Genomic DNA, 72089 nt, shown 5'->3' on the forward strand with positions numbered 1-72089 from the left:
AGAAGTGGAGCATCTGTTACCACATCATCACCTCCTCTTCTCATGAAAAAGCAGCTGCAGCTGTTTTTACTGAGATTTCTCATTTCCTGTTCAGGGCTATGGAGGCTTGCTGTCTTTTTTTTCTATGAGATAATCTACAGAAGGAAGGTCGGGTTTTTTTTTTTTTTTTTTTTTTTTAAGATTTTATTTATTTATTTGACAGAGAGAGAGAGAACACAAGTAGGCAGAGAGGCAGGCAGAGAGACAGGAGGAAGCAGGCTCCCTGCTGAGCAGAGAGCCCAATGCGGGACTCCATCCCAGGACTCCGAGATCATGAGATCATGACCTGAGCCGAAGGGAGCGGCTTAACCCACTGAGCCACCCAGGCGCCCGGAAGGTCGGGTTTTTAAGAGACTTCCCCAGTATTCAATGTGGAAATGAGGCACACTTAGGTTTTCTGCCATGGAGTCACGCAGGGGATTTCGTTGTAGCCTTTCATGAAGTGCGAGGCAACCCTCACTGACTATTTCTAAATCAATCTTATGGTCTTATTTATGTTACTCTGTGTCATTTCTAACCCAGGCTTGAAGTACAGATGTAGAGGACATTCCTATTCAAGCACTTTCATCTCAATTGTACATGATATTACGCCCACTTCTTTCAATAAGTCGTGATTTGGAAGAGTTTCTCCCTTTATTTCCTATGTTCCCCATAAAGAGTTGTAGATAATTAATTCTGGGGGTATCAAAAAATTAATATAAGTGGATTTTGTGAAGGACGATTCTTTTCTACCCCAAGTGTCTTTAATCATCACATATGGGTGTTTTAAAACCTTCCCTCGTATTCCCTTATCAATGTAATAGTTAAATAACAACAACTAGAAAACCCCTGCAAAAGCATCAGTTACTTGTTTAATCCCAAATGGCCTGTCCACAGAAGTAGTAGCAAGAGATGTATTCTGTTAGGTGTCCCTGGAGGCCTGTGCCCTGAACCTACATTGTTAGTAACTTTGATCTTAGGCACTAGATCTTCAACTTATTTTTCTACCATGAAAATAAGCCCTTCACTTGCAATAGTTTAAGGTTATAAAAAAAAAAAAGATTTAAAATATCTTGGCCTCCTCTGAATTTTAGTGTTCACTAAAAACGGAGGCACTACCATTTTAGAAGACAAGAGGCTAACATGACCGTGCATACCCACAACTGAGCCTGGAAAACTTCCTTTTACTGACTTCATGTGGAAGTAGCAGAAGTTTCAAGATAGAATCAGAGGATAGAAGTAATGATCCTAAGTCTTTTATTGACAATAGGGACTTTTTTTTAAACTTTTCTTTTGTGAAACCCTAATCCCACCAAATGATGTTTCTGTATCTTTGCCACTCAATTCAAGTCCTATGACCCCACCGCAGGTGACTTTTTTTTTTTTTTTCCAATTTAACTGATAAAATTAGGATCATCACATATGAACTCTCAACCTTCTGTCACCAACCTTTATTAACTATTCATTCTCCTGTGTCTGTAAATCTTATCCCACTCATATACCTTTTCCTTCTTTTTTTTTTTTAATATAAAATACTTCTGTTAGAAGAGTATACATTTGCTATCTTTGCTTTTGGTTCTCAGTCCACTGAAATCTGACTCTTACTAAATCAGTTTCTGAAACTTTATCAAACACTCCCATTGTTTTTCCTACATGCAACTCACTATTCTAATAGTTTTGCAAATATTGCATAAGAGGACACTGACAGGAAATCAGGTCTATGGGAAAGTGTCATTAACAAACATTTTTAGTCTGCATCCAAAATTTACTGCTGCATTTGGCCCACTGTACACTCCATCTTAAAAAATTCTCCGATTTTCCATGATAAACTCCCACTGGGTTTTTTTTTTTTGTTTTTTGTTTGTTTGTTTGTTTGTTTGTTTACTCAGCCTCACCTTTTTTCTTAGTCCCCTTTATGGCTTCTTTTCAGATCTTGGTATCTTATTCCTCTACTCTTTTTCCGTTACATGCTTGACCCTGGGTGGTTCAATACACCAAGGGATGTGATGCAACTCAAGCCTGGTTTCTTTCCTTGGCTTTGATCTTATTTATTTACTTACTTACTTATTGTTTATTTATATTTAATAAATGTCTCCACTAGTCCACAGCCTCAAATCCCAAGAATTGCAAACCAAAAAATATTAGCCTCAAAACTGATCACCCCCAAACCTCCCCATTTGTGGCGAATGTGTCCTTACCATTCTCAAGAGCCAGATAAAATTCTATCAAATTAGTTCATAGGTATTTTGATTTTACATTGTTAATATCTCCTAACCTTTGACATAAAGTTGCCAAAGTATATATAGTATGTGACCATTTGCTTAGTTTTCCCAATCTTTATTGGAGATAGACAACATTAGCTTGATGTGCTTTTTCAAGGCTAGTTTTCGTGTTTGAAAATGATATGAGGGAGAGGAGATGCAACATGGGGGGTTGAGGGGGTAGGAGAAGAGTAAATGAAACAAGATGGGATTGGGAGGGAGACAAACCATAAGTGACTCTTAATCTCACAAAACAAACTGAGGGTTGATGGGGGGAGGGGGTTGGGAGAGGGGGGTGGGGTTATGGATATTGGGGAGGGTATGTGCTATGGTGAGTGCTGTGAAGTGTGTAAACCTGGCGATTCGCAGACCTGTACCCCTGGGGATAAAAATATATGTTTATAAAGCTGTAAAAAAAAAAAAAAAAAAAAAAAAAAGAAAGGATGAATACCCAAGTTTTGTAGCAACATGGACGGGACTGGAAGAGATTATGCTGAGTGAAATAAGTCAAACAGAGAGAGTCAATTATCATATGGTTTCACTTATTTGTGGAGCATAACAAATAGCATGGAGGACAAGGGGAGATGGAGAGGAGAAGGGAGTTGAGGGAAATTGGAAGGGGAGGTGAACCATGAGAGACTATGGACTCTGAAAAACGATCTGAGAATTTTGAAGGGGTGGGGGGTGGGAGGTTGGGGGCACCAGGTGGTGGGTATTGTGGAGGGCACGGATTGCATGGAGCACTGGGTGTGGTGCAAAAATAATGAATACTGTTATGCTGAAAAAATAAAGAATTAATAAAAAAAAAGAAAATGATATATTTCTCTTTCTAGTAATATAAATTTCAAAGCTTTCAGTAAATAGTTTTGCTTCATCATTAATTATTTGAAGGCTTATAATCACAGGAGCAAATAAGACAATAAGATCAATCTACAAGGGAAAATCCATTCAGGTAATAGGATGGTCATTTAATTGTATCTTCACTAGGTAAAATATTGAATCTCAGATGTAAATGATTTCTTTATACTATTATATATGCAGCATTATACAATATAGATAATAAAAATGGTTATTAAATTTGAAACAATACTAAATAATTTAGAATATTAAAAATGCTTTTAGGGTAGTCATTAAAAAGTCATCATACATATCTTCTAAGAGAGATTTAAATTGAATGTCCAACATTACGATGTTCTAATTGATTTAAAACAGAAACACTGTGTTCCCCAGAAATCAGTTTTTCAATTAGGTAAATTAGATATAGAAATTTTCTAACAAAAGAATGTTTATTACCAAATTAATAAAAAAAAGACCACACAAGAAGACCTTGGAATAAAATCCTCAAAGAGCACTTTGTATTTTCAAAGGGCTGAAGATATATGAAGCCAGAGTTTATGAAAGATGAACATCATTAGGGGTGAAGAGAAATGGAGCAGTCATCTTTAGAAAAATTATTTTATTTTAATACATTCAATATTTTATCATGCTAAACATTTCAAACTTTATAGAAAAGTGTAAGGAAAATATTAGAAGGAAACTATATCTATTCATATTCATCAGTTCCTAGACGTAATTGCTGTTTCTGGCTTTTTCTTCCAAAACTTATATTTATTTACATTTATTTATATAAATTTACAGTCATTAAATTTAACTAATTCATTTTTTGTTATTTACATACACATGGGATTATACTAGAAACCCTGTTCTAAAATATGCATATTTTATAAAAAGTTTTTTTTTTTTTTTTATGTTAACTGCAAATGAATTGCCTTCATTCTTTTTTAGGACTATATGTTACTTCACCTCAGGGGTGTCCTGTAATTTAGCATTGTATTAATGAATATTTATTTCATTTTTAGCCATACATTCATTCTGTTAGCAAGAATCCTACAAAGAATTTGTATATATTTCTATTATTTGTTATGCAACTGTATCATGTATCCTTAGGAAGTATAACTTTCTTTTTCTATTTCACACTGCTTATCTTATGTTTATGACACACTCACCACACCTCAAGTGGATTTTTCTCCCTGCTATGGGTATGCTCAAAGAGCAATTTCAGACTAAAAATACATTCAGCCTAGCTCAATCATGAAGTTCTCCCTCAATAGTCAGCTACATTTAATGTTATCTATACAAACTATTTCGAGGTTTCTAAATTAGTGACAGTATCTCATAACTGAAATTCATGACAACTATAAAGAATTTCCAACAAGAAGTAGTTGTCAATTTATTACTTGTTTCACTTGTCAACTTTATTTTTTATTATTATTCTGAGAAACAAACTGCAATACATATTTATTCCCAGACTCACATGTAAAATAATTAGGTGTCAATCCAAGTCTGAGTAAATATAAAATAAAACATCTGTTTTCTTTTAATATAAGCTGGATTTATTTCAGAGATCTTTTTAATTTAAGGAAAATCACCTGACAGAATTGAGGATCTTTATTATGTAAACAGCTGGATTTTATGACACAATTGTATATTGCTCAATTATGATGGGTGGTGCATGTTTTGTTTTTGTTTGTTTGTTTTTTGTTTTTTGTTTTGTTTTTTTTTGCGATGCTTTTTACCTCTGTGGACTTTTGCTTTGAATGACAATGTAGTGACAAAGCTCACAGAGGGGTATATGGCAGTGCCCCCTCCATCTGTTTCCTTTCTGACCAGACTTGGTTCTTTAAGGTCGCATGAACATATAGCTAGAAATCTTCAAAGCAATTAAGTTTATAGTCATATGCCAATCTAAAAAGTGGTAGAAAAGCACAATTTAAAGTCATACAAACACCGTTTCTTCTTCATATCAATTAAGGAATCACATAGTTTTTTTTTTTCTGTATGCCAATCTTTTATTTCCTTTCCACTTTATGCTCATTTTCATTCTTTCACACTGCTACTGAATCCTGATGAGGATGCAGCATCCAGTCCAATCTGTTCGGCCTTCAGGTAATTACTTTGTGTACTTAAACTCTCATTCTATTGAAATAAGATGAATAAAATGCCAGGATGCCCAGTGACCATTTGAGCATCAACCAGAGGTAATTGTCGGTCTTAACCTTTGCCAACTTAATTGATGTCGCTTGATAATGTAGTTGTCAAGGACATTTCTTCAATGGCATTCTAGCATGGTTAGGCATTGTGCTTTGAAGGCTGAAGTTCTAACATTGTAATACCCATTTTTTTTTTTTTTAAGCACCAGAGAAGGGATGTGAAAGCAGTATTTTCTAGTCAAGCTCCTCTTTTTTTTTTTCTTTTCTTTCTTTTTTAAAGATTTTTTTTTTTATTTGTTCACTTGACAGACAGATCATAAGTAGGCAGAGAGGCAGGCGGAGAGAGAGAGAGGAGGAGGCAGACTCCCTGCCTGAGCAGAGAGCCTGATGTGGGGCTCAATCTCAGGACCCCGGGATCATGACCTGAGCCGAAGGCAGAGACCTCAACCACTGAGCCACCCAGGTGCCCCTATAATACCCTTTTTTATAGTTAGTTTTGAACTGTAAAAATTCCAAATTGGAGAGTTCTGAATGACCAGGAAGATTAGATAAATAATGAAACATTTTAAATCAGACAGAAATTACTAAAATAGGCAAATGCCTATTTTGAAGTCTAGTTCAGTGTCAGTGTCCTGCAATAAAATAAAAGTAACAGGGATTTAAACATTAAGGAAATGGAAGACTGGATTTAAAGAGAGAAATTACAGAAATAATTTACTATTTATTTTGATTAACCTACAAATTCAGTAAGCACACACAGAACTCAAAGTACAGAATGTTTTGGTTTCAGTCCCCCTGTAACACACACTAAGGCTAAGGCAATGTAGAAAATACATTGTTTCTAAATGTTTTCATTTAAAACAAAACATGAGGGGTGCCTGGGTGTCTCAGTGGGTTAAGCCACTGCCTTCGCTCGGGTCATGATCCCAGGGTCCGGGGATCGAGCCCCACATCGAGCTCTCTGCTCCGCCAGGAGCATGCTTCCTCCTCTCTCTCTGCCTGCCTCTCTGCCTACTTGTGATCTGTGCCTGTCAAATAAATAAATAAAATCTTAAAAAATAAAATAAAATAAAACATGGGATGATCCATGTAACTTTCTCAAAAGAAAAATCAAATCTTGTTGTTGACTAATGCTGCCAACATTCTAAAACACACAACTCAAAACCCAGAAAATTGAACTGTTTCATGATGAGATCAGTTTCCTTCAGTGTTCTATTGTCCCTCTGCGGATAAAAGTGTCTGTCTGCCACTTACGTAGGATACCCATGGAAACTGGGCTTATTATACAAACCCTACACATTTACATAATTACAAAGTCCATTTACATGTACTACCTCATTTAATCAATAATCTGGTGATCTCAAATTATTCACATGTTTAAAATGAACATATTGAGACTATAAGACAGATGAGCTTGGTGTCAAATTAGTAATAGAACCTAACGTGAATTTAGAGGTTCCCTATCCATAGATGATAACTCTGACCCCGCTCCACAGGAGATGCTCAGATCCTTTGCCAACACTCTAGCTTGCAATCTTTTCAACAACTGAAAAACAGTACATAAATGACCTGTCGTTGGCACTATTGTTATTAGTGTAAACATACTATCTAGATTTTCCTCTTTTTTCTTCTCCTGAGACCAGGTTTTCACTCTCTAACTCGAAAATATGTAAATTGGCTGTGTACCAAAGTCTGATGCTTACATGTAAATTAGAGGTTATTTTCTAATAATACATCATCTAGAACTATTCCTCTGAGGATTTTTAGCATTCTTATGATGATTCTGTCTTTGTAGAGAGTCAAGTAAAGTTTAACCAAAAAACAAAACAAAATAAAACAAAAAAGACAGACAGAAAGAAAGAAAAAAGAGTAGGTCTTGATTCAGTTTTAATAATAGTGCCCTTGAAAATTTTAACCTAGTTCCTTCATGTTTTGGAAATGGAGAAGAAAGCACATTATTTCAGTTAAGTCCTCCCTATTGGATTTCCTCTTGACTTCCTATTTTGACGGTAGTGAAATACTTTTTCCTTTCACTAGCTTCAAAAACTCTGAACCTTTAATCTGTATTTCCTTCCTTTCTTGTACAACTTTATCAGACACCATGGCTCCCCATTTCCTGCATGTGAAAATTTGCTTCGCTACTTACTTTTTTGTGTGACCTTTGCCGAGTCAAACTCTGTGTTTCAGTATTGTCAATACTGACTATAAAGGAGATAATAGAAGGACCTATCCAATATGGTTCATATAAGTGTAAAATGCATTATTTCTTATGTGTACAGCCTTTCATGCAATGCTTGGCATACATTAAGCAACATACAAGATTAGCAATCTTAGCTGAGTGCACAAAATTCCCTGAAAACCTCATTCCCAAGGTATACTGATTCTCAGCCATTGCATTCGCTGTTTTCCAACTGCCAAACTGACCTTGTCAGTATCTTTTTGTCTCCTAGGACTTACTACATAACTTACAGATTTTTGTGAGGATAGAATGATATGAAGACCTTAGTACAGTGCATGGCAAGTGTTAACTATTCAAAAATTTTCAAAAACTATACATAGATATATTTGTTTGTAAATATATGATATCATTAATGATAATTATGCACACCATTACTTGATTCCCACTCATTGTCTTATTACAAAGACTGTTTTTCTATGTTGCCCTTTAAATATATATATGAATATGTATCTCTCCTACCCATGTTCATCTTGTTTTTTCAATTCAATTATAAATTATTTTAATTAAATAAATGTTATAATGCCTTCCAAATTTATCAAATATGTGACAAATTATGATAAAATGTTATAATGGGAACTGTACTCACCAAATTCACTTTAAAAACACAGAAGGAATTTAATGTCTTAAATATAGTAACATGGAGTTCAAGTAGAATATTGAAGTCACAGAATTTTGTGAGGTAAGTTTTGCCAGAGGAAATGAACAGTCTGGATCCTTAAGACAAAAATGGAAGAATTATCATTCAAAATATACCAGTCATGTGTTTATCATTCCCTATCAGTAACTTATAACAACTGTGTGGTTAGAGTTACAGTTGCTGGAATCTAACCAGGATTATTCTATTGTCCAGGGAACCATGAATTCTTGAGAGATGCTGTGTTTGGCCTCAGTCTCTCTTCAAGCAGATCAGCTGGATGAAAGAGAACATTCAATCTAAGTTTAAAATCATCAGTAAGATTTTGGGGAGGAAAAATATTATATGAAACTATGACTACCTGAATCTAAGTATGTGTGTTATGGAATATGTATGCGTGTATCTCCCTCAACTCATAGATTTATAGGCATATACAAGTTTGGCTTTGTAAGGATGGGTCATTAGCTGAGAGAAGGCACTTCTTTCTCACTTTACCACTTTTAAATATCAAATGTATGTAAACTCCAAAATCACTTTTTGTTTATTAGTCCTTGCTGACTGAAAGTTTTTCTTCAGAGAAGCCTCTACAGAAGGAGAGACTACATTTCCGAGACCATTTTTCTCCCATCAATTCTGGGTGATGGCCCTAATAGCTCTCATTAACATGCATGGCCACTGGTGGACAAAGTCACTCTTCGTAACTATAAAAACTATTAAGGGAATCGGACTGTACTGAAACCACCTAATGCAACCATGCATAGTTTGTTTTACTATTGTCTTTAATGCCTCAGTCTGGCACCCATTAATTTTTAACACTTGGACTCCCTCACACAATGAAAAAATTAAGTCAACACTAGTTTGTGATGACGCTTTCATGTCATTTTTCTCTCCTCAGATTGCAGGTCAACATTCAGCCTTCTTCTCTTTTGTAGGACTTTCTAGCCTCTCTTTGGGCTTTCTACCACATGAGATTATTTACGCTATGTGTAAACCAGGAACAGGTTTATAAAAAAACAATGCATGTTTTATACTTTTCAGAATCAGTAATGATATAATAGGAAAATATTAGCAACAAAGAACATTATAAGAAAATGTCAGAAAGGTGCTTTATGAACTCATTTATGCTAGGTAACACTCTTAAAATCCTACTCAAAGTCAGAGATAGTAGAAGAGGAAGGAACAAAATTAAAGTACACATAAATGGAATTAAAGAAAAGGCAAAAGCAACTCTAGGTTATTCAAAGTAATGAAGAAAAACAGAGGTATGTAAACTTAAAAGTAAATGATAAAATGAAAACTTTCCTAATAATTTAATTTGAATTAAAAATATACCTAAGGATTTTTACATGTATACATTCATAATTATACTTTTCCCAGCCATACCAAATTAATATGTGGATGGCTTATAGTAACCTAGGATTATATTGGTTGATAGGAGAAACTTGAATGTAGAATATGCTGCATAGTAATGTCTACATATGATTCAGCCTTGACTGTACTGCGCACAATTCAAGCAAAAGCAAAACTGTGACTTTACTTAAAGTACATGGGGCAATGATATGGCATTTTATGTATTTGAAATTAAAGTCCTCTTCTCCAACTTTAATTTGGAAAATGAAAAGAACAAGATCAGAAACTTCTAGAAGTCTTATCCCCACCCCCCAAAAATTATATATTAACGGGTATCTAAGTAAACCTTAATAAACCTCCAACTGACTATAGTATATCCTCTAATAAATCAAGTCAGCAAGAACAGGAGAAAAAGGATCCTCAAATGTATCACTATATTTCCAACATTAGCCAAGATCCAGTTTGGTGTTATTAGTAACTCCATTCAAAAGAATAGCTGATTATTATAAGGTGTTAACAGCATTACATTTTGTGATTATCAACTCAACTTTTTCTGAATGTGTATCACCAAGGACCAGCTCAAAATCAAATTTTCTTCCATTTAGGGAAGAGTTACTTTGCTATATTAAGAAATTGCAACAAAACCAATTTGAGCATAGAAAGTGCCATTTAAACAAGATATTATCACATTTTTCTGGACATCATTATTTAGGGGCTGTTTGAAGGTCAGACTATTTCACTATCTTTTTTGTATCCACTCAACCTAGTAGAAATCCTGGTATCTACAAATCACTTGGGAAACAAATCACTTGAAAATCCTCTTTGTATCTCCTTCCCATTGCTGCTTTTAAAGTGTTTTAATTTTTTTCAAGATTTCATGGATTTATTTGAAAGAGAGAAATTGAGTGAGCAGGGGGAAGGTTCGGGGAGAGGGAGAAATAGATACCCCGTAAGCAGGGAGTCCAGTGCAGGGCTTGATCCTAGGACCCTGGAATGACGATCTGAGCTGAAGGCAGATGCTTAATTGGCTAAGCCACCCAGGTTTCCCTAAAGTATTTTAGTTTTTGTATGCAATATAATACTCATTTTTACTTCAGCAAAAATCAAGTTCGAATTGTGATTTTTTGGAATTGGAATTATATCTCTGAGGCCTCAATCTCTTTATGATATTCTATTATCACCTTGTACTTTCTCCCCACCCTCTTTTTTTAATTAAGAGAATATTCAAACACAATCTACTCTAGAGGAAGTGCTTAGCCCAACAGTTATTTAATCTTGAAGACTGTATATTCTTTAAACTGGAACTTGGCATGAGTACAGTGCGAGCAGATGTTTATGAGAATTCCAGAATAGGATAGACACTTAAAGATATTGAGTGATTCAGTGCACTGATTCGGGAAGCTGCTGTCAGAAAGCTGAAAGGCTCTATGGCTTTTCTGTGTATTGCTGTTTTCAGCAATAAAATTTGCATTTTAATCTGCAGGGATGTTCATAATTTTCTGCCAGCTAGTATCAGCATCCTGTCCAGAATCATCAAACTAGAAGCATGATGGCCTTGACAAATATTTCCATTTCACTTAGCAAATATTTCTTCCATCACTGAAAAGTTAACGCTTCTATAACCAGAACTTATATTACTTTGGAGGGGTCTAAAACTTCATTTAAACAAACAAAAGTGATTTCATAAGGAATTATATTGCCATAACAAATCAACAGTTTGAATAAGGAAAGAGTCATAGGCGTCTCCATAGCATCTGGAGCACATAGAATTCAAAGTGCTCAAAGGGGAAAACATTGTCCTTAGTTATGCTTGCTCACTTTAGTGGAAATTACACATGCATATCAGAGTAGAAGCTGTTCCTGCTCAACTTACTGAAAATTCTAATTAGAGAGATCTACATAGTGCTTATCCAATTATACCTATGGACTTGCTAAAGCCACTTATGTAAGCAGGAATATAAATGAACATGGGTTGCTCAAAAATGTATACAAAAATATACCACAATGTTGTATTTAGAAAAAAAATAACAGTTATTAAACCACTAATACTTTTGGATGCTGGAGAGATATTTAAAATGAAATCAAAAGGAGAATAAAATAGGTTCTCTGTTTCATGATCTCAAAAAAAAAAAAAAAAAAAGCTAAAACTAATAAACAACCAAACCAAAACAAAACAAAATGTTAGGTCAGTTTTTTCCCAAGAATATTGCCAGAAATGCTTGACAAAATGTCCCCAAGGAAGAGGCACCTTGGTGGCTCAGTCATTAAGCATCTGCCTTCTGCTCAGGTCATGATCCCAGCGTCCTGGGATCGAGTCCAGCCTTGGGTTTCCTGCTCAGCAGAAAGCCTGCTTCTCCCGTTCCTACTCCCCCTACCTTGTGTTCCCTCTCTATGTCTTTCTCTGTCAAATAAATAAATAAAATCTTTAAAAAAATGTCCCCAAGGAAGCTATTCTAAATATCATAAATTTGTTGAAGGTACCCTTTTACTTTCTCATACTTAGATTTAAAAAAAGGACAAATTCCACAAAATGTAAACTTTAAACTTTATACTATATTATAGTATTGCATTATATGAATAAGATAGTATCCCTTTAGCTCTCTTACCATAACGCTGTCCTGTTTCTTTTACTCAATTCTGAACTTCTTCACTTATTTTCTACTTTTCTTACTTTCATTGCATAACATGTATATGCTCATACCATTCAAACATCACAGAAGCAGAATACCACATTATTTTAGAACCCAGCTCTGGAGTCAGAGACAACTGGTGATTAATCTTGGCTGTGCCTATTATTTCTCTATAATAGTGATCCAGAAAGTGAGTAATAAAAGATGGGTGTGAGCTGGCAAGCAGCACACCACCAGTATTTGGATCTCAGCTATGGTTGCCTTCTTCCCAGCTTTGCAGATCCAAACCACTGATAGAAGACCTGACCACCCTATGGTATCTGCAGGACCATCACCTTTCACTGCTTACCCTTATTTTAACTAACCAGTCTGGCAATAAGGAAGCATTAGCTAAGATTTCCTCTGTTATAATTTATTAAACACTTCATTTTCCGTACTTCCTCCTTTTCTAGTTTGTTTTATGAAAATATTGATCAGATGTATTTTAATTTATGCTGTAGGATCCTTGAAATTAGAATCATGCATTTATTCATCTTAGTTTACACTACAAAATTTAGTTCAGCATCACATAGGCAAGAGTGCTCCCTAAATTGTTGTTGAGTTAAAGAAATATATAATTGGTCACTTGACTTACCTATTTAATTATTTACTTACAAGTATAAATGAATTGCACATACATTTATATTCTTAAATACTATGTGCTTAGATATTCATGAAGCTTTAGATCAAAACAGGGATAGTATTCTGGTGTTTTTTCTAAAGAAAATACTATTAAAACTATATCATTTTAGTGTACAACTGATTGCTCAGAATACAATACAATACATTCAAAGTGTCTACTTCTTTCTATTAATCAGTTCCTCAGCATTTTAAAGTTATTGTGTTGTACTGTAAGCCATAGTTTGAATATATCTGGACAGAATCTATATTGAATCTTCTTATAAGACTTGTGGTAGCTACTATTTCCATAGAATGTGATCCACTGATTAATAATAATTTTGAACCTGATTGTGACTTTATATTTTACTAATTAATGCTATCTCTCATATTTTCCTATTACATATGGTTTCTCAAAGACTTGCTTAAAAATAAAATCCTTATTATTGAATATACTACAAGGCTGTCACTTCCACTACTGATTTTTCCAAAAAACTAGAGCTTGAATTTTGTATTAACATAAAGGATTTCATTTGCTTCAATTTCTTCTCCTTCTAACCATGGTCACTCTACTTCATCCTTTCAAGTGATGACTCTTGAATACGATATTTTTTTTTTCACTTCTGTACCTTTGCTGGCAACTTTCTTTTCTGTTTGGGGTTATTATTTAGTTACATATACTTTTAAAACTGATTACTGTTTCAGTAATTAATAATGCAAATGTCAGAAGTGAAGCTATATGAGTTTCGGTATTCGAAATAGAACCATCTCCCAACTACTGCATATAAGAAAGTTACTATTTAATTTCAAATAGATGTAATATAAACATCTATGTGCTTAGTTTTCTTTACAGTTTTAGTAGCAAGATTTCTACTTTCCACACTCCTACACCAAAATGCCTTTCTTTCCTGCCTTCCTCCCTCCCTTCCTTCCCCTCTCTCCCTCTCTCTCTCTCTTCCTTCCTTTCTTCCTTCCTTCCTCTTTCCTCCCTCCCTTCCTTACATCCTTCCTTTCTTCTCTCCTTCCTTTCATCTTAAAGTAGTCCCTAGAAAAATATCCTCAACCAATATGTCAGTCTGCACTAGATGGCTGACCTAACTCTTCTTTTCTATGCCAGCTCCCATTTTTTGATGTTTTATAGGTAAAACTTATTGCCCAGTTTCTGGCTCTCTTGAGAGGAAGCTTTGTCCACAGTTATGATATAGTGCTTTCATACCCTTGTAGCTTTATTTTCTCATGGTCCAAGAGATTAACGATCTCTATGCAGAACTAGAGAGAAATAATTCCTTCATAATTCTGTGTTAGGGCTGACTATTGAGCCCTGCTTTTCACCAACATTTTCCATCAATTTCTGTTGCTGACTTCTATTACTATGAACTCAAATCAAAACCAGGTAATTTTGTGGGGAAAAAAGGTCATTTCTTTCTATCCTCTTGAAATTCTTCCACATTTTTTTCTCACATTTCTCTTTGCTCTAGAAATTTGATAATTAAGTAATCCACACATATATATAGAAACATATGTGTATAATTATGAAGATGTACCTTTCTTAACAAAAACTATGCCAACTAAAACATTAGACACTAGCCACATATTGAGCTTGAAATCTGTAGTATGAATTAATATGTGCTTTAAGTACAAAATAAACTATATTTAGGTGTGCTAGTACCAAAAAAGTAGAAATTTTAGAAATCTCTAATATTTATAATGTTATGTTCTAAAATAAACACATATTGGGTATATTAAATTCTATTACTAATACTAATACCTGATTTCATTTTATTTTCTTAGTGTGTTTACTAGAAAGTTTGTACAAACAATTATGTTTGTAGTGGACTACCTTGCTGTGAATTCTTAATTCTTAATACTGAATTAAGATTTATGTTTATATTGCCTTTCTTTAATAGTCACATTTGTTTTCAGTGGTAGTGTTGATTTCCAACTAATCCAATGTACAAAGGTCACCACAAATAAGGCAAGTGATCATTACAATAGGTATTTGGAAGTATCTATTTTTACATAATTGTTATATCTATTGTTCCTCCTCAGAATGGGGCTTATAGTTCTGGCTTAAGAGGGATCTAGCTATCATTCTGATTACATTGGTTTATAAAAGAAAACTTAAATTATTATCTGTTTGGTACTTAGTATTCAATACCAATAAAGTCTTGATTCTGTTAAATAATTTATTATTAACTGAAATTGAGGATGTATCCACACAAATGATACTTCTTATGGTAAAAATATTACAGGTATCAGTAAAATAAACATTTGTTTTGCATATCATTTGTTTAACTTATAGGATTTTAAGATAAATAAATTAAGTAATATATTCAGTAGTATACACACTTTCTTATGAAAGTTACATGAAAAATATACAAATACAAGAAAATGGGTCTTTTGAGTATGAGTATATATGGATTATTTATCTAAAAGCATTTTTATAAATTGTTTCAATTGTGTGTTATGGTACAATGTATTTTGAACAGCTTTAATAGCATTATGGACAGATGGTAAATATAAAGAAAATAGAAGTCAGGCTTAAGAAATATTATGAAAATCTAACTGAATTTCAGATTATTACTTCAAATACATAAGTTTTCATAACAGCAGCTGCAATCTTAAATGATAAACATATAGTTCATATTTTATAAACACATGTAAGAACAAAGATGGTACAGTCTTTTATAAACAGCTAGCAATTTTTCATTTATATGCCATCAAGCTATAAAACACTACTTTCTAATGTTTAAATGTTATTACTGATTACTGAAAACATCATTTTCTATAGTTTATGTTGGTGTCTAGTTATATAAATTTTGTTTCTTTTCATATATCTCACCTTGTTACCATTTTATAAGTAAGATTTATAAATGTATATTTTATTATAGAACCTGATGACCACTGCAGGATTTTAATATTTAAATTTTTAAAAAATCATCCTGTTTCAAAAGATATCTTATCGCAAGAGTAAATACATTACTAAATAATTTCAATTTGTCTCTACATTGCAATTAGAAATTCAATGAGTTGTAAGAAGAACAAAATGCTGACATTGGATTATATGAAAACTATGGGTAATTAGTATGAGAATAATTTCAAGGCAGCATATTATTAAAGCATTTGACTCTGATACTCTTATTGCAATTCCAGCAATTATTCAAACTAATTTCATATAAAAATTGAATGTATTATGTGGTATGTCATATGAAGAATATGGAGACTCTTCAGTCACCCTTGCAAATTGGATTATCTGAGATACTAGCCAGTTATTACCATTATATAAAAAAATGAAAGCATTAATAAAAGGCAACACAACAATAAATTTTAATTTGGTATTATTTTCTATATAGACACTTGGTGTCCAATGGAAATATAATGTGAGCCATAAATAAGAACTACATATATAATTTTTAATTTTCCAGTAGCCACATCAAAGAAGTGAATTTAATATTTTATTTATTTCCATATATCTAAATATTATAATTTTAATGTTCAATCAATATAAAATATTAAGTAGATTGATGACACTTTTTTCCCTATACTATTCTTTAAAAACTAGTCTGTTTTTAATTTTAAAATGCATTTCAGTTTGAACTACCTATATTTCAAGTACTCAATAGCATCATGTGATTAATGTATCAGCCAGCAGAGTTTTACATTTTAGATATCTCAGTGAATAAAGTATCTAGTGTTCACAATGTAAATGTTCCCATTGTGATTTATCATACAAATTCACTCTGGATTTTCCTGTTGTAACCCAACAGATATCTGGGAAAACATTCTTTTACACAATCCGTCTTGATAAAATCTTAGGAATATTTTCTTTTAGGTTGTCAAATTTAACAAGCATTAAGCAGATAATAACCAGGAAATGCACTGGACACCAGAACTCTAAGTATGAATAAAGGGCTTTTTTATTTATTGGCTGATATGGGTTATAAAAGAATATGTCCAATGCACTAAGAAAAGTGCTATGGTGTTAAGTACAAAATGTAAAATAAATACAAAAGCAGAAGAAAATGGTTTTGGAAGGGGTAAAGACGTAGATCAGATAATTTCTTATAAAGAATATCTTAGGGGGACGCCTGGGTGGCTCAGTTGGTTAAGCAGCTGCCTTCGGCTCAGGTCATGATCCCAGCGTCCTGGGATCGAGTCCCACATCGGGCTCCTTGCTTGGCAGGGAGCCAGCTTCTCCCTCTGCCTCTGCCTGCCACTCTGTCTGCCTGTGCTCACTCTCGCTTCTCTCTCTATGACAAATAAATAAATAAAATGTTTAAAAAAAAAAAAAGAATATCTTAGGGGCACCTGGGTGGCTCAGTGGGTTAAAGCCTCTGCTTTCGGCTCTGGTCATGATCCCAGGGTCCTGGGATCGAGCCCCATATCGGGCTCTCTGCTCAGCAGGGAGCCTGCTTCCTCCTCTCTCTCTCTCTCTCTCTGCCTGCCTCTCTGCCTACTTGTAATCTCTGTCTGTCAAATAAATAAATAAAATCTTTAAAAAAAATAAAGAAAGAATATCTTATTTGAAATAGTCCTCAAAAAGTTAAAAAAATGCAATAGCCTTGATCTAAGTCTGTTCTCACTGAACTCTGAGAACCCTGTACTGATTATACCGGGGAAAAGTTATGTAACACTGAATATGGGACCAGTTTCATCTGCAACTTCAAATAAGTTCTCCATGATAACAGGAAATCCATCTATGTTTTTGCAATCAGCACTCAGTTCTCCATACTTTCAAGCCTTCAAGTCCCTGAACCCTCAAATTTATTCATTAACCATTCACAAAGAACATTATTCCCTTCTGAAACAGCATAGAAGCCAAAAGACAGAAGTTACTTCACAGGAATCTGCAAATATTCCTTGGAACCATACACACATCTATTTTATTTTCTTCCCTTTTTATTGTTGAAAACTTGTCCCTTTTCCTGTCCAAGTCTTAGCTCTCCAACTTTGCTACTCTAGATCATTTAATGTCCTCCTTTTTTTTTAAGGATCTTGTTCTATTAATTGTATGCTTTTTATCCAATCTCTTCTCTGTAACTATCTTTTTTTCCCCTTTTCTTTCTTGTCTCTGTATACATTTAATTATATTACATTTTTCACATCTTAAAAAAAAATAAATACAAAATCTTTGCTTTGGTCCTAAACCCCTCTTTACACCCAACATTCTTTAATGTTCAACACTTTATTTTTTTTTTAATTTTTTTAATTTATTTGAGGGAGAGAGAGAGCACAAGGAGGGGGCAGGGGTAGTGGGAGAAGAAGAAGCAGACTTCCCACTGAGAAGGGACCCAGATGGGGGTCTCCATCCCATGACCCTGGGTCATGACCTGAGCCAAAGGCAGATGCTTAACCAGCTGAACCCTCCAGGCACCCCTAATGTGCAATACTCTAAAAGGAATTCACATCTTTGTTGTCTTCAGTTTTCATTCATTTATTGATAGACTCTCATATAAAACCTTCTTGCTGTTGGGAATTACTACTGCTTTCCTGTATTTAATAAAAACCATTCACTGTCTTCATTATTTCCTTCTTTCCTGAAACGTATTCTTCTCTGCCTTTGCATGGCTCCCATATTTTTGGCCATTACTCTCCTCTCAGCACTTTCTGCTGGCTTACTTTCTTCCTTATAACCCAAAGACATAGCTACAGTTCAGGTTTTCTCTCAGACTAACTTCTCTCTTCATGCCACTTCAGTCTTTATCAGGAATTTATACAATTGTGTATCTTCAATTACCATCATTCCTCAATGTATATTCCTATTGCAATTCTTATCTTAAATACCTAGATTATATTTAAAACTACCTAAGAGATCTCTCCTTGAATTTCCTGTAGTCAACTAAATTTTATTTTCCCCAAGTTACTTGTGCTCCTGGATTCTTGATTTTGCCTTGTAAAGTCATGGTTTAGTCAGTTCAAAGGCAGAAAACCATTTTTTTTTTTTTTTGCCTTTGACTTTTCACTCTTCATCTTGATCTATGTTCTTCAATCTTCATCCCTAGCTGGTTAGTAAATACAAGCTATTCTTTTTGGTACCCGAATATCTAACATTATTATTTAGTTCATTTTATTTACAATGTCACTTTTCTGGTTTAGGTGGATAGAACCAGATTAATAACTTTAAAATAGTTGGGATGTGGACAATTCACTGAAAGGGTCCATGTTATAAGTAACTTTGGCTTCTATTAAGATAATCCAAGTGAGAATGTGATATTTTCCCACATTTAATTTTCCAGAAGTATGTCACACAGCCATCACTAGCTGAATGGGATTAAGGAAAATAGGGCAGTTAATGTGAGTAGATCAGCCAGTAAAACATTTCTGTCAGTTTGCATTTGTGCGTATGGGTGTGTATTTGTGTTTGTCTATAGCTGTATATAAACAGGTTAGGGATAATACCATTACATGAGGAAAAATCTGGCTGATGACTTCACACAGTTAGGTGGTAATTTTACTATTATATGTATTATATATATTCAAATAATACCAAATTGTAGAAGGAAAATTTTAGTCTCCTCATGTGTTTTATTCTCAAAGAAGGAGAAAAAGTGGTGCAAAAATGATATATAGATGATAGAAAGATAGATAGATTACAATAATAGAGTGACAGAGGGGAGAGAGACCGAAATAGAAATAGAGAAATTATCAATGTCTATTCAAATAAAGATAAATTGTGCCTACTTTTATACTTCTTTCTCTAATTGAGTTTTTGACTACTTTGTCCTGTTTCAAAAGGCTGTATAACTCACTCAGGATCTCCTTTACCCTGTTGTTTATCAACATTCCTAAAAATATCAAATAATAATGAAGATCATAATAGTGAATATAATAACCATAATGTATTTTTAAATATCCCATCTTCTAATATGCACTGCAGTTTATACAGCACCCATAATTTTAGTATAAAATTCCATTTCTATATATTCAAAATATATAGAACACAAAAGTGTACCAATGGAGATGTACACATTAAATCTGTATATCAAGTAAATGTGCATCATCCTATATTTTCAGAATTTTCAAAAGGAAGGGTAAAAGTAATAAAGTGTGAATAAGAATTCTTCCTCTAGTGTAAAGACTTTAAGTTAAAAATTAACGTGGTAATATTAAAAATGATATAATTAATTCTACTTTGAAATATCCATCTATACAAAATGAATCTGGGGATCTCAAAAGTATCAAGCAAAAGATGAGATTATTTTAAGATGAAAAAGTCAAGCGGACAGTATTTGGAATTGAATTATAACTACTTCTTCATCAAAAACTCATCTAGAGTTAAAAACAATTTTTAAGCAACTGGAAAATTAGTAAGAAAATGTACTCCATTCCATCTGAATATCACACAAATAACATATTTATATCCGAGGATCAAAATAAAGGTGTATAACATTGTTTTGCTTAATATTTTATGATTAATTATTCTTCACTTACATGATATTATACTTTGTATATTTTGCTGTTAATAATTTATATGAGAATTACAATACTGTTAAAATTTATATTTCATAGTTACACTTCTTTATGTTCTATGATGAATTTACACGTTATTTTCAAAACACCTTTAATACATACTAAATGTTAAATAATCAAATAACACACTGATATTAATATTGATAATTAAGTATTGGTGTTGGTATTATACTTTGGCAATGCAATAACTAAATAATGATAATCATGTTGGAAAAAAGAAAAGATAAAAAAACAAGGAAGAAGAGAAAAGAGATTAAATATTATTTTATATCATTTTATAATTTACAAAATACTTAAAAACTATTGTCTGGTAATCCTCTCAAAATAAGATTATTTAATATCCAGTCAACCTCAGCAATCCTCTGGCAGTGTCATGCATTAACTTCCATATCATTGGAAATAACATCTGTTAAAAGACCTCAATACTTGACTTTCCCCTGTCAGACTGACAATTCTTTTCCTTCCAATTCTCATTTTTCCCTCTAATTCATAATTTCCTATAATATCCTTGTATTTAGTTCTTGATGTATATCTGGAATCAAAATAATAAATAATTTTCTTCATCTGCCTCTACATGGATGAACAACTATTTTAATAAGTTGTATGGAGAAAAAGAGGAAGCAGTTATGATCAATGAATGCCATTATCAATCTATCCAATTATTAAGAAATCTAAATGGACAACAGTCAACTCCATAATGGGTCACGGAAGTGTCAAGTAGGAGTCTTGAAGTAGAATCTCTATTATTTATAAATGATTATTGATACACTTTGGAGGAATGCCTAGTATAAGTACCAAACACATTTTGGAGCTAAAAGCACTTAACTATCAAAAAGATACAGAGTTGGAGGTAAGTAGATAACAGGGGAAGAGAAAGGGAGGGGAAGGAGAAAAAGGAAAGGAAGAAGGAAAAGATAAAATATGAGGAGGAGAATTAAAAACTTTCTAGAGGTCTCAATGAGAGATAAGGAATGAGAGAAAACAATTATTTTCACAAGGATACATCTTACTGGGAGAGTAGGAAGGCAGATTACTAGTGAAGGAACTAGTTGGTATGTTGTTTTCATATTAAAAGAATAGGGATCACAGACTGGAAAGAATAGTACTTTGAATCATCATCAATAATAAAGCAAAGGTACAAAGAAAAAATTTATTCAACTCACCTTAGGTACAATAGGACATGAGAGAAATAATGTTAATTTATCATACTGTTCCAAAAATTAAAAGACTGATGGGTACCTGGCTGGCTCAGTTGGACAATCACGTGCTTCCTGATCTCAGGGTTGTAAGTTTGAGCCCACATTGGTGTATAAATTACTTAAATAAATAAAAGCTTTTTAAAAATGGAAAGACTGAACTTTCCTACTAAGAGGGGAAAAAATGCCAGACCGAGCTTAAAAAATAATGTCAGCTATGGCATTTGCACAAAATGTCTTAAATGATGTAATAAAGAGAGGTTGCTCATAAGGGACGTGGGCATTTGGTATTGTTTGTTTCACTCACCCCCATCCCATCAATTCTGTTCTCTCCTTGTATAGCGGGGACTAGAAGGGTAAAAACAAACTTTCCATCCAACTTGTGGTTAGAGTTCTGTTGGAAAACAGCTTCTGTGAATGAGGTGCAGTGGCACAGAATGAGAAGTGAGGTAGGTGCCATCTCCTTGCAGCTGTGGTATCTGGCAAAAAAATTTGCATAGCTGTGAGTATTTGTGAGTACTGGGCTCTAGTTCCAGGGTCTGTACACCAATCATGAGAGTAAATAGCAGTGTGAAAGTAGAAGCAGCAGCAGTTTGCTAGATTCCAGATTGCTACTGGGATCATATAACCTTGGAAACAACAGTCTAGTGGTAATTCCTTGACTTCCCCTCACTGAGCCCTTCCAATCATGTTTAACTGCCAAACTCTCTTGAAATACCTACAGTGATTTTCTGCATTGAACTGTAATAGATTCTGATGAGAAAAAAGAGACCGGGAAGATACAAGTTAAAAGAAAGCAATAGGTATGGAACTAAACAGGATAAAGAACCATGTTATACAATGGAATTTTCATATTATTATACAAATTATTATATACAAATTATATAATGCAAGAATTCAAGAACGTGACATCTGTCTCACTTCCAAATTCTGTGCCCGTCTCCCAAAGTACAGTAGCTGTTCTTAGCCACAAAGAAGACAAGAAAATGTGGTTTTACCTTTCCAGTCACTGCTACAGCAGGGGAGGACAGAATGGATGGGATTAAGTGTGAGTGAAACCAACAATATCTAATGAACTTTACAGTCCTTATATGAAAACTTTGTTTTGTTTTGTTTTGTTTTAAAGATATTTTCACCAATATCATACGGATCAAGTTCATTTGAACACATTTTATTTTAGTAGAAAAATTTAGAATTTAGCAGCATATATTTACATTTACATAAACTTCATGGATACTAACACATTCAGATACACATATATGAAAACATATACTTTTCTTTCATACATGCTTACGAAGCATTGACAATTCAAATATTTTTGTACTTGTTCACAATAAAATCTTTAAAACATTTCCAAAACTAATGTTTATAAGACCCATTATCTGCTCATAACACATTCCAATTAGAACACTGAAAACTCCACCAAAAAGCTATTAAATTTATAAATGGATTGAGTAAGGTCACAGAATATAAAAATCAATGTATAGAAATCTGTCACATTTTGGGGCGCCTGGGTGGCTCAGTGAGTTAAAGCCTCTGCCTTCGGCTCGGGTCATGATCCCAGGGTCCTGGGATCGAGCCCCACATCGGGCTCTCTGCTCAGCGGGGAGTCTGCTTCCTTCTCTCTCTCTCTCTCTCTGCCTGCTTCTCTGCTTACTTGTAATCTCTGTCAAATAAATAAATAAAATCTTTAAAAAAAAAGAAATCTGTCACATTTCTATATACTACTAAAGAAACAGAAATTAAGAAATCAATCCTATTTACAATTGCAACATAAATAATAAAATGCATAGGAATAACTTAACCGAGAAGGTAGAAGACCTGCACGCTGAAAACTATAAAACACTGATGAAAGACATTGAAGACACAAAGAAATGAAAAGACATTCCATACTCATAGATTGGAAGAACAAGTATTGTTAAAATGTCCATACTACCCAAAGCTGTCTATTGATTTAATGCAATCTCTATCAAATTATCAAAATTCACAGAACTATAAAAAACAATCCTAAAACATGTATGGAATCAAAAAAGACCCTGAATAGCTGAAACAATCTTGGAAAAAGAAAAACGAAGTTGGAGATATCACAATTCCAGATTTCAAGTTCTATTATGAAGCTGTAGTAATCAAGTATGGTAAAGTACTGGCAGAAAAATAGACACAGCACCCAAACTTATGATTATACAGTCAATTAATCTTCAACAAAGGAGGCAAACATATGCAATAGGAAAAAGACTGTCTCTTCAACAAATGGTGTTGGGAAACTGGGCAGTTACATGTAAAAGAATGAAACTGGATTACTTTCTTACACCATACACAAAAATAAACTCAAAATGGATAGAATACCTAAATGTGAGACCTGAAACATGTAAATCTTAGAAGAGAGCACAAACTATGAGTTCTCTAACATTGACGATAACATTTTTCTAGATATGTATCTCAAGGCAGGGGAAACACAAGCCAAAACAAACTGTTGGGATTATATCAAAATAAAAAGCTTTTGCATAGCAAAGGAAACAATTAACCAAACTAAAAGAGAACCTACTGGATGAGAGAAGATATTTGTGAATGACATATCCAATAAAGGGTTGGTATGAAAAATGTATAAAGGACTTAGAAACTCAACATGCACACATACACACACACACACACACACACACACACCACAAATCCAATTAAAAAGTAAGCTGAAGACATACACCAACTTTTCTCCAAAGAAAACATACAAATGGGCAACAGACACATGAAAAGATGCTCAGCATCACTCATCATCAGGGAAAGGCAAACCACAGTTACAGTGAGACATCACATCATACCTGTCAGAATGGCTAAAATCAAAAACAATAAACCACAAACACTGGCTATGATGTGGAGAAGAACTAATCCTCCTGCATTGTTAGTGGGAATGTAAACTGGTCAACTCACTGTGGAAAACAGTATGGAGTTCCTCAAAAAATAAAAAATAGAACTACCCTCTGGTCCAGTAATCCCACTAATAGGAATTTTCCCAAAGAATACCACAACACTTAATCAAAAGGATATATGTACTCCTATGTTTATTACAGTATTATTGGTAATAGCCAAAATAGGGAAGCAGCCAAAGTATCCATCAATAAATGAGTGGACAAAGACGATGTATGTGTACATACACACACACACATACACACACATACATACATACATACATACATATACATATATATACATGTATATGTATGAAGATATATATGGTGGAATATTATTCAGTCAAAAAATAATGAAATCTTGCTATTTGCAACATGGATGGAGCTAAAGAGCATAACATTAAATGGAATAAGTCAGTCGGAGAAATAAAAATACTATAGGATTTTACTCCTGTGTGGAATTTTATGGAACAAAACAAAGGAGGGGGGAATAAACCAAAAACCAACTCTTAAGTATAGAGAACAGGTAGATGGCTATCAAAGAGGTGGGTAGGGGATGCATGAGAGAGGTGAAGGGCATTAAGTGTACACTCATCTTCATGAGCACTGAGCAATATATGTAACACTGTATGTTAATTATACTGGATTAAAATATAAATTAAAATTTAAAAAATAAATTTTAAGACACAGAACAAAGAACTTTACTATTTGGAAACAAAAAAATCCATTCCTGGGGTGCTAGGCTGGCTCAGTCATTAAGTGTCTGCCTTCGGCTCAGGTTGGAATAGAGCCCCACATCGGGTTCCCTGCTCAGCTGGCAGCCTGCTTCTCTCTCTCCCACTCCCCCTGCTTGTGTTCCCTCTCTCTCATTGTGTCTGTCAAATAAATAAAATCTAAAAAAAAAAAAAAACTGGAGGGGAACCTGGTGGCTCAGTTGGTTAAGCAGCTGCCTTCAGTTAGGTCATGATCCCGGAGTCCCGGGATCGAGTCCCACATTTGGTTCCCTGTGCAGTGGGGAGTCTGCTTCTCCCTCTGATCCTCTCCCCTCTCATACTCTCTCATTCTCTCTCTCTCTCTCTCTCCCAAATAAATAAAATCTTTTAAAAAAGTCCATTCCTAAATAACTTATGCCCAAAAAATTAATAAGTAAAAATAGAAGACTTAAATCATCTGGAAACCTTTGAAGAAAGAGAGAATTTCATACAAAAATGGTTAATCACAAAGGGGAAACTAAAATTATGTGTAGACTTTAATCCTTTGCCATGAATAAACCAAGACTAAAAGTAAATCAACTTAAAGTTAATACTTGTGTTCATCCCTCCACCTACAATACTCTGTTCTGCCTTGACAGCAAAGGTTCCTTCTTTCTTTCCTTTCTTCCTTTTTTCCTTTCTTCCTTTTTTTTGTTTCTTCCTTTTGGAAAAAACAATTTTCCCTGCCTCAGACAACAGAGTATGATCAGTCTAAACCTGCAAACTTATGGGCTAAATATGATCCATCACCTGTTTTTATAAACAAACATTTGTTGGATCATTGCCAAATTTATTTATTTACATGTCTACGGCCACTTTCACACTACACAATATCTCCAAGGCATGTCTTTATATATTTATTTTTAATCTGATTGTTTCATGAAGTCTCTAGTAGAATGTAAACTGAATGAAGACAAAAGACTATTCGGTATATTGTCATATCCTTGTTGCCTAGAAGCTGGTAGGCGTGCAATAAATCCTAACATTTTTCACTGTGTGGGTCCACTTATATGCAGTTTTTTCTGTTTTTTGGGGGGACACACTCGGAACACACTCTGAAGACACATTCTTGATAGCCTCGTGCTCCTCCAGGGCCTTCCCCCAGTCTCTGCCCCTGAATCCCGCAATGACCCCACTCCAGGTGGTGCCCTCATCCAGGTGGTGAGGGGCAATTCAAAGTGTCCAGGGTTCAAGCAAAGAGTGTAAAAGCTCTGAAAGCCACCTGTCTTATGGAAGCTTGCTGACTTTGTGCATGTTGACTGTGTGTGCGGTGATGCTCTGGCTCCACCCAGGAGCTTGAAGTGAGAAGCAGGACAATGAAGTGTCTCTGCCTCTACCAAACGCTGCAGCTGCAGACTAAGATGTGCAAGTCTTCCGAGACTCAAACTTCAAACCGCACTGCCCCACCGCAGCAGCCTCCGCAGGGTATTGCAAGCCGATCATCTAGCAGCAGCTTGGCCTACTCTCAAAGGTGAACCTCTGCCCCTTCCGCAATCTCTCCCAGTGTTCCTGCTGGTCACCCAAGTCCAGCTTGGCCACAGGGGAAGCGGGGTTCACTTGGTCAGCATCAACGTGGCAGCCGAAGAAATAGTGCCTACTTCACTAGCCACTGTCCGGGTCTGGGTCCCGACTCCCGGCTGCAGTGAGGACCTCAGCCTTCACTTTGCTGGGCATGGGCTCCTATCCAGCCTCCCACTTAGCCTGGCGCTGGCCCATGTAGCGCCCTGCATGGCTGTTGCTGGAGGTCCTGGGTTCCCTCTGCCAGCGTGGCTTTGTGCCTGGTTGGCCCCTCCCTTGCCACGGAGCTCCATATTTGCAATTTTACAATACAGTACTGTAAATGTATCTTCTCTTCCCCGCGATTTTCTTAATAAACACGTTCTTTTCACTAGCTTACTTTATTGTAAGAATACATAATATATAATGTAAATATATCATACATTTATAATAAATATATAATACATCTAAAGTATAAAAAAATATGTGTTAACAGATTTTATGTTATCTGTAAGGCTTCTGGTCAATAATATGCTATTAGTGCTTAAGTCTGGGGTGAGTCAGAAGTTATATGTGGATTTTTCCCTGCACAGGGGATGGCATTCCCAACATCCCCAACGTTGTTCAAAGGTCAACTATAATTAACGTAGGAGAAAACAAGTAAAAAGAAGTTTAAATATTGAGTAATACCCCAATAAAATCTTCTGATTCCAGCAACCTGTTAATATACAATCAGAATTTCTTTCTATTGCAAATATCTAGAAATGACACATACAATTCTAACATTTCCTTAAGATCATAGCTTCAAATAAATGAAATTAGCTTAAACCCTTGGTCACAGGAACACAGAAGAACAAAAACCAGTTCAGTTAGTACATAGTTGAGGGGATTTGCTGGCAAGTCTGAAATGGGACAGAGGACTACACTAGAAACCAAACATCTGTGAGATACCACCTACATCGGGGAAGAACGTGAGACCTGAGCCCATGTGAAATAGGAGTTGAAGTTAGACCTTCATATATAGCAGGAAGCCTTGACTGACTCCATAATTAGTAAAAGGATGAACAAGGCAAAACAAAGAACTTATATATATGCAAAGGAAGACGGCAAAGTCTTTTCAATCACCACTTGGTTTCTAGGTTGAAAAAAAAAAAATCTCCTTAGATAATTGGTAACCATGAGCTATATTACGCATGGTTTTGAAGTTGGAATTTATGCCCTCCTCAAAGGTACAGAATGCCCAAGTTGAGAAGCTACCATAAAAATGAGCCCCTGAATAGTGATACTCCTAGTATACTCAGAAAAGCAAATGCAAACCACTCTTCAGAGGCAAGTTCCTCTAGGGCTGAACAGAATCCATACATAAACTCCTCAAGTAAAACTGCTCCTGCTGTGACGTTAAAAAGCACATAAGCAATACTTACCTGGCAGGGTAGATACCATGATTACGAAAGTGGTTTTCCCAGGGTGAGGCTTATTCATTGCACTCTAGATGTGTTGACCCCTGCTATTTCTCCTCAACTGCATGATTTGTGGTAGTGGTGGAGTGTGTTTGCACTTTCTCCTGAAATTGGGAAAAAAAAAAAAAAGCACATGAGCAAAAATCATCGTTCCCAATAAAGGGTCAATTTAGATTCATAAGGGTTAAAAATAACCCTTAAAGAGTATACACACACACACACACACACACACATACACACACACATGCACACACAAACATATATATATTACATTTTTGTAATATATTTATATTAGAATATGAACTTTCTATTCATTTTTTTAATTAAAGAAGTTTTTAATATTTCATTTGGAACCTAAAGGAATCAAAGTCAAAAATCACAAAATGTGTCCTATTTAACTAAAACCGAGCATCAGTCTTTATTCTCTGCAGTTCTAATTCAGCTTGGTCTCTGCCCTAGGCCCCTCGTACATATCCCCCAGGGAAATGAAATTGCTGCCGCACCTGGAGTCTGGACTGTCCTTTTCTGGAATGGATGTGATGCCTTCAAGAAAGTGAAAGTTGAACTAGTTTATTGGTTAAGTCTTTCATGTCTTCTTTCTTTAAGAAAAAGAAAATCCAAAAAATTACCAAAATCTGCAAGGCTGTCACAGAACTGGTCTCACATTCACAAAAATTCAAACACAGCAAATTGATGACTTCTAAAGTTCTCTCTGGCCAAGTTTTGTTCATCAAAACTGGCATTGTATTTGGGTTTGCCAAATATCAGGGCAGAAGTAGACTTTTGTAGTAAATCTTTCTCCTTGGAAGGAATATGGTTGGAGAAAATCTTTGTTTTAGTGTTGCTAGAGTAAGTGCCCATCTTTTTTATTCTTTTTGTCTTTTTGTCTTTCCTACCTTGATTCTGAACCTATTTAAATGCCACCATCTGCTTTCTCCTTTTACTTCTGGACTGCTAAAGGCTTCCGGAGAAATTCATAGCATTATACCAATAGCTTCTACATTTTCATGGTTTCCGACCTCTAGTGACTTACTATAACTCCATTGCCAAACTTTTATTCACTTCTCCTATTCTTTTTTCCATGTCCTTCAAAACATTAATCCATATGTTTTCTCTATATCTGAGGTTAAGAATTCATACAATTACATTTTGTAAATTGCCTGATTTTATATTTTATAAGAAATTATATGAACAAAACACAGCAAAAAGAAATGTCTGGGGATAAATTCATACATTTGCATTTTCTTTGTGAAAAAGTTTTCAAATGGCACTTTTTTTCCCCTAGGGCCAATGTCTTTCAATATCATAAAAGTTGCTAAGAAATTAGAGATGATAAATGATGTAGGCTTATGTCACTACTTTTGTATTAATAAATACAGAATCATGTGAATTATATTAAAATTGGAACTATAAGCATTCAAAAACATTTTTATAAGTTGAAATAAACAGATGTGAGGTTTTGCTAATACTAATCTTGTACTTTAAACCTGTTTTTCAATCTTACCAATGATACTTAACCAGACATTGCTATTATAGCTAAACAGTTTTAGCTTATTTTGGCATTATTTTCCTCTACTTTCTTTATAAGAGTCCTTTACTCTGTATCCATGCTCCAGAAGATAAACACACACATGCACACACGCACACACACAAAACTTTTTTTTTTTTTTTTTTTTTTTTTGCTTTATGATGTCTATTCACTGAAGAACAGGGCAATAATAAGGAAGTCAGCCTTAATACATGAAAGTCCGTTCTGCTCTTACCAATTGGTTCAGACACTGTGAATCTCTGTCATACCCTAGAGTTTAAAACTACCAGGATCAATATCCATAACATCCCTGTGGCACCAAGTGTATCCATCTGTAAAGCAAGTTTGCAAAGAACCAGCAGCAACTTCCAGATAATAAAACTGTCCGTTCAGCAACCTTCTCAGGGAAGAAAAACCAGTAACTTCTATTATTCTATCTATAATTGCTCAGGTTTCTACAGTAAAAGAAAGCAACTAGAAGGACATCGGAATGGATGACTCTATCTCTGATGTCAGCTACAGAGGTAAAAACAAAAACCGAGCCAACGGGTGCCTCTTGCTAATATTTCCTTCTCCAGAAACCCATGCAAATCCTAGGAATTTTTCTGAGCTCTTTCTACCATAAACAATTCCCTATTCCTTCTATATTTTCACGCTTACAAAAAAAAAAAAAAAAAGGAGGTGAGGAAATGTCTATTGCCATTTTGATGGAGAATTCATTATCTTTTGCAGATACATCTCTAAATCTGATAGTTCTATTTCTTTCAACATTATAAACTGGATACATTCTATTGTAATTTTTTAGCTTCTATTTTTTTCAAGAAAGTTATCTGAGAGCATTACTTAAATGCAACAAGACATAGGATCTAAAATCATTACATGTATTTACACATGATATTTTCTTTTAACTGTGACATTTTCTTTTTATATTTGATCAATATGTTTTACCCAGTAACTGTTAGATATTGATACAGATTATTAGTGGCATTCTTAGTTTTTATTTATCTCTATCAAATCTTCTTATGCTCATGATATTTGTTATGATGTGACTATTACATTACTATAAAAAATTTCATGAATCATAGAGTTTCTTGATGGAAGAGCACTGAGAGACAGTGATAAAAAAAATTGTTCATAGTTAAAGAAACTAAACAAGTAAGGAACTAATTAATTAATGACAAAATTCAGTTTTCTGATACTTTACCAAATGCTCTTTCCATATACATCATTACTTTAAGCTTAGATTTTTGTCATCTTCTTACTCCACACTTGCCATCATATGTATGTGTTTTGGGTTTTTGTTTTTGTTTTTATTTTTTTAAAGATTTTATTTATTTATTTGACAGAGAGAGAGATCACAAATAGGCAGAGAGGCAGGCAGAGAGAGGGGGAAGCAGGATCCCCACTGAGCAGAGAGCCTGACACTGGACTCGATCCCAGGACTCTAGGATCATGACCCAAGCCGAAGGCAGAGGCTTTAACCCACTGAGCCACCCAGGAGCCCCCATATGTATATGTTTATAATAAAAGTAACATTTCAGTAAACTATCACCATCTTTTGGTTTTTTTTTTTTTTAAAGATTTTATTTATTTATTTGACAGAGAGAGTTCACAAGCGGGCAGAGAGGCAGGCAGAGAGACAGGAGGAAGCAGGCTCCCTGCTGAGCAGAGAGCCCGATGCGGGACTTGATCCCAGGACTCCGAGATCATGACCTGAGCCGAAGGCAGCGGCTTAACCCACTGAGCCACCCAGGCGCCCATCACCATCTTTTGTTATAATGAGTCCAAATAAGTTCTTTTTAGACCTCCAGTTAAGTTAATCAAATATTCATTTATCACTTAATGACACTAGTTTTTTAATGTTTCTCAAGTTACATATAAAGAACTATCAGATGAGCATAAAGGATCCAGTTCATTGTCTAAAATATGTTTCCAAGGTTTGACATTGTTATCAGCTCTGAACTGTAGGCTAAATTTTATCCAATGCCTATATTTGGAGAAAACAAGCTTATTTCTTTTTAAAATAATTTAAATTCAATTAATTAACATATAGTATATCATTAGTTTCAGAGGTAGAGTTCAGTTATTCATCAGTTGAATCAGCCTATTTTTAAGGGCAACCATTCATAGTGGTCTGCTACAATTCTTAACCTCAGTGATCCTCATTGCTTGCAGATGAGTTGAATATATTCATTGCCCTCCTATCAAAGGTTGTTCCTGTCTTTTGACAGTATCTTTTAGTAGCTTATTGTTATCTGTATATCTAAATCATCTGGCTCATTAGGAGTTCCTTACAAAGATCATTACTGATAATGTTGAACTGCTTGTTGATCTTTTCTTCTACACAATGTGGGATAGTGAGAAATCTTTCCTCTATGAATTTAAAATGGGATTTTTAATCCTAACTGGCCCTAACTAACTCTATGTGCCTGAAGGTAATTTACTTCCTTGGAGTTTCTAAAATGAAGAATTGAACACTACCTAGGTATTATCAAAGGCCATTCATCAGTTACTTTTCCTAGGCTGTAAGAAAGGAAAAGAAAAAAATTCACAAAACTTGTGATAAGAAAAAAATAATACAAATGCACTTTTGCTTTAAATGATCTTTCAATATTTCTTTGTTGAATGAGGTTATACTAATGTTTCCCAATATCCAGGGATGATTTGGGATTTTTGTTTGCCTCTTTAACTTGGTGATTGATGTCATACTGTGCTTGCTCAACAATGAAAGAAGACTCATTGATAAAACTTTAATTTATATTACTATCTAAACTTTGCGTTTCCATGGTGAAGACTAACTCATAATCTAAGCATTCTTTAGCATTGGCAAAGTTATATGTTGGAAGGTGTTTTAAGGACCCAATGGCTGCTATGAAATAGTTCTTTATTGAATATATCCAAGATATTTAATAGTATATTTGCTCCATTTTCTTTAAAGACTGGCTAAGCTATACAAAACAATTTCAAAAATAGTCATCTGATACTATGCTGGAACATAATAAATTTCTGTAAGATAAAAATGTCTACTCTCACATACATGTTTTTTTCACAGACATAGCACTAGTATATAGAGGTGACTAACATCAGAATATACATTAAATAATAAACTCAAGGATTGAAAAAAAGAAACTCAAGGATAAGGTCTGAAAAGCTGATGAACTAGCTACTTAGGAAAATGATTAATAAAGCAATATGTTACATTACTCTTATATCTGAACATAGGCAGAACACTAGGTCTTAAGAGAAACAGTAATAAATAAATTAAAACAGGGAAAATAAAACACTGTTGGTGATTTATTTTGGCTGAAATTCAAAGAATTTAATGTAATTTTACATAGTGTCTTTAATAAAAATGTAAAGCCATGGCGATTATTTTCTTGATGTCAGTTTCCATTAGAAGAACGTGGAGAAGATTATTTGACCATAGAGTGGCGGGTGCATATCTGGACTCTCTACTCTGTTCCACTGGTCTATTTGTCTCTTTTTGTGCCAGTACCGTGCTTTCTTGGTGATCACGGCTTTGTAGTAAAGCTTGAAATCAGGCAATGTGATGCCCCCAGTTTTGTTTTTCTTTTTCAAAATTTCCTTAGCAATTCTGGGTCTTTTCTGGTTCCATACAAATTTTAGGATTGTTTGTTCCAACACTTTGAAAAATGCTGGTCGAATTTTGATTGGGCTGGCTTTGAAAGTATTGATTGCTCTGGGCAGTATAGACATTTTAACAATGTTTATTCTTCAGATCCATGAGCGTGGAATGCTTTTCCATCTTTTTGTGTCTTCTTCAATTTCTTTCATGAGCATTCTGTAGTTCCTCGAGTACAGATTGACAAAGCAGGAAAAAACATCCAGTGAAAAATCAATAAATGGTGCTGGGAAAATTGGATAGCTATGTGTAGAAGAATGAAACTTGACCATTCTCTTACATCAAACATGAAAGATAAACTCAAAATGGATAAAAGATCTCAATGTGAGCCAGCAGTCTATCAAAATCCTAGAGGAGAACATAGGCAATAAACTCTTCGACATTGGCCACAACAACTTCCTTCAAGACATGTCTCCAAAGGCAAAGAAAACGAAAGTGAAAATGAAATTTTGGGACTTCATCAAGATCAAAATCTGCACAGCAAAGGAAACAATCAACAAAACAAAGAGGCAACCCACAGAATGGGAGAAGATATTCACAAATGACACTACAGACAAAGGGCTAATATCCAAGATCTATAAAGAACTCCTCAAACTCAACACACACAAAACAGATAATCACATCAAAAAAATGGGCAGAAGACATGAACAGACACTTCTCCGAAGAAGACCTACAAATGGCTAACAGACACATGAAAAAATGTTCATCTTCATTAGCCATCAGGGAGATTCAAATCAAAACCACATGGAGATACCACCTTACACCAGTTAGAATGGCCAAATTAACAGGATGGGAAACAACGAGTGCTGGAGAGGATATCAAGAAAGGTGAACCCTCTTATACTGTTGGTGGAAATGCAAGTTGGTGCAGGCACTTTGGAAAACAATGTGGAGATGCTTTAAAAATTAAAAATAGAGCTACCCTATGACCCTACAACTGCACTACTGAGTATTTACCCGAAAGACACAGATGTAGTGAAAAGAAGGGCCACCTGTACCCCAATGTTCATAACAGCAATGGCCACAATTGCCAAACTTTGGAAAGAGCCAAGATGCCCTTCAACAGACGAATGGATAAAGAAGATATGGTCCATACATACAATGGAGTATTACGCCTCCATCAGAAAGGATGAATACCCAACTTTTGTATCAACATGGACAGGACAGGAGGAGATTATGCTGAGTGAAGTAAGTCAAGCAGAGAAAGTCAATTATCATATGGTTCCCTTACTTGTGAAGCATAATGAATAACACAGCAGACATTGGGAGAAGGAGAGGAGAAGTGAGTTGGGGGAAATCAGAGGCAGAGATGAACAATGAGAGACTGTGGACTCTGAGAAACAAACTGAGGGTTTGGAAGAGAGGGGAGTGGAGGTGGCGAGCCTGGCGGTGGGTATTAAGGAGGACACATATTGCATAGAGCACTGGTATAGTGCATAAACAATGAATCTTGGAACACTAAAAAATAAATAAATAAATAAATAAATAAATAAATAAATAAGGATGTGGAGATCTTTAAAGTTGGTTTTAGGATTTAAGAAGTATTGTTTTATAAATAGATGCCGACTTTGAAGAATGGGACTGATATTAGAAGAGATAGAAATAGACATAGAGAATAAAAAAGACAAACAGACATTATATTAAAGGAATTCAACCATAAATGGACCATATCTGTCTATATTTCCTTAAAAAGTGTTTAGGGGCACCTGGGTGGCTCAGTTGTTAAGATCTGCCTTTGGCTCAGGTTATGATCCTGGGGTCCTGGGGTCGAGCCCCCCATCTGGCTCCCTGCTCAGTGGGAAGCCTGCTATTCCCTCTCCCACTCCCCATGCTTGTGTTCCCTCTCTTGCTGTGTCTCCATCAAATAGATGAATAGAATCTTTAAAAAAATAAATAAATAAAAATATTTTATTTATTTATTTGACAAAGATCACAAGTAGGCAGAGAGGCAGGCAGAGAGAGAGAGAGAGGGAACAGGCTCCCTGCCAAGCAGAGAGCCTAATGTGGGGCTTGATCCCAGGACCCGGGGAACATGACCTGAGCCAAAGGCAGAGGCTTAACCCACTGAGCCACCCAGGTGCTCTAATGAATAGAATCTTTAAAAAAAAGTTTATTCTAAAACAAGGTCTTTTGGTTTTTTGTTTTTTTTTTTTAGGAACAGAATACAATGTGAGCAATAAATTGTTTCTCAAATACACTTACAGATCATATTATGTAAGCAGTTTATAATATTATATATATATGTATACACACACATATATATGGTAAATAGAGTGATCAAAAGTGGAAAATTAAGTAGAAAATAAGCCATAATAGTCCATTAATAATAACTAAATTTCACAACCTGTTCACTCAAAACTATCAACACATTTACCTGCACCATGTTTAGGAAATAATTTGAATAATCTGATATTTCTACAGCAAATTTTCTGTTCGTTGTGTCTTATTCATAGTAATAATAGGGAAGAACTAAGAAGGCAGAGCTCTGGGTTTTGCATTAATTATGTATCCCATTCCATGGGATAATGAAATATTTTGGGCTATATAATTTATGATTATTTCACTTTTTCTGTTCTCAAAGTCACTTGGCTTATACAAACAGAGCTTATTATATATTTTGGGTTTTTTTTTTAAGACTAATTTATTTATTTGAGAAAGGAGGGAGGGGCATATAGAATCTTCAAGCAGACTCCTTGTTGAATATAGACCCTGAATGATGTGGGGCTCAATCCCAGGACCCCTGACACCATTCCTGAGCTGAATCCAAGAGTGGGTCACTTAACCAAAAGAGCCACCCACGTCCCCCAGAGCTTATTCTATCTTACTTGAATGGTGATTGCAAGAATATATTCCCCTGGTCCATGCCTTTGGATCTCAACTGTATTCAATTATACTGTATTATCTGAACCTTCGTTGCCATTGTATACTCATTATTCTACATGTGACAATTTCATTTGATAAGTTATTCTGACAGCTCACACACGCACATATACACACCCCAAAATTTTGTATATTATTTAAGTGGAAGCAAATTGAAATATTATCTATACTATATAATGTATATTTATATATATGTATAATGTATATATACTCTATAATGTATAATGTATACTATATAATGTATAATTATCTATATATATAAAGTATAGTATATACTATACTATAGAACGGCCTTTTTTCACTGTGTATTTTGTAACACATACTAAACCTAATCATTATGAAATGATTTTTTCACAAAAACAAATATTAAATTGTTATAGTAAAATTAATCTGTTATCTATTCTCAATACAAATTTTCTTTTTTTAAGGATTTTATTTATTTATTTGAGAAAGATAATGAGAGAGAGAGTAAGCATGAGCAATAGATAAGGGGCAAAAGGGCAGAGGGGTAGAGGGAGAAGCAGTCTTCCACTGAGTATGGAGCCCAATAAGGAGCTCAATCCCAAGACCCTGGGATCATGACCTGAGCCAAAGAGGGACACTCAACCAACTGAGCCACCCAGGTGCCCCAAATTTTTCTTTTAAATATAAAAAAAATGCAAAATAATCTACATATACTTGACATTCCATCAAACTATTTTCACTAAAATAGATGCAAAAATAAAGAAAAAAAAGAAATATGCACTCTCAATGTTTTATATTGTCCTACTTTATGAAACAGAATAAACATTCACTAAGTGCCTACCCCTATTTCATTACCTCATTTAACCCTCAACAACAGCCTAATGCTGATGATAACCTTAGTTCAAGGAATGGAGTGGTGGTTAAGCCATTGGGGAAATAAGCATAACATCCAAATTATCTAGCTGTAGAGAAACAGACATAGAATATAAAATTGGACTATTACCCTTACTCAAAAGTTCAGTTTTTTTTATTATGTCATAGCACAATCCCCTCCCCAAAAAAGAATGAAAAAGGAACGAAAAAAGAAGAAAGAAAGAAAAAAGACAGACTAATGTGAGAAAGAAGGAAAAGTCTAATGTGAGAATTCTTTTATTCTAATATTTTAAGAAAAGAATATTATCTGATTATTTTATTTTATTTTCTACTGCTGGAGATAAATTCTATATTTAATATATTCTGTATTTAAAAGCAGAAAAGCTCTCACTGATTTATTTTAACATAAAGTATTGGCACTTAAGATAAAAATGTGGCAATTTCATTACAGTTAGAAAAAAAATATGTAACAGTGCTTGATCTCCAGTATATTATTGAGATCTTGATGAAACATAATTCTGGCATTTACTAGATATGAGAATTTGGTCAAATTATTTAACTGCACTAAGTCATAATTTTCTCATCTGTAAAATGGGGTTAAAAGACAACTTCCTAAAACTACAGAGTCAATGATTTAATATATACAAAGCTCCTAGCATATCAGTTTTTCTTCTCATTGTTACTGTTATTGGCAGAAGGAATAAGAAAGCTTTAAAGCTACATGTATATGTAGTTAATATGCAAAAATATAATCATTTCAATGAAAATAAGATATAATTAAAAATCTGATAGATTTCTTATATATAAGAATTTACTTTATTATTAGCTTGATATTAATTTTTAAAATATACTAAAGCACCCCAAATATGTATGTTCAAAAGGATGTATTAACTCTAAAATTTTCTAAACATTTGAAATTTTACATCAAGAAACTCCTTGGACTTCTTTTATTTTTATTAATATGCTATTGTAATTCTGAAACTAGGGTATTTCATTTGTAAAAAGTATTCTCTAGAATCAACTCATGCCAAAGATGTATTATACAATATTGAGAAAAGGAATTTATTTCTTTAGATAATGGAAGTTTATATATAGAATTAATCAATATTTTAAAAATTCTATATCAGAGATAATACATTTTGTTTTTATTAAGTGGTTCTAATTTTTCAAAACGCCCAAAATGCATATCCATATTTACTTATGTTTAGTGAGCAGGAAATCATTTTCTTTAACTAGTCTATCACTATCATTTAATGCTGAATTAACTCAGAAACTTTTTGATATATGTGGAGGCTTCTCAGTATGTTACTTCATATATGATACATTTAAAACTCTCTAAATCAAAATACTGTTAAGTCATAAAAAGCATGCTGTCTGTAAGTGCATTACTTTTAGGGATATGAATACTTGACATTCTTATGTATTTGATATATTAGTGCATTGAAATGAGAACAATGAGCAAATTATTCAGTTTCTGTTAATTATAAACAGTCCACAGACAGGAGAAATATTGCAATAAATGCAAGTCAAAATATAATTACAACATATGGTGATGGAATCAGCAGAGAATAAACAAAAAGCTTTGAATCTAAGAGGTAAATAAGGGGATTCATTTTTTCATCAAGGTAGAGGGATTTGCATTACAAATTCCCAAGCTTTCTTTTCTGCATGGACACTTTGAATGGATTGTGGGACTCTCTAAATTGATAAGTATAGGCTTTAGGTAAGCTGCACTAATTATGAAATTCACTTCTTTTTTCATTGTGTCTTGAGCTACTGATTTAAGAATAAGAAAATCTATATTAGCTTAATATGGACATTCACATGACTACCTACGAGTATTAGTCAAGTATAAACATAAGTTCTCAAGGTAGATCTGCTCTGTTAATGAAATACTATATGATCATAATTTTGAAAGTTGGGGACCAAAAGTAGAGTTTCAAATGCAGCCAGATCATGAGTTGATCAGAGTTTAAAAAAAAATGGATTTTATAATTACCAGTTTAATTTTGGACATATAAAGAGCTTAGAAGTTGTTGTTTTTGTTCTTACAATAGGAAAAGAAGCTGAACAAAGTGAAATTCAATGACTCTTCTTGAATTATCAGAGAATTTAAGTCATAAGACAAACCAACGTGTCCAAAATCTGAGATGCAGATGATTATAGTGAGTCATATCTGAGATGACCTTACCTGGAGTAGAAGCCTGTAGAATCATAAACCAGAAACATTACTTAAAGGATAAATGTGACTAATTGCTGGAGGCAGAATGTAGACTATTATGAAAATGATAATTTTCTGGGATCCTCTGTCTTGGGATCCCCCAGCACATACACATCATGGGCCTTTACCTCCAGGATCCTACCAGTTCCTCAAGGTTAAAAGCCAAGAAAACCCTCAGGAAAAGCACCTATTGTAAAACACACCCAGAGAGTCTCCAGAACATAGGCCTACTCAACAAGGACAAAGATGTTATAAGAACCTTATCCAATTATAACCACTACAATCTTTCTTTTTCATCTGTGAGAGAGGAAAAAAGCTGAAAAATACTTGTGAAGATCACTGCCCAAGATCACAGGCCTACAAAAGGCTAAGATTTATTATAGGATTATAAAAATGCTTTCCCTACCCCAAACCTTATCACTGCCTTCACAAACCTTTAATATGATAAAAATGAGTTACAGCTGAAGGGCTGTGAAATGAAGACTGTAATTTTAAAGGTGTTTTAGGGAAACCCATTATAGGAGAGGAGACAAAACAGAGAAAGCTGAAGGCTCTGACACCTAGAGCTATAGCAAATATTAAACACAACTTAACTCTTAACCACATTAATGTAAAATCCCACATTAAAATCCTATTTAACTAGGAGGAGTCAAGATGGTGGAGAAGAAGCAGGCTGAGTCAACATCAGGTAGCAGGAGATCAGCTAGATAGCTTATCTAACCATTGCGAACACCTACAAATCCAATGGGAAATTGAAGAGAAGAATAGCAACATTTCTAGAAAGAGAAAATCGACCACTTTCTGAAAGGTAGGACCTGCGGAGAAGTGAATCCAAAGTGACGGGAAGATAGAACGTGGGGGGAGGGGCCAGCTCCCGGCAAGTAGCAGAGCAATGGAGCACAAAATCAGGACTTTTAAAAGTCTGCTCCACAGAGGGACTTCACTCCAGAGGCTAAACCGGGGTGAAGCCCACGCAGGGTCAGCATAACCCCAGGTCCTGCGGGGTCACAGAAGGACCAGGGGTGCCCAAGTGTTGCAGAGCTCACATGTATTAGAGCAGGAAAGCCGGCTACAGTGACAAAGCCGAGGAGTGAGCTCTCAGCTCGGGGTTACCTTGAACCGGTCGAAGGCTGGGTGAGCTCAGAGTGTGACCAGAGACCACGGAGACAAAAGCAACCAGACGCTTTACTCCAAGTGCGGCCGATTGAGTGCTTTCCTACAAGCGTGACCAGAGGCCAGGGAGACGGGGGCGGTTGGGCGCTTTTCTCTGAGGGAACACTGAGGAGTGAGGCCCCGAGCTCTCGACTCCTCCGGGCCAGAATTGGGAAGCCACCATCTTCATTCCCGTCCTACGGAACTCTATGGAAAGCACTCAGGGAACTAAAGCTCCTGAAAGCAAATCAGCCCAGCCCCTGGTAAGGGCAGTGCAATTCTGCCTGGGGCAAAGTCACTTGAGAATCACTACAACAGGCCCCTCCCCCAGACAATCAATAAGAAACCCAGCCAAGACCAACTTTGCTCACCAAGGAGAAGAGCAGAATTCCAGAGGAGGAGAAAGCAAATCTTATCTGGAAAAAATGACAAGGCAGAAAAACACACCACAAAAAAAAAAAAAGAACAAGAGGCAGTACCAAAGGCTGGGGACCTAATCAATACAAACACTGGTAATATGATAGATCTAGAGTTCAGAATGACAATTCTCAAGGTTCTAGCCAGGGTCGAAAAAGGCATAGAAGATATTAGAGAAACCCTCTCCAGAGAGATAAAAGCCATTTCTGGAGAAATAAAAGAACTAAAATCTAACCAAGTTGAAATTTTAAAAAAAAGCTATTAATGAGGAGCCATCAAAAATGGAAGCTCTTACTGCTAGGATAAATGAGGCAGAAGAAAGAATTAGTGACATAGAAGACCAAATGACAGAGAATAAAGAAGCTGAGCAAAAGAGAGACAAACAAATACTGGACCACGAGGAGAGAATTTGAGAGATAAATGACACCATAAGATGACACAAAATTAGAATAATTGGGATTCCTAAAGAAGAAGAGAGAGGGGAGCAGAAGGTATATTGGAGAGAATTATTGTAGAGAATTTCCCTAATATGGCAAAGGGAACAAACATCAAAATCCAGGAGATGCTAAGAACGCCCCTCAAAATCAATAAAAATAGGTCCACACCTCGTCACCTGATATTAAAATTTACAAGTCTTAGCGGCAAAGAGAAAATCCTGAAAGCAACCCAGGAAAAGAAGTCTGTAACATACAAGGGTAAAAACATTAGATTGGCAGCAGACCTATCCACAGAGACCTGGCAGGCCAGAAAGAACTGGCATGATATATTCAGAGCACTAAAGGAGAAAAACATGCAGCCAAGAATACTATATCCAGCTAGGCTATTATTGAAAATAGAAGGAGAGATAAAAAGCTTCCAGGACAACAAAAACTGAAAGAATTTGCAAACACCAAACCAGCTCTACAGGAAATATTGAAAGGGGTCCCCTAAGCAAAGAGAGACCCTAAAAGTAGTAGATCAGAAAGGAACAGAGACAATATACAGTAACAGTCGCCTTATAGCAATACAATGGCACTAAATTCATCTCTCTCAATAGTTACCCTGAATGTTAATGGGCTAAATGTCCCAATCAAAAGACATAGGGTATCAGAATGGATAAAAAAACAAAACCCATCAATATGTTGCCTACAAGAAACTCATTTTAGACCCAAAGACACCTCCAGATTTAAAGTGAGGGGGTGGAAAACAATGTACTATGCTAATGGACATCAGAAGAAAGCTGGGTGGCAATCCTTATATCAGATCAATTAGATTTTAAGCCAAAGACTATAATAAGGGATGAGGAAGGACAATATATCATACTCAAAGGGTCTGCCCAACAAGAAGATCTAACAATTTTAAATATCTAGGCCCCTAACATGGGAGCAGCCAACTATATAAACCAATTAATACAAAATCAAAGAAACACATTGAAAATAATACAATAATAGTAGGGGACTTTAACACTCCCCTCACTGAAATGGACAGATCATCCGAGCAAAAGATCAACAAGGAAATAAAGGCCTTAAATGACACACTGGACCAGATGGACATCACAGATATATTCAGAACATTCCATCCCAAAGCAACAGAATATACATTCTTCTCTAGTGCACATGGAACATTCTCCAGAATAGACCATGTCCTGGGTCACAAATCAGATCTCAACCAGTATCAAAAGATTGGGATCATTCCCTGCATATTTTCAGACCACAATGCTCTGAAGCTAGAACTCAATCACAAGAGGAAATTTGGAGAGAACACAAATACATGGAGACTAAACAGCATCCTTCTAAAAAATGCATGGGTCAACCAGGAAATTAAAGAAGAAATTAAAAAATTCATGGAAACAAATGATAATGAAAACACAATGGTTCAGAATCTGTGGGACACAGCAAAGGCAGTCCTGAGAGGGAAATATATAGCAGTGCAAGCCTTTCTCAAGAAACAAGAAAGGTCTCAAATACACAACCTAACCCTACACCTAAAGGAGCTGAAGAAAGAACAACAAAGAAAGCCTAAACCCAGCAGAAGAGAAATCATAAAGATCAGAGCAGAAATCAATGAAATAGAAACTAAAAAACAAACAAACAAACAAACAAACAAAAAAATAGAACAAATCAACAACACTAGGAGCTGGTTCTTTGAAAGAATTAATAAGATTGACAAATACCTGGCCAGACTTATCAAAAAGAAAAGAGAAAGGACCCAAATAAATAAAATCATGAATGAAAGAGGAGAGATCACAACCAACACCAAAGAAATACAAACAATTATAAGAACATATTATGAACAACTCTACACCAACAAATTCGACAATCTAGAAGAAATGGATACATTTCTAGAGACATATAAACTACCACAACTGAACCAGGAAGAAAACCAGTAAGGAGACTGAAACAGTCATCAAAAGTCTCCAAACAAACAAAAGTCCAGGGCCAGATGGCTTCACAGGGGAATTCTACCAAACATGTATAGAAGAATTAATTCCTATTCTCCTGAAACTGTTCCAAAAAATGGAAATGGAAGGAAAACTTCCAAACTCATTTTATGAGGCCAGCATCACCTTGATCCCAAAACCAGACAAGGATCCCATCAAAAAAGAGAACTACAGACCAATATCCTTGATGAACACAGATGCGAACATTCTCACCAAAATACTGGCCAAGAGGATACAACAGTACATTAAAAGGATTATTCACCACAACCAAGTGGGATTTATTCCACGGCTGCAAGGTTGGTTCAGCATCCGCAAATCAATCAATGTAATACAACACATTAATAAAAGAAAGAACAAGAACCAAATGATACTCTCAATAGATGCTGAAAAAGCATTTGACAAAGTGCAGCATCCCTTCCTGATTAAAACTCTTCAAAGTGTAGGGATAGACGGCACATACCTCAATATTATCAAAGCCATCTATGAAAAACCCACCGCAAATATCATTCTCAATGGAGAAAAACTGAAGGCTTTTCCGCTAAGGTCAGGAACACAGCAAGAATGTCCGTTATCACCAAGGCTGTTCAACATAGTACTAGAAGTCCTAGCCTCAGCAGACAACAAAAAGAAATTAAAGGCATCCAAATTGGCAAAGAAGAAGTCAAACTATCACTCTTTGCAGATGATATGATACTATATGTGGAAAACCCAAAAGGCTCCACTCCAAAACTGCTAGAAGTTGTACAGGAATTCAGTAAAGTGTCAGAATATAAAGTCAATGCACAGAAATCAGTTGCATTTTTTTACACTAACAACAAGACAGAAGGAAGAGAAATTAAGGAGTCCATCCCATTTACAATTGCACCCCAAACCATAAGATACCTAGGAATAAACCTAACCAAAGAGGCAAAGAATCTATACTCAGAAAACTATAAAGTACTCATGAAGGAATTGAGGAAGACACAAAGAAATGGAAAAATGTTCCATGCTCATGGATTGGAAGAACAAATATTGTGAAAATGTCTATTCTACCTTAAGCAATCTACACATTTAATGCAATCCCTATCAAAATCCCATCCTTTTTTTTTTTTCAAAGAAATAGAACAAACCATCCTAAAATGTATATAGAACCAGAAAAGACCTCGAATAGCCAAATGAATATTGAAAAAGAAAGCCAAAGTTGGTGGCATCACAATTCCGGACTTCAAGCTCTATTACAAAGCAGTCATCATATAGACAGTATGGTACTGGCACAAAAACAGACACATAGATCAATGGAACAGAATAAAGAGCCCAGAAATAGACCCTCAACTCTATGTTCAACTAATCTTCGACAAAGCAGGAAGGAATGTCCAATGCAAAAAAGACAGCCTCTTCAACAAATGGTGCTGGGAAAATTGGACAGCCACATGCAGAAAAATGAAATTGGACTATTTCCTACACCACACATAAAAATAGACTCAAAATGGATGAAGGACACTAACAATGAAAATACAGAAAGGGAAATTAGAGAATTGATTCCATTTACTATAGCACCAAGAACCATAAGATACCTGGGAATAAACCTAACCAAAGAGGTAAAGGAACTGTACTCAAGGAACTACAGAACACTCATGAAAGAAATTGAAGAAGACACAAAAAGATGGAAGACCATTCCATGCTCTTGGATAGGAAGAATAAACATTGTTAAAATGTCTATACTGCCTAGAGCAATCTACACTTTTAATGTCATCCGATCAAAATACGACTGATATTTTTCAAAGAGCTGGAGCAAATAATCCTAAAATTTGTATAGAATCAGAAGAGACCCTGAATTGCTAAGGAAATGTTGAAAAACAAAAACAAAACTGGGGCATCACGTTACCTGATTTCAAGCTTTACTACAAAGCTGTGATCACCAAGAAAGCATGGTACTGGCATAAAAACAGACACATATGGTTTGTCTCCCTCCAATCCCATCTTGTTTCATTTATTCTTCTCCTACCCCCTTAACCCCCCATGTCCCATCTCCTCTCCCTCATATCAGGGAGATCATATGATAGTTGTCTTTCTCCAATTGACTTATTTCGCTAAGCATGATACCCTCTAGTTCCATCCACATCCTCGCAAATGGCAAGATTTCATTTCTTTTGATGGCTGCATAGTATTCCATTGTGTATATATACCACTTCTTCTTTATCCATTCGTCTGTAGATGGACATCTAGGTTCTTTCCATAGTTTGGCTATTGTAGACATTGCTGCTATAAACATTCGGGTGCATGTGCCCCTTCGGATCACTACATTTGTATCTTTAGGGTAATTACCCAGCAGTGCAATTGCTGGGTCATAGGGTAGTTCTATTTTCAACATTTTGAGGAACCTCCATGCTGTTTTCCAGAGTGGTTGCACCAGCTTGCATTCCCACCAACAGTGTAGGAGGGTTCCCCTTTCTCCGCATCCTCGCCAGCATCTGTCATTTCCTGACTTGTTAATTTTAGCCATTCTGACTGGTGTGAGGTGATATCTTATTGTGGTTTTGATTTGTATTTCCCTGAGGGTTGATGGGGGGAGGGGGGTTGGGAGAGGGTGGGTGAGGTTATGGATATTGGGGAGGGTATGTGCTATGGTGAGTGCTGTGAAGTGTGTAAACCTGGCGATTCGCAGACCTGCACCCCTGGGGATAAAAATATTTGTGTATAAAAAAAAAAAAATCCTCCACATCCAAAAAAAAAAAAAATGTTGAAAATAGAACTACCCTATGACCCAGCAATTGCACTGCTGGGTATTTACCCTAAAGATACAAACGTAGTGATCCGAAGGGGCATGTGCACCCGAATGTTTATAGCAGCAATGTCTACAATAGCCAAACTATGGAAAGAACCTAGATGTCCATCAACAGACGAATGGATAAAGAAGATGTGGTATATATACACAATGAAATACTATGCAGCCATCAAAAGAAATGAAATCTTGCCATTTGCGACGACATGGATGGAACTAGAGGGTATCATGCTTAGCGAAATAAGTCAATCGGAGAAAGACAACTATCATATGATCTCCCTGATATGAGGAAGTGGAGATGCAACATGGGGGGTTAAGGGGGTAGGAGAAGAATAAATGAAACAAGATGGGATTGGGAGGGAGACAAACCATAAGTGACTCTTAATCTCACAAAACAAACTGAGGGTTGATGTGGGGAGGGGCTTGGGAGGGGGGGGTGGGGTTATGGATATTGGGGAGGGTATGTGCTATGGTGAGTGCTGTGAAGTGTGTAAACCTGGCGATTCGCAGACCTGTACCCCTGGGGATAAAAATATATGTTTATAAAAAATAAAATTTAAGAAAAGAAAAAAAAAAAAAAAAAACGGACGCATAGACTAGTGGAACACAGTAGAGAGCCCAGATATGGACCCTCAACTCTATGGTCAAATAATCTTTGACAAAACAGGAAAAAATATACAGTGGAAAAAAGACAGTCTCTTCAATAATTGGTGCTTGGAAAACTGGACAGCTATATGTAGAAGAATGAAACTCGACCATTCTCTTACATTGTACACAAAAATAAACTCAAAATGGATAAAAGACCTTAATGTGAGACAGGAATCCATCAGAATCCTAGAGGAGAACATAGGCAGTAACCTCTTCGATATCAGCCACAGCAACTTCTTTCAAGATATGTCTCCAAAAGCAAAGGAAACGAAAGCGAAAATGAATTTTGGGGACTTCTCAAGATCAAAAGCTTCTGAACGCAAAGGAAACAGTCAAGAAAACAAAGAGGCAACCCACGGAATGGGAGAAGATATTTGCAAATGACATTACAGACAAAAGGTTGATATCCAGGATCTATAAAGAACTCCTCAAACTCAACACACACAAAACAGACAATCATGTAAAACAATGGGTAGAAGATATGAACAGACACTTTTCCAATGAAGACATACAAATGGCTATCAGACACATGAAAAAATGTTCATCATCACTAGCCATCAGGGAGATTCAAATTAAAACCACATTGAGATACCACCTTACACCAGTTAGAATGGCCAAAATTAGCAAGACAGGAAACAACATGTGTTGTAGAGGATGTGGAGAAAGGGGAACCCTCTTACACTGTTGGTGGGAATGCAAGTTGGTGCAGCCACTTTGGAGAACAGTGTGGAGATTCCTCAAGAAATTAAAAATAGAGCTTCCCTATGACCCTGCCATTGCACTACTGGGTATTTACCCCAAAGATACATATGTGGTGAAAAGAAGGGCCATCTGTACCCCAATGTTTATAGCAGCAATGGCCACGGTCGCCAAACTGTGGAAAGAACCAAGATGCCCTTCAATGGATGAATGGATAAGGAATTGTGGTCCATATACACTATGGAGTATTATGCCTCCATCAGAAAGGATGAATACTCAACTTTTGTAGCAACCTATATGGGACTGGAAGAGACTATGCTGAGTGAAATAAGTCAAGCAGAGAGAGTCAATTATCATATGGTTTCACTTATTTATGGAGCATAACAAATAGCATGGAGGACAAGGGGAGTTAGAGAGGAGAAGGGAGTTGGGGGAAATTAGAAGGGGAGGTGAACCATGAGAGACTATGGACTCTGAAAACAATCTGAGGGTTTGAAGGGGTGGGGGGTGGGAGATTGGGGAACAAGGTGGTGGGTATTAGAGAGGGCATGGATTGCATGGAGCACTGGGTGTGGTGCAAAAACAATGAATACTGTTAGGCTGAAAAAAATTAAAAATTAAAAAAAACTGAGGAATAGAGAGGTCAAGAATTAATTTCTCACAGCAGAATGGGAACTGGATCTCAGGTTGTGTCACCTCCAGTCTTTCCTTTCCTGTGTCTATGACCTTTAAAACCTCTACATTTACTATTGTCTTGTATCTTATTTTTGTTTGGAATGCCTGGTGAAAAGTCTTTGGATCTGTAAACAGTTGACATTCATACTCCTCACTAGTAGAAGAAATACAAACTGAAATAATTTTTCAAACTCCAATTTGACAATAAAGATTGTGTTTTATTGCCAAAAAAAATGGATGAAGGACCTCAATATGAGAAAGGAATCCATTAAAATCCTTGAGGAGAACACAGGCAGCAACTTCTCTGACCTCAACTGCAGCAACTTCTTCCTAGGAACATCACCAAAGACAACAGAAGCAAGAGCAAAAATGAACTATTGGGATTTCATCAAGATCAAAAGCTTTTGCACATCAAAGGAAACAGTTAACAAAACCAAAAGACAACTGACAGAATGGGAGAAGATATTTGCAAATGACATATTAGATAAAGGGTTAGTATCCAAAATCTATAAAGAGCTTAGCAAACTCAACACCCAAAGAACAAATAATCCAATCAAGAAATGGGCAGAAGACATGAACAGACATTTCTGCAAAGAAGACATCCAGATGGCCAACAGACACATGAAAAAATGCTCCACATCACTCGGCATCAGGGAAATACAAATCAAAACCACAATGAGATATCACCTCACACCAGTCAGAATGGCTAAAATTAACAAGTCAAGAAATGACAGATGCTGGTGAGAATGCAGAGAGAGGGGAACCTTCCTACACTGTTGGTGGGAATGCAAGCTGGTGCAACCACTCTGGAAAACAGTGTGGAGGTTCCTCAAAAAACTGAAAATAGAGCTACCCTATGACCCAGCGATTGCACTACTGGTAAAGATACAAACGTGGTGCTCCGAAGGGGCATGTGCACCTGAATGTTTATAGCAGTAATGTCCACAGTAGCCAAACTATGGAAGGAACCTAGATGTCATCAACAGATGAATGGATAAAGAAGATGTGGTATATATACACAATGGAATACTATGCAGCCATCAAAAGAAATTAAATTTTGCCATTTGCGAGGACGTGGATGGAACTAGAGGGTATTATGCTTAGCAAAATAAGTTAATTGAACAAAGATAATTATAATATGATCTCCCTGATATGAGGAAGTGGATATGCAATGTGGGTGGTTGAGGGGTAGGAAAAGAAAAAATGAAAGAAGGTGGGATTGGGAGGGAGACAAACTGTAAAAGACTCAATCTCAAAAAACAGACTGAGGGTTGCTGGGGGGAGGGGAGATGGGAGAAGGTGGTGGGAATATGGACATTGGGGAGGGTATGTGCTATGATGAGTGCTGTGAAATGTGTAAACCTGGCGATTCACAGACCTGTACCCCTGTGGATAAAAATACATTATAAGTTTATTAAAATACATAAATTAATTAATTTTTAAAATTCTATTTAACTGATTTATTTGAAAAATTTATCTGAGAAATTTGGAATGCTATCTTATAAGGTATCTTATAAGGTACCTAACTACACTTGATAGTAGAATGAGATTAATTATGTGTATTATTAACTCTAGGCCAAGTGCTAATTTTTTTAAAGAAGTTATTGACACACAAAAAGAGAAAATAAAATGGAACAACATAAAATACACAATTAAAACCAGAAAAGACAGAAAGAGATGAAAGAATAAAAAAAAATGTAATGAATAAAAAAAATTACACTGTGAATGTTAAGTCAACTATAACAATAATCAACTTATATGTAGAAGAGGCTGAAAAAGTAGATAAAAAATCTAAATATATGTTTTCTGTAATACTAGGCTTTAAGGGGCACTTGGATGGCTCAGTCAGTTAAGCATCTGACTTTGGCTCAGGTCGTGATCCCTGGGTCCTGGGATCAAGCCCTGCGTTGAGTTCCCTGCTCAATGGGGAGCCTGCTTCTGTCTCTCCCTCTGCCTGCTACTCCCCCTGCTTGTGCTCTCTCTCTCAAATAAATAAATAAAAATATTTTTTTTTTTAAAGAATAGGCTTTAAATATAAAGACACAGGTGTGTTAAGAGTAAAGGGATGAAGAAATACATGTCATGCTAGCACTGTTTAAAAGAAAGCTAGAGTAGCTGTATTAATTTCAGGCAAAGAAGACTTCAGAACAGGAAAACTATCAAGGAGAGGAGTATTACAATAATCAAAAGGTGGTCAATGTCTCCAAAAAGACATAACAATTATTAATCAAAAAGCATTGGGGCGCCTGGGTGGCTCAGTGGGTTAAATCCTCTGCCTTCAGCTGAGGTCATGATCCTGGGATTCTGGGATTGAGCCCCACATCGGGCTCTCTGCTCGGCGGGAGCCTGCTTCCTCCTCTCTCTCTCTGCCTGTTTCTCTGCCTACTTGTGATCTCTGTCAAATAAATAAATAAAATCTTTTAAAAATATGCAAATCAAAGAAGTCTTAAGAAAAATTTTTAAATATTTGTAATGAAAATGAAAAGTAGCTTATTAAATGTTGTGGGATACAAAGAAAGCAATGTTCAGAGGATAATTCAAAGCATGTGTTAATGGGTTTTATTAAACAGGCAATATGTAATTTTGCAGTGTGGAAGTAGAAAAACAATTCAGTAGAGCATACCAAGACCAAAGTACAAGAAATAGATTTGAAGTCTTGTTCCCAAAATATTTCACTAATAATTGGATTTGTTTAGGAAATCAAGAAATAACTAGATTCATTTTCAAAATGGGCATATACACAAGAAAAACGAACTAAAAGAAAACAAAAATTATACATAATTAAGTATGTAGTTAACCTGATTAAGCTAAAGAAAGAACCGTAGCAATTTTTAGTGACATGTTAGAAAAGTATAAAACATAAAACTAGATTTTTCTTTTCTTTTTTCCAGCTTTATTGAGCTACGATTGTTATAAAACATTGTGTATATTTAAGTGTACATATGCTAATTTGATATAGTTATATATTGCAAGATGATTACCACCATAGTGTTAGCTAATACCTCTATCATGTCACATAATTCTTGTTTCTGTTTTGTGGTAAGAACATTTAAGAGTTATTGTTTTATCAACTTTCAAAATAAAACAATATTGTAACTGTAATCACAATGTTATGCATTGTATCCCCAAAACTTATTTGTCTTATAACTGGAAGTTTGTATCCTTTGACTAGCATCTCACTATTCCTCCTCCCCCACCCCAGCCCCAGGTAGCAACCATTCAACTCCTCTCTCTTATTACCACCAACCCATCCTCTGCTCTTTTAAATTTGACATATAAGTGATATTATACCATTTTTGTCTTTCTCTAACTTTTTTCACTTAGCATAATGCCCTCAAATTTCAATCATGTTCCCACAAATGGCAGAATTTTCTTCTTTCATTTATATATGAATTTCATTCATTATGTACATTATATATACATATATAACTATATTGTTCAGATAAATTGGCTAATGTGAATAGAGTTGCAATGAACATGGGAATGTATTTATCTCTTCGAGATCCTATTTTCATTTCCTTTAGGTATATACCTAGAAGTGGATTTCTGGATCATGTGGTAGTTCTACTTTTTAAATTTTTTAAGAAATACCTGTGCTGTTTTCCATAAGACTAGATCTTGACAGTCATTTTAAGGACCAACATGTAACATGAAAGGTTACATGCAGAAAATATTTTGAAGTAAACTGATCTGAGAGACTTACTGGGACCCAGATATCTAATAGAGGGAGGGAAAGGCACTGAGAGAGTGTCCCAGGGAATTTCCAGAGAAAGAAAATAAATTTAAACATATATATTGAAAATATCTCATAAAGCAAAAGATGAAAAATTCATGAGAAGGGCTAGTAGGAAATCACCATTTAAAGTTTCCAGAAATTTGGAATGGATATACTTGAGAAAAGGAGAGCTGATAATCATCAGAAAATACTTAATAACTATCGATTAAATATTTAACTTGCATCATCTTTTTTTTTTTTTTAAGATTTTATTTATTTATTTGACAGAGAGAAATCACAAGTAGGCAGAGAGGCAGGCAGAGAGAGAGGAGGAAGCAGGCTCCCTGCTGAGCAGAAAGCCCGATGTGGGGCTCGAACCCAGGACCTGGGATCATGACCTGAGCCGAAGGCAGCGGCTTAACCCACTGAGCCACCCAGGCGCCCCTTAACTTGCATCATCTTAATTATATTGTACTATACTATAAATATCATGTAGATAACTTGTGTGCTCCCTGAGCACATGCCAATGCAATTAATGAATTTAAGACCTGAGTTGCCTAGTTCACCAAGTCAGGCACATATTCAAACCATAATAGGTAGAAGCAATTTGGTATGATCAATCATAAGAAGATGAAAATCTAATATAATTATTAAAATTTGAGATTTAGTTTTCTTGAAGTTTCTTTTTACTATTAAAAAAAGAAAAATCTATTGCTTCAAAATATTAGTTGTTTTACAAAGCTGAAAAATAGCTCTCATGAATCTTAGGATTTTTATCATGAAAATCCAACAAAATAACATAATCCATAATGTTCCTAGGATTGAACTAGCTTTACTAAATTATTTCTGGTCATTAAGTTAAAATACAAATTATCATCACTGAAGCTCAGTAAGAAAAACATCACATTTTATTATGTTTTATGAGTAGTTAACTTTTATATTAATATAAAACATACAATGGAAATTGCATGTGCCCATAACTTATTCAGATATATTATAGCATAATATCTTGTTTGCACAGAAACATGATTTTTATGTATTTTGCAATAGTTTATGTAAATTACTAATCATGAGAAAATTGTACCAAACAGATTTCTGAATTGTGTCCAAATAACTGGTGTTTTCTAGTGACCAAAGCAGACTTCTAAATCTGTACCTTATAACAATTTCATTTGCATCCTAAAAACTTATATTTCCCAAACAAATGTCATATTTTGAATCCTGCTATCCCCAGAGGAATGATGAAATATGAATTTCTTCAATAAATATGTAAATCTCAATTAAAGTACTACAAAATTTACAAAGCAAATGCAAAAGAAGTTGTGATTATAGTAAATTAAAACTATTGATAAAGAAACCTTATCATAAGAGTTTTAAGATATGTATTTGAGGGGCATCTGGGTGGCTCAGTGTGTTAGGCCCCTGCCTTCAGCCCAGGTCATGATCCCAGGGTCCTGCGATCGAGTCCCGCATCAGGCTCTCTGATCAGCAGTGAGTCTGCTTCCTCCTCTCTCTCTGCCTGCCTCTCTGCCTACTTGTGATCTCTCTCTCTCTCTGTCAAATACATAAATAAAATCCTAAAAAATGATATGCATTTGAGTTATATTTATGATAAATTGGCATTTATTTTTCAGAACTGAAGTATGAACTTCATACTAAAATTTACTAAAATCAGATTTGGAAGAATAAGAGGGATGCCTGGGTGGCTCAGTCAGTTAAATGCCCAACTCTTGATTTTGGCTCAGTTTGTGATCTCAGGGTCATGGGATGGAGCCCTCTGACAGGCTCTGTGCTTAGCAAGGAGTCTATTTGTCCCTCTTCCTCTGCTCCTCCTTACTCATTCTCTCTCTTTCTCTAAAATAAATAAGTGAAATATTTTTAAAAAAAGAAAAGGAAGAAATATTTTTTATAAAGTTCTCCAAGAAAATGTTTATATTTGTAAAGGTATTGATAGAAATCAGTTGTTTTGATATTTTTGAGTTTATAGACTATTAGACATTAGCATTGAAACTGTAGCAAATTATTTCTTTGACATTTTCATAGATAATAATGAAAACAATATAGTATATTTCTAATGAATAAGGGGGAAAAGTCTCATTGAGACCTAGTCCAGTTGAATCAGCTAATAGTCATGTTACATTGGACAAGTCTCTTAAAGTATAAAACTTTTCTCTCACCAAAAGCCAGAAATAACTCTGATTACTTCTAAAGAGTGAATGAAGAAATTGTAAACTATTCATACAATAAAATATTATACATCAGTAATGATGAGTGAATTAAAATGATTCATATTAATATGGATGGACCTTTATAATGCTATTATAAGTAAAAAATATACTCAGAAGACATATACATTATTCATTTTATGAAGTGAAAAAGAACTAAAATGCATATACGTAATTAGGAATAATTTAAAAATATCAATAAAGCCATATAAAATACATATTCAATGTCAACGGACTTTTCCTAAAAAAAAGCCAGATTTAACTAATTTAATTCGTGGGTAAAGTGGTCTCTATTACAATTACTCAAATTGAATGAAGCAACAGACAATACATAAACAAAACTATTTACAAAAGTGAACCACCAGCCTCTAGGCTGTGGCATCCGAACTCCTGGTCCAAAAGTTTGGGGGAAGTAGAGGATGGGTTGGAGGTATTAAGGTATATTTACTATTAATATTCTTTTTTTTTTAAGATTTTATTCATTTATTTGAGAGAGAATGAGTGAGAGAGAGCATGAGAAAGAAGAAGGTCAGAGGGAGAAGCTCGCCAAGGAGCTGGGAGCCTGATGTGGGACTTGATCCTGGAAGTCCGGGATCATGACCTAGCGGAAGGCAGCTGCTCAAACAACTGAGCCACCCAGGGTTCCCTACTATTAATATTCTACTTCTTGTTTTGGATATGGTTTTTGAGTGTCCATTTCATTATTAAAACTTAAATGATTATTTAATTAACCAAGTAGAGCTGACACATGCAAAAACTAAGTAAAAGAATGGGTCATAAACCAGGGATTACAAATAATCCATTCTGTGCAGTAGAGCTTCAATTTTTAAAATACCACCATAAAAAAAGTAAATATGAGGAGAAAAAACAGGCAGACAAACCACCTGATAAGAGAGTGTTACCAAATGAGGTATATAAATTTTACACAGTTATTTTCCAATGAGTTAAAAAGAATGAAATTAATAAAGTGGAATTATGAATCAATAACATAAAAGTTCAGAAAGATAAAAATATATAAATAAAACATAAAATAGAAATCATAAAACATTAAAGTTTGGAAAGATGAAACGAAAGAAAAATTTTAAATAAGTAGATTAAAAAATAAATAAAGTAGATAAAATACAAGTTAGAACAAACAGGAAATAAAAAATAAAATATTCACAAAATGAAGTGAAATTGGAAAGAGTACAATAGGAGCAAGACTCTACTGAAAATAAAATAAGAATAAAAAAGCTAAAATATCAAAGACAGAAAAATACAATTAAAAAAGAATTATGTTTCAAAAAATTACTAAGTTCCTTCTATTATATTATATTGATACCTATCCTCCCCTGAACCAAATGTAAAAACCAAAATCCTGGAGAAAAACAAGAAAAATATGATGAATTTTTTGATACATCAATTTGATTAGTGTAAGGTCCCCAGTTATTAAATAAAAAATCAAACTCAAATCTAGGTGTTGCTTTAATCTAGGTTTTGTTTTGAGTGTATGTAATCAAAACTCCTATATATTATCAATGGGGGTTATAATCTGGGTAATCTGGGTGAGCCTGATTCAATCAACTGAAAGAGTTTAAAAGTAAATTGAGGTTTCCTCAAAAAAAAAAAAAAAGATATTGTACCTATGAACTGCAACTTTGGTCAATGCCTGTGAGTTCCCTTCTCCTCATAAACTTCCATTCTAAAAAGCCTACTCAACCAACTTTGACTTGATTAGACAGCTCCCACAAACACATAAACCAATACTTTGTACTAAATCTCTGAATATCTCCTACTGATTCTGTTTCTCTGAATGAACACTGACTGAACACAGGATCTACAACATTAAAAGAATATATACAAAATATCTAACAGTGGTAGGGACTGAACAAAGACAGTTATAAGGGTGTCAAAACTTAAACAAACAAAAAGTAACTTCATGATGACTCAGATTTTGGAATTAACAGACAATAACGATAATGATAAGTCATCTATTAAAACTTGCTGAAGTACATAAAGGAAAATGTAGTCATAGAAATGAAAAGACTAGAAACCCAGGGAAACCAAATGGAAAATTATAATTGTAAGCTTAGAACTGAGTTGAAAAATGAAATGTTCATAACAAAAAAAATGCATTGATTAGGTTTTATAACCTATTGGAGATGAAGGAAGAATAAACTAGTAAGTTTGAACATACGCTTAAAAAAATTATCCAAACTAATATACTAAGATATAGAAATAAAAACAAACAAAACATAAACAGAGACTCGGAGGTATCAGAAAAAATATAAAAAGACTTTACAAATGTGTAACTGGAGTCTCAGAAAGAAGAAGAGAGGAATTGAAGGAAATTATTTGAAAAAAAATACAACTAAAAATTTCTAACATTTAGTGAAAGGCATAAATTCAAAAATTCAAGAAATCCAATCATGGTATTATACTTTGGAGATTAAAACATATAAAGATATAATACAGATGGCATTGCATGAGGGAACTGAGTGGATTGACCTCTTATTGAAAATTTGTTATTTTTGATTGAGGTGATAAAAATAGTAATTTCAATTGTATTGTAAAATATTAAGAATGTATATGATAACCACTACACAAAATTTTAAAAATTGCATATTAAAGAAGCATATTTTAAAAACCAATAAATAAAAAAGCAAATTTTAAATAATTAATTTAAAATATTTATTATTATTATTATTATTTTTTAAGATTTTATTTATTTGTCAGAGAGAGAGGGAGAGAGAGCGAGCACAGGCAGACAGAATGGCAAGCAGAGGCAGAGGGAGAAGCAGGCTCCCCGCCAAGCAAGGAGCCGGATGCGGGACTTGATCCCAGGACGACGGGATCATGACCTGAGCTGAAGGCAGCTGCTCAACCAACTGAGCCACCCAGGCGTCCCAAAATATTTATTATTATTAATGTAAAAGATTAATTATTGCTAATAAAACAGCAAGACCCAACTATTTGTTGCCTAGAGATTCATTTTATATATAAAAATATATCTGGGATGAAAATACATGGATGGAGTGTTTTTATCTGGCAAATAGTACATTCCTGATAGCTGCACTGATTGTATTAGTAATAGGACAGCTATATTTTATTTTATTTATTTTTTTTAAAGATTTTATTTATTTATTTGACAGAGAGAGATCACAAGTAGACAGAGAGGCAGGGAGAGAGAGAGAGAGGGAAGCAGGCTTCTTGCTGAGCAGAGAGCCCAATGTGGGACTCGATCCCAGGACCCTGAGATCATGACCTGAGCCGAAGGCAGTGGCTTAACCCACTGAGCCACCCAGGTGCCCCAGGACAGCTATATTTTAAACAGGAAAGTTATTTGAGGTGAGAGACATTTTATAAAAATAAAAGGTCAGCTCATCATGAAAACTTAACAAGTTTCATTGTGTATGTATCTAGTAGCAGAGCATCGAACTACAAGAAAAAAAAACAAACAAACATAAAATTAAAGAGTAAAAGCGATTCCGCAAATGTCATTGGAGATTTTATTTGCACTTTTTCCTGGCACTCTAAACTAGAAGAAGGGGGGAAAAAAAAAGAACACTATCAACTATACTGACTAACCTGATATTTAAGGAATGCTGCACTCAACGATTATAGAAACCCTATTCTTTCTAGGCTACATAGGACATTCACCATTCAAAATGAAAATATGCAGTCATTATTTAAGTTTCAATTAATTTAAAATAGAAATAACACAGAGTCTCCTACTTCTTTTTTTTTTTTTTAAGATTTTATTTATTTGACAGACAGATCACAAGTAGGCAGAGAGGCAGGCAGAGAGAGAGGAGGAATCAGGCCCCCTGCTGAGCAGAGAGCCTGATGCAGGGCTCAATCCCAAGGTTCTGGGATCATGACCTGAGCTGAAGGTGAGGCTTTAAACCACTGAGCCACCCAGGTGCCCCCAGAGTGTCCTACTTCTATCTAAAAATATAGAAATCTTGAAATGTATCCCTCTTACCCAAACAAGGAATAAAGACATGAAAACTAAAGATCCATAATATCCTTGAAGCCATCAGAGAAATGACATTGTGAGGTAACATAACATATTAAGATATCAAAATGTGTGCAATACTTGAAGGTGATGCTTAGAAATAAATTTAAATGCTTCTGTTAGAAAATTTTGAAAATGTCTAAAATCAATGAGATACATTTTCAACTTTAAAAAGCTAGATAAGGGAGGGGCGCTTAGGTGGCTCAGTGGGTTAAAACCTCTGCCTTCACTCAGGTCGTGATCCCAGGGTCCTGAGATCAAGTCCCACATCAGGCTTTCTGCTCAGCAGGGAGCCTGCTTCCCTTCCTCTCTCTCTGCCTGCCTCTCTGCCTACCTGTGATCTCTACTGTCAAATAAATAAATAAAATCTTTAAAAAAAAGTTAGATAAGGGAGAAGAAAGTAAACACAAAATTAGTAGGACAAGGAAATAAAAGATATCCGCAAAAACAATGAACTGCAAATCAAACAATAGAGAAGAGTAATGCTGAAATTTTGCTTTTACAAAGGTTAATTAAGCTGATAAATCAAGATTTTGGAAAAAGAAGAAGAATGAAAAAATAACAGGAAATAGAGGAGTTTTTATTATATACTCTTCAGATGTTAAAGATTAAAACAATATAACAAAAATGCTTATTTCAACAAGTATGGCAACCTTAAAAAATAAAACTTCTCACAAAAGATACAGAAGAAAGAGAAATGTGCAAATAGTCCGAAATCTAGCCAAGAAAATGAATTCATTATCAAATTCATTATCAAATACCTACAGGTAATTTCTGGCTGTCATAGAACAAGTATATATCAGATATACTCTGCTGCTTTAAACAATTCAAACCCAAATAAAATATATGGGATATGGTGTTCAGACCTAGGACAGTAGGCAACCCTACAAATGACTTACTGAGTGCAATTTCAGAACATAATCGGAGTCCCAATAGTCTCATTGAGTTGATAAGTCAAAACTCATAATTCAATGAGGAGAAAATGGCTAGAATTTTAAGGGTGGAGAAATGAAGAGGCATAAACCATACAGAAAAAAATCACTGGCAAACTTCCAAGAGGTCCCCACAGGGTTTGGACAGAGTAATAATTTATTCTTACTGGGGGGCGGGGGGGAACCACTGGAGAGAAATCAACCAAAAATTTCTGGAACTAACAAAGCTTAAAAACAAGTTTCAAGAGAATTAAACTGATCCCAAGTGACTGCAGTTTATACCAAAACAAATTTTAACATTCTTTCAAAGCATAGGAAACAACAGTATAAAATCCATAATGTTTGTCCTTCATCAAAAATTATAGGCATTCAAAAATAATGGCAAAATATGATCCAAAATGAGATAACAAATCAATAAAAATAGACACAAAATGACAGAGATGGTTAAACTACAATAGAAAAAAGTTGAAAGAGCTATTATAAATATATTCAAAAAGGAATAGGAAAATATGAGCATGTCAAAAAAATGGAAGACAAAAAACAGAAATCTAAATTCTAGAAATAAAAACACACGATTGGAAATGGAAAATAAGTACACGAGATGGTAATAATAGCTTATTTAGCACTGCAAAAGAAACAATAATAATAATAATAATAATAATAATAAATCCAAAATAAGCATAGAGATAAAAGAGAGTGGAAAAAAATCAACAGATCATCAATAACCTGTAATATATTATTAAGAAATATAACATACAGATAACTGGAGTTTCAAAATAGAAGGAGGGGAGAATATAGTAGAAAAAAATATTTGAAGTACCAGTGGCCAAGATGATTTTTATATTAATAAAACCTATAAACACATGAATCCAAGAATTTCAATCAACCTTCAGCAGGAAAAACATAAACACATACTATAGGAAATCATGACCAAATTATTGAAGAGAAAATCTTACCAAAGTCATCTTAAAAGCAAAGAGAGGGAGATTATGTAAGAGTAGAAGCAGTTAAAAAAACCCCACATATTTCTCATGCAATATTATGCAAGTTAATAAGACAACTACAGTCTGAAAGAAAACAAAATAATTTAAGAACCAGTCATTTTAAACCTCATCAAAATCTTTTTAAAAAGATAATATTACTTTTTCAGAAATAAAAATGGAGATGACACATTATCATCTGATGACAAAGAATGTTAACATATTCAAACAGCAGAAAATTATTGACAGATATATTATTGGACCTAAAAAGATGAATAAAGAGTAACATAAAGTGTATGTACCTAAATAAACATACAGGACTCTTTTCTTTCTTTTTTTTTTTTTTTTGCTCAAATGTAATATTTTTTAAAAGGAATTTGTCTAAATCAAACATAGTAACAATGAATTGGTCTCTAAAATATTTAGAAGTTGTAAACAATAAAAGCACAAAGGTTGAGAAATAGAAAATGTTATAAGGCTTTTGACTTAAAGTTTTATATTTTCTGAAGCTAGATTACACATTAAACTTCTGTAAGGTAAGACATAATACATTTTAAAATGTTAGGGGTTCTTGGCTGGCTCAGTTAGAAGAGCATCAGACTCTTGATCTTTGAGTTGTGAGCCTGAGACCTATGTTAGGTGTAGACATTCCTAAATAAATAAATGAATAAATAAAATATATATCTAACACATAGGTAGTGAAGATAAAATGAAGTAATAAAAATAAACCAAAATTAGACAAAAATAAAGGAAATATAAAAAGTAAAAAAAGAAAAGACTTATGAGACAAACAGAAAACAAATCCAAGAGGACTGGTTAATGGGTATTAAGGAGGGCATGGATTGCATGGAGCTCTGGTTGTTATAAACAAACTATGAATTATGAAATACTACATCAAAAACTAATTATGTACTATATGGTGACTAATAACAGCATAAAAATAAACAAACAAATAAATACATAAATAAAATTGCCCTGATAATCACATTAAATATAAATGCTACAAACTCTCCCATTAAAAGGGAAAGACTTAGATTCACAAACAAATAAAAAATACAAGTACATAAGACCTCCCCAAAATCTACAATAAAATATTTTAAATACAAAACAATGTTAAAAATACAATAAAAGTAAAAATTATGGAAAAATATACAGCATAGAAACAGAAAATAGAAAAAAGATGAGATGAGCATATTAATATCAGACAAAGTAGATTGCAGAATAAGGAATATTCCCAGGGTTAAAGAGGGGAAAGACATTCTACAATAACACAAGACCAACTCATCAAAAGGACTTCACAATAACATATCTTCAAAATAATAAATTAAAACTGATAAAACTGAGGGGCACCTGGGTGGCTCAGTGGGTTAAGCCTCTGCCTTTGGCATGGGTCATGATCCCAGGTCCTGGGATTGAGCCCCACATCTGTTCGGCCAGGAGACTACTTCTCCTTCTCTCTCTGCCTGCTGTTCTACCTATTTGTGATCTCTCTCTCTCTCTCTCTCTGTCAAATAAATAAATACAATCTTAAAAAAAAAAAACTGATAAAACTGAAAGAAATTTTTAAAAATCATTGATTATATTAGGATATTTTGACTTACTTATTTCAGTACAAGATGAACAAGAACACTAAAATATAAAAGATCTGAACAACACTATCAGTTTGAATTAATTGATATGCAGAGAGCACTACACCAAAAAAATAACATAATACACATTGTTTCCAAGTACACATTAAATATTCATCAAGATGGATGATATTCTAGGCCATAAGAAATTCTCAATAAGCAGCTTTTTCTGCCCACAGATCCTGTCCCTATGCTTTAATAAACCACTACTTTGGAAAAAGAAAAAAAAAGAAAGAAAGAAAGAAAGAGAAATTATCAATAAATTTGAAGAGATTGAAATCTTATAAAGTATGATACAAAGAAATTAAATTAGAAAGCATTAACAGAAATATAACTCAGGGACACCTGGGTGGCTCAGACAGCTAAGTGGCTGCCTTCAGATCAGATCACTATCTCCAGGTGCTGGGGTCAAGCTCCATGTCAGGCTCCTTGCTCAGTGAGGAGCTTCTTCTTCTGCCTGCCATTCTCCCTGCTTGTGACAGATAAATAAATAAACTCTTAAAAAGATAAAAAAATATATATTTCAAAACACATCTCATTTTGGAAAGCAAGCAACACACTTCTAAATAATCCACAGATTAAAGAAGAAGTCAAAAGGAAATTTTGGAAATAGTTAGTTTTATCTGAATGAAAATACAACATGCCAAAGTTTCTAAAATACTATTAAGGAGGTAACTAGAAGATAATTAGAAGATAAAAAAGATAACTAGATAATTAGAAGATAAAAAGAATAAAATTCAAATCAATAATCTAAATTTATACCTTAAGACACTGGGCAGGATGTAGGTAGTAAGAAGGAGAGCAAAATAAATCAAAAGCAAGTAGAAGGAAAAAAGTAGTAAAAGACTGTAAATCAATGAAATTGAAAACAAATCATAAAACTACACCTGCAATTAATGAATAAAAATGTTATTTCTTAAAGGATAAATACAGATAAGTCTCTAGCTAAAATAACCAAAAATATCAGAGAAAACAAATATACCAATACCCTATAGGCATTCAAAGAATAATAAGGGGATGTTATAAACTATTTCAAAAACATACATTTTACAACTCACATGAAATGGGCAAATTCCTTGAAAGACACAAACTACCAAAGCTTAATCAATAATAATTAGGTAAGCTGAACAATTTTGCATCTATTCCTTGGACATCTTTGGTAATTTAAGGGTGGAGGGTTGAAGAATCTGAAAAGGACATACTGGTTTTTGGCTAATTAGGCATAAAAATTCTTGATTATTAATTTGTGGAAAATATATCTGAATGTGTGGTAGTATGTTTGAGCAATGAACTGTGTTTGTGAAATTATAAACTACTTCATACAGAGGCTCAGAAATGTTAAACAACTTCCCTAATGCACAAATTATGAGCAATAAATGGAAAATTAAGTTAGCTTAACATTGTGCTCTCACTGAGGTAGAGATACTCTTCTTATAACCAGATTTTAATTAATTTCAAGATTGTTATCCTAGGGATTTCCACAATTCAGGAGCTCATGTAGCTTGAACATGAAAAGCATCAAGCTTCTTATGTCAAAATTATTGCAGCTTAGCCAATGTAATTATGTATCAATGGTATTTGTAGTCCACTATTTGCTTTGGAATGATATTTGCATGACAAAATCTCAATATGTGAATTTTTGTTCTATAAAAGTTGAGCCTTTGCAAGACTCAAAGAAATGTTGCTGTGATTCTGTTTTCTGAATAAAAAAAAAAGAAAGAAAGATAAAGAAAAATTTCTTCTTTTAGGATTACTAGTGGATGTACAGAATGGCCACTAAATTAAACATAGCTCTAAAGTGTTAATCAGGGGCACCTAGGTGTCTCAGTGGGTTAAGTATCTGACTCCTGATTTCAGCTCAAATCATGATCTTCGGGCTGTGAGATCAAGCCCTGTGTCAGGGTCTACACTGAGCATGGAGCCTACTTAAGATTCTCTCTCTCTGCCTCTGCCCCTCCCTCACATCTCTCCCTCTTAAAAATAAAATAAAAAATTTAATCGAATTGTATTTTAATTAAATAATAACATACCACATAGAGTTTTGTGTTTTTGTTTTTGTTTTTTTCCATGAATACTGACATATGAGTCTGAATTCTGTTATCAAATTTTGGCAACATGGTGAGAAAGCCAAGCTGTGTTTCTGTGGTAGTGGTTTAGATCCTGTCAGCAGTTTGAGGTGTGACTGGAGTGTCAGAGTCAATTAGATGAGTCCTTTGTAACCAAGCTACTTTCCTGCATTAGGCAGCTCAGGCTGCCATAACAAAATACTGTAGACTGTGTGTCTTTAACAACAGGACTTTATTATTCACAGTTCTGGAGATTAGAAATCCAAGATCAAGGTGTCAATAAGGTGGTGCCTGGTGAGGACTCTCCTTACATTGCAGGCAGGGACATGGACTTTTTTCAGTGTGTGCAGGTGGAGAGAGGAAACAAGCTCTCCAGTGTTTATCTTTAAAAGGGCATTAATCTCATCATAAAAGCTTCACATTCATGAGTTCATCTCAACCTAATTACCTCCTAAAGGTCATGTCTCTAAACATTAGGGGTTAGGTCTTACACATATAAAATTCTGGGGCAATACAATTCAGCCCATAGCACTCTCTGAAGTGTTACAGCAAGAAAAAAGTAAATGAGAGCAGAAAGTTTGGGGAAAAAATAATATACAGGTAAGTTTCTTATTGGAAAGAACTATGTATGGCACAGACACTAAAGAACTGGGGATCATTATTCTCTAGGATATAAAGGGAGGTGGACCAGAGTTGACAACTTAAACCCTTGTCAATATTAATGACTCATGAACATCCCCTTTCCTACATTACATTTTAAAGAACTGACAATATCAGGAATCTCAATATTAGGAATGTATCAATATCAGCTAGGAAGCTAATTAGTAGATTAATCAACCAATCAAATAAATGCAAAATCCAAAATGTTCTTTCCTTGTCTAAGTTTTACTGTTATACTTCCCAAGAAAAATATTACTATGATTGCCTATACTGCTCACTAAAGGAATTAGAAATTATAAAAGAGATCCTTTAAGTCAAATTATAATTTAAAATGATATTTAATGCATTTTCATAATAAAAAGGTCCATATCTAGGGTTGCTGGGTATTCTAAATAAAACACGGGACACCCACTGTCATTTGAAAAATAGTTCTAACTGTTAAATTATTGTAATGCAATGAAAAAATATTTGTAAATGAGACATTGAAGAAGTCTTGACATATTCATCACAGGATGCAAGATAAAGCATTAAATACATGACATGTTCTGTCTATTCAGGATACCTGCAAACTTCCCTGTGTCTCACTCTTCAGTGGTGCTCTCTATAATATTCCAAACCTGAAGTTAATGATTAACATTAACTTTATTAAAAAAAAAAAAGTCAGAATCTTTGTATCCTCCAACTGGACAAAAATCTTAGCTGCTAAAACGTTTTTGATCATATAATACCTGTGCCAATGTGAAGTTACAGTAGCATAAATAAAGCAGTTGAAAAACTCACATGAAGCAATCTTGTCACTAATTATATTTCTGAATTTTTACTGTCTTTTAGATCTTGAGTAGGAAAAATTGAAGGTGTATGACCAAAATAGAAAACAAACAAACAAAGGACAAGGAGAATTGACAGTCCAAGCAATTCTGATTATATGAATTATAAAACCAAAAATATACTTGGTTTTAAATCCGCATCTATAAAAGAGCTAGGTGACATGACAAATAGATCTGACACGACTTGTTTTATAAGCCATCTTACATGTCAAAATTCCTGTGGTGAAAGCACAAAAGTTGAAGTGGACTTGAGACCACAGAAGAAAATATAGTGTACCCTTCATATTTACAATAAGTGAAAAGCAGACATGGCATCTACCCTTTGTTGCACACTTGGGAAATAAGGCTGAAAGCCTTTTATACTTGGGATGGTATGAGAGCATTTCCTGTGAGGAAGTCTCTCTTATAACTACTCCATGCATCTGGGTGTTACTGGGTATCTTAAAGGTCAAGCTAATATTGAAAATAAAGGTTAAGAATCCAACATTGCTGGAGGTAGAAAGACCAGAGGAAAAATGTTTACCATTAGGGACAATAAAACATTGAATCAAAAAATGCCATACAAAAAATAAAAAAATTAAAAAAAAAAAAAAGCACACACAGAAGAAAAAAAAAAATGCCATACAGAACAAAGTTAAAGGAAATAAGAGGGGGGAAAAATGACCAAAAAATATTATATAAAATAACAATGGAAAGTGTGTACTCACTTTACACTTGAATCTCTTTCTTTCCATAGGGCCATTAAAATAGTGAATCAAGAACTGGAAGGCATAGTATGTGGACAAATTTATTATATTTACAAGTAATGGCACTATTTGTCTGTAAATATATGCTTCCAAAATAATATGACAGTAAAGAAATTGTTCACAGAAAATTTTGAAAATAAAGAGAAGTATGAGAACAGAATGAATGTCACATCCAAAACAACTTTTACTGGTTGCATAGAATTTTATCACATTTAATCAATTATTTGGTTTTTAGAAATGTTACTATAAATACTATAATCATACTTCAATTAAACATTAATATTTCTGAGTACTATGTGATACTAACAAATCTATGAAACAGTACTATTATCAGCATATCTATTTTGTAGAGGAAGAAACTGAGATTCAAAGTTGAGATTTAAGCCTACGATGTCTAATTTCTGTGCCTATACTCTTTTCATTTATGTTATCTTATTGATTGTTAATTTAGGATAACTTCCAAGGAATGGAATTGCTAACTTAAAAATATGAAAGGAATTGTGAGACTCTTGACTGATTTTGCCAAATATCCTTCCAAAGATGTTATACCAGTTTATTCACTGGGTTTATGACAGTGCATGAGGGTTCATTTTCCCCACTAATTGGGAAATTTAAATTAAGGAGAAAAAAGAATTTTGTTAAAAAGTACACACAAAATAAATAATAAATTTTTATATCTCCCTTTATTAACTTGGTATGAATGAATATATATATATATATTCATATACATACATACTGTGTATGTATATGTATACAGTATGTGTGTCTCTGTGTGTGTATATATATATACACAAACACTGTGTGTGTGTGTGTATGTACATCTATACATCCACTGCACCTGGGGAAAGACATGAGGAGGTGCTGCACCCAGATAATGGAAATCAAGGCTGTGGTGGAGCCTCATCAAAAAAGTCTGGAAGCCAACAGTCCCTGACCTGGTTGGTGAGCATATGAAGCTAGTCATATCCACATTGTCCATTACAATGGACAAAAGGAACCAGCCAATAATGTCCCATGGAACTCTAGCAGCCCAGTGTTTTTGGAATTTAGAAGACAACAGGTATTCAGTTATTTCATTAATATATTCAGGTATTAAAGAAGCTCAACCAGGGTTTTCTGGAGGCAGTGCCTGAGACAGAGGCGGCAATAGAGAAGCCCTGAATTTATGCCCGAAGTCATGAATTCATCACCTGGGAAATTGTAGCCTTCAGAGGAGTGAGGAACCAGATAGTCATCCAAGAGAAAATCTGGCAAGTTACTAGATGACCAAAAGCCCAGCCACCTGTCTCTCCCCAATGCCACAGGGAACCCCATAGCTTCTCATAGCATCTGTTTGTGCTGTCAGCAGGGACCTGCATCAGGAAACTTCAATTTAGACTCATGTTAGGATTGAGGCGTGTGGTGGCACATCCCCCTTCCCTCATCCTTCATTGACATATTTACTTTTAATTTGTTATTAAAGACTGAAACTACATTTGTAATAGTTTTTTTAAAAGATGCTTATGTGTGTATATAAGTGTATGATTTGTGTAAATGTATCTGTATTTCTGAGGGTTTGCGTGTATGTGACTTCCCTGTGATGTGAGTACAGCTTGCTCAAACCAGCTCAAGACAACAAATAATTAAATTTTCAGACATATTTATAAGCCTTTTAATTGGTAGTTTGATATCAGCCATCTTGGAAGTGTTTACCTAATATTAAAAAATACACTATAGAGCATAAAATTTCCAAATCATATTTTTATCTCCCTGGAGAGTCCCTGTGCACTAATTTTGCACATTATTCTTACAGGAAATAAATTGAGGTTCAAAAGTTATATTGACACATTTGTGGTCACATATATAGGTAGTGGCAGGGAAACTAACTACTGAATTACCCTTTCCGAACATGGGTCAGTGGTTTCATAGGGGATAACTGATTTAACTTACCTATAAGATTCTAAGTCCTCAACTTCTTTTTTTTCCTCTCAAAATTAGTTCTTACCAGTAGCAAGGAGCACAACCAGTGTCTGGATATTGGTTTCTGATAACATTCTCCAGTAAAAGGAACCAAGGATCCTTGGAGAAATGGCTCATTATAAAGCTAGGACAAGGAATGTATAAAATGAACCTGAGTAGTGCCAGAAAGCAAGTGTTAATCAAACAAAGGGTACATTAAAGGAGCATAGTAGGCACTTCACAGAGCTACCCGTAGTCAAAGCTGAAAGAGTTCGAACAAAAAAATGAATAACATGGAAATAGATTATAACCAAATCCTTAAAATAAATATCCATGGGTCCATACTCATGTAAATAATTGACTGAATACATAAATAAGGGAGGACAAATAAATATTTCATACAAAAGATTTCCAAATTATGTAGTTACTCTTCTCTCTAAGAAGTAGAGCAATCCTTAGGTGTGAGTTGCTCATTAGCAACTTCCTTTCAATAGTACACTATGGGAAAGAGGGAAAAAGTAATTTTACAATGAAAAAAATGAAAAACACCACATCATCAAGGTCATCAAGTTTAGCATTACTAGCAGCAAGTAATGTGTATAATAAATGATATGATGAAATATGATGAAATGATATGTCATGATATGGCATTTTCCCCTGTGGTCTTCCTTTCCCCGCAAAATCACCAGTCTAACAATGAGAAAAACATAAGGCAAACCGAAATTGAAGGACATTTTACAAAACATTTAGCTAATACTTCCCAAATAACAATTTGAGATTATCAGAAATGATGGTGGTCTGAGAAATTCTCACAGTCTAGAGAAGCCTATGGAGTCATGACAACTAAATGTATCCTGGGTGAGATTCTGAAACAGGAAAAGGATATAAGGTAAAAATTAGGATATTAGGATATCTGAATAAAATGTGAACTTTAGTTAATATAATATTGTTTATCAGTATTGTTCACTCAGTTGGAACACATATAATGATGGAATATGTAAATAACAGGGAAAACTGAGTGAAGTGCACATGGGAACTATGGATATTAATTTTACAACTTTTCTGTTATTCTAAACTACTGTAAAATAAGTTATTTTTGAAAAACCAGTTTATGGTTTATCATCATATTAAAATCTTTAGCTCTAAAGACTTTAAATGGGGTAATCCCATTCTTTATTGAAAAAAATCAAACTGATATGTTAGCAGCTTATATGGAACTGTGTCATTGCTAGAATAACAGAGTTTTCTAAGATCTGGTCAGGGAAATAAAAAATTCAACTAAGAAATGAAGTAGTGAACATATGGAAACAAAGTCAGTAGCAGGGAAGTCAATGGCATATTATTTGAATCTTTACCTGAAAGTCACAATAAACTATTTGAAATGTTCTATGTGGGGGTGCCTGGTTGGCTCAGTCAATTGAGTGTCTGACTCTTGATTTTGGCTTGGACCAAGATTTCGGTGTCCTGGGATTGAGCCCTGTTTTGGGCTCCCTGTTCAGCAGGGGGGTCTGCTTCTCTACCTCTGACTGTCCCTCTGCCCCTCCCCCCTGTTCACAGGCTCTCTTTCTCTAAAATAAATAAATAAATAAATAATAAAATGTTAAAATAACTAAATATTGGAAAATGTATTTTTATCCACTTTAAATATCCAACACTTCATTATTTCAAGTTAAGGCATATTATGTATTATCCACCAATACTTACTTCACCCTCCCTTAATAGATTCAATTTCAGCTGCTTAGTTGTCCATTAATAAACCCTTTTAAGGACCAGTTTCCTCCGACCACTTCAGAGGAAAAAGTCCATGACAGAAATAGGTTGAAGATTTTAGTGAAAAAGAAACTTGAAGAATGACAGCTGTTCAGTTTTATGTATTTAAAATTTCTTCAACATATTGGAAAAGAAAATTTGAGAATAGACTTCTTAAAAAGATAATTGTTCTAATATTTTTCAGGTAATATGGTAGTTTTTGTACATTTAATGTGTATCAGACTTGAAAGTGAAATTTTCACCTCTGTAGGTATTTATAAGATAAGAAGGGAAACACTAAAAATAAGTCATGCAAAATTGTTAAATTTTTATTAAAAGGAATGTTGGCCCATATATATGGATATGTTACCATAATTCCTTAATAGGTAGCCAACTGAATTCTTTGCAATTCAAAAGACTGAAGGAGATTATTAAAATGAAAGCTAATTTTTCAGAAGTAGGAAATTTAGTTAAGAGTTTCTATTTCTGTTACAGTAGTAAAAACAAATGCAGAATAATTTACAAATGAGAAATATATAATAGGTTAAATATGTGTATATCAGTTATATCTCAATAAAGCTATTAATTTTTAATGATCATTTTTAAAAAGAAAAAAAGACATTTAAACAGGAAACATTTTCAAATGTTCTCTAGTGAGTTGATAATTGCAAATTTTCCTTAACATGAAAATTCAAAAGGGAGTCATTTACATTGCTATAGATATTGCTCAGAAGGGAATCCACCTATCTCTGTTTCTAAACGAGGTTCCTATTTTGATGATCTAAAATAGGAGACAGGACATATGATGCCATAACCATTACAACTTGAATTTACAAAAGAGGAGAACTGAATATTAGTTTCAGATCCATACTTCTCAGAAATTGCAAGCTTCAGTCAGTCAATGGAAGTAGGATATTAATAAATGAATTAATAGTGCTCAGTGAAAATGGAGCTCAGCAAAACTGGCAGTTTAAATGGGTTTAATTTAGACTCAAGCCAATTGTCACAGGATAGACACAGGGTACATTTGTGACATAGAAAAAGACCAAGTATCATTATTCTGTAATAGCCAAAAGTATTCAGGAAGGACATTTTTAAGTCAGAATTACTGACCCTTTTTTTTTTCCCTTGTTACCGACTAGTATACTAATTAGAATATTAACACAATGGTTCATGTTTCAAAGCATTTTTACTTAATATTATATATTCTAGAGCACATGTAACAAAGTTTTGATTATTTTATGTAGTAATATCTAAACACTTTGACTTTATTCATAACTTTTACTATTTACTATAGTGATCACTAAATATTAACTTTAGATGACCTTGGCAATAAATTCATGCATTTCTCTCAACAAAATTGAGAACAATCTGGTTGGTAGAAGGATAGAATGGGATAATCTCATGAAATACCTTTATTTTTTAGATTCCATATTTAAAGTGAAAAAAGGTTACAGGTAGCACAATTGCTTCTGGAAAAAAGGTTTCAAACATTAATGTCTTTTTCCTATGAAGGGAATTCCAGACAAATATTAATGTTTAGAAGTAATATTTCCTGAGCTGGACCAAGTTCTTCTTAGAATTGTAGAAAGTCAGAATCATGAGAAGAATTTTCCAATCTGTTTCTACATGCTCTCTGAAGTTCAAAAAAAAAAAAAAATAGTGAAGGCAATTTTAAAACAATTCTCAGTATAAAAATACATTTCTTATTACTCAGTGTTTCAGAAAGTTCTGATCTGATTTGATAATATCTGGTTGAATTTAAAAAATAACTAGTGAAATTAAAAAGAGTCAACTTTAGAAATGAAAATGCTAAATGCTATATGCAGTATTTTATACAAAAATACACTGACATCTCCAAGCCACTCAGAGTGGAAAGCTATGACAATAATATTTCCAGTCATCTCTTTTGTCCTGGGATTCCTCAATCATTCTTTTTAATAAATAATAATTTTATATCATACAATTATTCATTAATTGAACCATCCATCAAAAATGGATAACAGTGATATATCCTTTCAAGTACATAGGATGAGAAGAAATTCAGAAAAAAATGTTTTTTTGTTTTTGTTGTTGTTTTTAAGGGATCCTGGCCTCTAGTGATCTCATTTCACAGATGAAGCATTTGACACTTAGATAAGTCAGATTTGTGTCCCTAGTAATCTGTTTAGAGCAGATTACAAATGCTTGCAAATTTGTGCTTCTATAAATTGTTATAGATATTGCCTCTCTATTTACTGCTAGTTATTTACTTGACAACCTAGCTGTGCAAGCAAGGGACTAATGTCCACATTGAGTTTTAGCTAATTGACCATTCATTTCCTCCCATTTGAGAGAATCACACATATGGCATGATCATAATGATGCTCATATATATTTTCATGGGGAAGTTAATTAATTTCTACCTTGGGAAGTACCTTTTTTACAGTAGGTTACATAACATCAGCCCTTTTTTAATATTCATAGCTAATCATCTTTGCTTTCTCTCTTATTTCAGTATTTCATTCCATTTATACATAAACAAAACAACTCTGATGATGAAGAAGAATAGTTTTAATGCTGGGAAGGAAAGTAATGTATTTAGAAACATATTTTTATATTCAAATTTAATTTCAATCATTCTACAGTTATTGCAAATCTGTAAGTTCTATACCTTCTCTTTCTGTAGCAACTTAACATATATTTCTCTT

The 72089-nt window shown here is 34.4% G+C and overlaps 1 pseudogene; it reads left to right on the top strand.

Annotated features, from left to right (window-relative positions):
• Window positions 1–28013: 28013 nt before the first annotated feature.
• LOC125094423 (uncharacterized) lies at window positions 28014–28164 on the top strand (annotated as a pseudogene).
• Window positions 28165–72089: the final 43925 nt, after the last annotated feature.

Source organism: Lutra lutra, chromosome 2, assembly GCF_902655055.1.
Source record: "Lutra lutra chromosome 2, mLutLut1.2, whole genome shotgun sequence".
Classification (NCBI taxonomy): domain Eukaryota; kingdom Metazoa; phylum Chordata; class Mammalia; order Carnivora; family Mustelidae; genus Lutra; species Lutra lutra.